The sequence below is a fragment of the Apium graveolens genome, chromosome 10 (assembly GCF_009905375.1).
Source record: "Apium graveolens cultivar Ventura chromosome 10, ASM990537v1, whole genome shotgun sequence".
In the NCBI taxonomy this organism is placed as follows: Eukaryota; Viridiplantae; Streptophyta; class Magnoliopsida; order Apiales; family Apiaceae; genus Apium; species Apium graveolens.
In genome coordinates, this window is record NC_133656.1 from 103,054,167 (window position 1) to 103,126,255 (window position 72,089).

Here is a 72,089-nt window from a genome sequence, read left to right on the forward strand (position 1 = left end):
TACTTGCCTTTGGGTTTTAGCAGTTAGTCACACTCGTAAAGACGCATCTATTCTGACATTCTGTCTTAAAACATCACCGTCTTTCTTTTCAACACTTTATTGATGTACTGCTCCTGCGATTGCTAGAAGCCAGATATCCAATACCATTCCATTCCATTCTTTATCCAATGTCTTGTCTTGATCAACTCGAATGATCCGCATCTATAATTAAAATATACAACTTTAATTGTCTAAATGATAATTACTTGATGAACGGCGCGTCAAAACCCTATCGTCTACCCATACGATAGCCCACATATAAATATAACAGACAAACACAGGACTCTTAATCCACACACACACATAATTCACATAGCACATAAGCACATAACTCATGTATCACTTAATTCATATCACATATGACTCAGTTCGTCAAAAGGGTCGACTCGATATGTTTAAAACTGAAATCAGGTTAAAAATATGATTTTTCGATCAATAATCGACTCAGAATAATTTGTAAAACAAACGACCTTTCGAAACAAAAAGGATTTGGGTCTCGAAAGTATTTTTAATGAAAGCGGAATATTTTTCTGAGTTTGGAGGCGTTCGTTTCGTATTAAATAGATGAACAATTTATTTATAAAAATATCTTGTCCCAACACGTAATTAGGTTTCGTAAAATTTTAATTATACAACCTCATTCGACGTCTCCGATAATCGTAGGTTATATTCCCGTATTTTCGGAATTAATTTCCCGAAAATCGGGCAGCGTCTTCTTTATTTATCGGCCTACCCGTCGAACAATTCGACGTCAATCAACACAAAAATCCATAATTTTACATTCCCAACCACCAATATCACCCAACAATCACAATCAAATCAATCGTCCCATACAATATTTATTAATCAACTAATTCGATCTAGAAGAAAGATGTACCACTAATTTTATTTATTTATATTATTTTAGGACTCAGAATCGCGTCATCACAGTCCACCGTCCGCTCGTCGAAATTCATCGCAGACGGCGGTAAAATCCGGAGGTTCCCCAAATCGGGATTCCGATCGCGGATCTCACCGATAAATTTTATGAATAATTAGTAATTATAATACAATTAATCACAAAATTCTTTCGAATTTATTGATTCACGACATCACGAAAGCAATCATCAAATTGAATTGAAATCACGAAACAAGTCTTCGAATTATACAATCACAGCAATATAAACGGAAACAATAGAACCGAAGATACAGGGAACAACGCCGAGCACGCGCCACCTCTTCGCCGGAAAATAGCGAAGGGCGGCGGTTGTGCAAAGAGAAATAGGCAACAACCATACACAGCAACGTCACACACAGAATCGATACACACACGCATAATTAACACATACACAGACCACCTCGCCGGAGAGAAGTCCGGCGGCGGCCGAAAAAAGGAAGACAGAAATCACAGGCAGCAATTACCGAAACAAGAAGGGGAACACAGCGATGGAACCACAGGAAACCAAGAGAGCAGAAATAAGAAAATATAAGGGATCAATTGAGTGATACAGAGATGAGAAATGAGAGTGTACAGAGAAAAGTCGATCTAATAGGAACCGAGGGATGAAGAAGAAGGCTCGTGGTTATGTTATCATTTGTTGTTTTTTTTTTTATTAGCAGCAAAACCAACAAATCAGTTTGCAGCACGCGTATAAAATTGTAGTAACAATTTAACACGTGTCCCTATACTACAATTTAATTCCTTGCCTCACTTAATACCGTTTATCGAACAAAGCTGCGGGTAAAACTGATCCGAAAAATTTCCAAAACAATCTTAAAATGCTATAAATATCTTGAAGTTTATAAAAACATAAATTTCGAAATTTTAAAATAATTTTTGAAACACAATTTATACTCGCTTTTAACAATTAAACAATTCAACGCGCGGTTAAAATTAATCTTAAAAATTCCCAAAATAATTTTAAAATTCTCAGAATATTCCAAACTTAAATAAATATGAGTTTCATAATTTTTGAAAAATTTTAGAATTAAATACGGATTTTATAAATAAATGAAATCAGAAAATCATACAGGGCTAAATAATTGATGAAATATTGATTTCTAAATTTTATAAAATCCCAAAAATAATTATTGTAATTATAAAGTCATAAAAATATTTTTGAAAGATAATTTAAATATTTATGAAATTAGATTTTCAATAAAATCACTTTTAAAGACGAAAACAAAACGATACGACTCAGTAATTAATAATACAAATAATCCTCAATCACAACTGAGTCCCACACAATTAATATTACATATAACACATAGCAGACAAAATATCCATTCAATCCCTAATATTACTAAACGAACTCAATTTACCGATATCAATAAATGATCGGGTTTCAAATAAACTTTTGAAATTAATACATTTAAGGAAATATTTTCAGATATTAACAAGGACCGATATAACACTCAACAATTAGCACATTACCAATTAATAACACAAACTCGTCAAATAGGAATAAAATATCCACCATTTTATTCCTTCTAAATCATAAAAGCACACATATATATATGCAAATAATAATTATAATAATTCTAAAAAAATACAGGATATTACAATATACCCACCTTATAAGGATTCCGTCCTCGGAATCAGCAAAAGAAAGCACTAAGGGTTTTCTAACCAACTTTCCATATCCAAATAACCTCAATTTTCCATAATCTCAAACAAATCTTGTATTCCTTGTATAATAAAACTTTTACAGGAGCTTCACTGTGTACCACTGTTTTGTTTACATTCTTTGATCAATTCCTCAATAGAATCACTTTTACTGATCGCGAGAAGGAAGAATAAAGAGAAAGATAGAGAGAAGAAAAGAAAGAAAGATAGAGAGATAAATAAAAGAACAGATTGACTTCGCTATATGCCATTGATATTCTAATCGCATTGCAGTCCACTGTCGTCCTTCATAATTCCATCACACCACCTTACTTTGACTTGACCAGGATACTCAATTTAACTTGATTGGCATACCTTCGAATGTTTGAGATGATAAAATCATGGAATTTCAAAAAGAAAAGTATTTGATACCATAACGGAACCAAAATCTGAATTTGAGAAAAAGTATTGTTGAAATAAAAGAATAACTGAGAGATCAATATGATCAAACGAACTTGGTATTGCGTGTCCAAATTAAGACACTACTAAAGGTTGTTAACCTTCATGTATTCACAATACACACAAGTGATGGCATCCCATCCAACTCCTATCACACAGACAGGTATACCTTGTTTCCCTTATAATTAAGGTTGTTCATCTCAGTCGGAATAAAAATATCAAAGAATTCAAAATCAAATGAATAAAACTGAAAAGATTTCAAAACTGATATTTCTGAAGGAAATGAAATCCAGAGAACAAAATTCTGGCACCAAAATGAGCAAGTGGTGTCACATCACCAAGAAACTATCCACCAAATAAGAAAAGTGGAAGTTAAATATTCATAACTTAGCAGAGCCATCAAAACCTGAAAAATAGGCTTCATGACAACCTTTGGCACATTTAAAACACAGATATGATTGAAAATAAGTGTTAGGGAATATATCATCTAACAATCACTTCTTTTTGAGAGATGTCAAAAGGGATTATAGATTTAGAAGGTATTGTCAAAGTCTTAATATTTATCTTCAATTTGAACTCTCCAGTTGACTCGCACTCTGATTCTAGACGCTTCTTCATGTTCCAAAGATATCGATAATCTTCATCGTCGTCGAACCGTAGTAGTCTCGAAAGATTCCACCATAGAAGTTTGCAGCTTACCGGAGTTCCATCCAGCTCAGTGCAATCATCTCAAACGAATGCACCTATCTTAACTTACTCGTTGGTACTATATCCAATAGTCCAAAAGGAACTCGATATGAGCTCAAACGTCCTCACATAGCTATACACACTCCTACACACTCTCGTTTCTAGTTTACTATAACCTCAGCTCTGATACCAACCTGTCACGCCCCCAAATCCGGGGTCAGAGGATTTGGTCGTCACTATAAAACTTCAATCCAAATTAACCTGTTAAATCAATAAATAAATGCCAGCGGAAGATAATTATCATAAATGACCCCAAACTAATCCAAGATCTTTTAAGGTTACAGTTCTAGAAACAAGAATTCCAAATTCCACAAATAAATTTTTCACTTTCTTTTAAATCTCTTTTCAATAAATTCCAACTCAAAACTAAACCCACTAGTATAACTTCGAAATGAAGTATACTAGGCCCAAATAAAATACAAAACTATAATATAATATAATATAAACAACTTTATACAATAAAACTTACACTAGTCCGTAAACCCTGGACCAACCACCTTCCAAAAGCTTCTTCTTTGCTTCCTCGAATTACGCAGCTAAACAGCGCAAGCTAATCCTCACTGGAGGTTAAATTTAAAAACAGGCAAGTATGAGCGGAAGAAATGCTCAGCAAGATCATTATAGTAAATATAGGGTCGTTTGATATAAAACCGACATCTGCATTAGAGCAGAACATTTAAAATCATAATTGCTGAATCATAAAACTTTAGTAGTGGAACCCCAGAATTGATTCCTTAATTATATTCAAAAACCCTTTTTATATTTTCCAGCGACGTGCTTCAGCAATACTTTGAATCATAACGAGAATAAAACTCGTAAAACAGTGTTTACGGAAATATCGTAAACCACAATAACATGAAACAATGATTATGGATTGAATCATAAACTTTACTCAAAACCGAATTCTTGAAATTAATACTTATTTTGTTATCATATCAAATTAGATATCACTACGAACTTTGATGCTCACAACATCCCATACTGAAGTCAACACCAATCATCTGTACTAATACCACCTTTGATATTTAACAACAACGTAAGTATAAGCATAAATCAGAATCTGAATCAAAACTGCATTTTACCATTATTCCAAAACAGAAACAGTTGAGAAATTATTTATTCTATGAATATCAAAAATGATATGATAATTTAGATTAAGATCATCCTCCGACGGACGTACTATCACATGCTGATCAGCCCGTGTGATAGCACAAGGTCATGATTCGTAGAAACGTGACCCCAAAATCACTAGTACTCAAATAAAAGGCATAACTAGCCTGTGGCAAAATGGTGTCATAATATTTCATATGGCACTTAGAAATAGCCCTCCGCTGGACCGTCCGTCCCGGTCACTTACGCAATTATGATCCAATCTTAAAACCTTTTATTGAAATGGGGTCATAATAATCGACACCCGAAATAATTTTATTCCCCCAATTCTTGGGTAGGAATATTCGCAACCAAATCACTTTTCTCAAAATTCAAAACATTTATAAATCCGATAATTGGATAAGTAAAATCACTTAGCTACTCTGAATATAGAATAGCGGAAGAATACTTGCATAAACAGAATTATTTAATTCAGCGATATGTAAAACATTTATCGATTCTAAACTGAGAATAGGGAAAGCAATACTTGCATCAAAAGATTTAAAATAAATATCACTTGAACAATAAGCGATGATAGGGATACTTGCATAATATAATTCGAAATAAACGTCACTTGAATGATAAGTGAAGTTAGGGTACTTGCATAATATGAATCGAAATAAACGTCACTTGAATGATAAGTGAAGTCAATGTACTTGCCTTTGGGTTTTAGCAGTTAGTCACACTCGTAAAGACGCATCTATTCTGACATTCTGTCTTAAAACATCACCGTCTTTCTTTTCAACACTTTATTGATGTACTGCTCCTGCGATTGCTAGAAGCCAGATATCCAATACCATTCCATTCCATTCTTTATCCAATGTCTTGTCTTGATCAACTCGAATGATCCGCATCTATAATTAAAATATACAACTTTAATTGTCTAAATGATAATTACTTGATGAACGGCGCATCAAAACCCTATCGTCTACCCATACGATAGCCCACATATAAATATAACAGACAAACACAGGACTCTTAATCCACACACACACATAATTCACATAGCACATAAGCACATAACTCATGTATCACTTAATTCATATCACATATGACTCAGTTCGTCAAAAGGGTCGACTCGATATGTTTAAAATTGAAATCAGGTTAAAAATATGATTTTTCGATCAATAATCGACTCAGAATAACTTGTAAAACAAACGACCTTTCGAAACAAAAAGGATTTGGGTCTCGAAAGTATTTTTAATGAAAGCGGAATATTTTTCTGAGTTTGGAGGCGTTCGTTTCGTATTAAATAGATGAACAATTTATTTATAAAAATATCTTGTCCCAACACGTAATTAGGTTTCGTAAAATTTTAATTATACAACCTCATTCGACGTCTCCGATAATCGTAGGTTACATTCCCGTATTTTCGGAATTAATTTCCCGAAAATCGGGCAGCGTCTTCTTTGTTTATCGGCCTACCCGTCGAACAATTCGACGTCAATCAACACAAAAATCCATAATTTTACATTCCCAACCACCAATATCACCCAACAATCACAATCAAATCAATCGTCCCATACAATATTTATTAATCAACTAATTCGATCTAGAAGAAAGATGTACCACTAATTTTATTTATTTATATTATTTTAGGACTCAGAATCGCGTCATCACAGTCCACCGTCCGCTCGTCAAAATTCATCGCAGACGGCGGTAAAATCCGGAGGTTCCCCAAATCGGGATTCCGATCGCGGATCTCACCGATAAATTTTATGAATAATTAGTAATTATAATACAATTAATCACAAAATTCTTTCGAATTTATTGATTCACGACATCACGAAAGCAATCATCAAATTGAATTGAAATCACGAAACAAGTCTTCGAATTATACAATCACAGCAATATAAACGGAAACAATAGAACCGAAGATACAGGGAACAACGCCGAGCACGCGCCACCTCTTCGCCGGAAAATAGCGAAGGGCGGCGGTTGTGCAAAGAGAAATAGGCAACAACCATACACAGCAACGTCACACACAGAATCGATACACACACGCATAATTAACACATACACAGACCACCTCGCCGGAGAGAAGTCCGGCGGCGGCCGAAAAAAGGAAGACAGAAATCACAGGCAGCAATTACCGAAACAAGAAGGGGAACACAGCGATGGAACCACAGGAAACCAAGAGAGCAGAAATAAGAAAATATAAGGGATCAATTGAGTGATACAGAGATGAGAAATGAGAGTGTACAGAGAAAAGTCGATCTAATAGGAACCAAGGGATGAAGAAGAAGGCTCGTGGTTATGTTATCATTTGTTGTTTTTTTTTTATTAGCAGCAAAACCAACAAATCAGTTTGCAGCACGCGTATAAAATTGTAGTAACAATTTAACACGTGTCCCTATACTACAATTTAATTCCTTGCCTCACTTAATACCGTTTATCGAACAAAGCTGCGGGTAAAACTGATCCGAAAAATTTCCAAAACAATCTTAAAATGCTATAAATATCTTGAAGTTTATAAAAACATAAATTTCGAAATTTTAAAATAATTTTTGAAACACAATTTATACTCGCTTTTAACAATTAAACAATTCAACGCGCGGTTAAAATTAATCCTAAAAATTCCCAAAATAATTTTAAAATTCTCAGAATATTCCAAACTTAAATAAATATGAGTTTCATAATTTTTGAAAAATTTTAGAATTAAATACGGATTTTATAAATAAATGAAATCAGAAAATCATACAGGGCTAAATAATTGATGAAATATTGATTTCTAAATTTTATAAAATCCCAAAAATAATTATTGTAATTATAAAGTCATAAAAATATTTTTGAAAGATAATTTAAATATTTATGAAATTAGATTTTCAATAAAATCACTTTTAAAGACGAAAACAAAACGATACGACTCAGTAATTAATAATACAAATAATCCTCAATCACAACTGAGTCCCACACAATTAATATTACATATAACACATAGCAGACAAAATATCCATTCAATCCCTAATATTACTAAACGAACTCAATTTACCGATATCAATAAATGATCGGGTTTCAAATAAACTTTTGAAATTAATACATTTAGAGAAATATTTTCAGATATTAACAAGGACCGATATAACACTCAACAATTAGCACATTACCAATTAATAACACAAACTCGTCAAATAGGAATAAAATATCCACCATTTTATTCCTTCTAAATCATAAAAGCACACATATATATATGCAAATAATAATTATAATAATTCTAAAAAAATACAGGATATTACAATATGAGTTGTGCTATATGATTATTTATGTTGGTTAAGTATAAAAGTATCGAAAGGGTAGACTAATGTTAGACGTTTAGGGTGAACATCGAAATGATTATAAAAGATACTGAAGTAGTGTCATTTATTAGTGTAGATTCAAAAGGCAAGGACGTGATTTTTATAAAAGGAAAGGCTAAGTTAGGTGACGTGAAGTAAGTCTACCAATGGATTTGCTGAGAATTATGTGAGAGCTCAGGTAGAATAGCCATGCTATTAAGTGAGGAACGATGATATTGTACTTTTGTAATAGTAGTTAGTGATGGGCTGTTCAAACTTTAAACCAAGCGATCTTGGATATTTATGTAATCGCACACAGTTGTAATATTTATATATACAAGTTAATGGTTTTTGTTATAATGTTCGGGGTGTGACAGTTTATATATGGTAAAATTTGAGTATTTTAATTTTTATATGTCCAAAATAAAGTATAGATAATTTTAATATTTTCTGGTAATTTATATGTTGTTATATGATTTTATAAAAGATTTACAGATTTAATAAATTATTTTTCCGAGTAATTATAAAATATTTTGTATAATCGGGAATCGTCCATCTTCAACCGTTTTTGCATTTTTACAACCTGAAAGTCTCGAGATAACTCCTTTCTAACCCAGTTTGATTATTCCGAGCATTTTTCGTGTTTTTACTTTTTCGAACTGGAGTACGATTTTACTCGTGCGGGTCCCGGCACAAATTTTACGATACAATATTCATTTCGATAAATCGATAAAACCCGTATTTTCGAGAAACCGGATGTTTTGATTAAACTATTATATTATCTTCTCGTAATTCGTGTAACCAAAGTGCTGAGACCAAGACTATATTTACAAAAAGCATGGTTTTGATAATTATCCCAAAATCGGTACTGAAATGGATCACTTTTGTTAATACTTAATTATTAAGTATTCTATTTTTATATTCGATATGATCCAATGGGGTACCAATATTCTGTAAATATAAATAGCCAATTGGCAGCTAATTATTTTTCTGTTGGAACAAAAATGAGCTCGATGTTACCATTTGCAGTATGTTCTCTAATAAAATGGTACCTTACATCAATGTGCTTAGTCCTAGAATGATTAACTGGATTAGCAATAATAGATATGGCACTAGTATTGTCACGCATGATTGGAATTTTGTGTAACACTAGGTCATAGTCCATTAGTTGATTTCTAATCCAAAGCACTTGAGTACAACAACTTCCAGTAGCTATAAATTCAGCCTCAGCTGTGGAAGTTGACACGGATTGCTATTTCTTACTATACCAGGATACAAGTCTTTGACCAAGGAATTGACAGCTCCCACTTGTGCTTTTTCTGTCTACCCTGCATCCAGCAAAATCTGCATTTATGTATCCAACAATTTTAAATCCAGTTCCCTTAGGATACCATAGTCCCAAGTTTGGTGTCCCCTTCAAGTATATGAAAAACCTCTTAAGAACCATTAAATGTGATTCTTTGGGATTTGCTTGAAATCTAGCACAGACATGTTGCAAATATGATGTCTGGTCTACTAGCAGTTAAGTATAGCAAAGATCTAATCATTTCTCTATAACATGAAATGTCTACACTTTTTTCTTTCTTAACTTCATCCAACTTAGTAGTTTTAGACATTGGTGTTGATGCAAGTGAGCAGTCAACCATTCCAAATTTCTTCAATAAATCTTTGACATACTTGGTTTGACTGATAAAAATTCCATCACTTCTTTGGCTAACTTGAAGGCCAAGGAAGTAACTTAATTCTTCCATCATGCTCATCTCATACTCACTCTGCATGAGTTTAGAAAATCTTTGACATAGCTTTTCATTAATAGAACCAAAAATGATATCATCCATATAGATTTGAACTAGGATAATATCACCACCATGTTGTTTGTAAAATAGAGTCTTATCATTTATACCTCTTGTAAATCCATGTTTAAGCAAGAATTCTGACAGTGTTCATACCATGCTCTGGGTGCTTGCTTCAATCCATAAAGGGCCTTTAACAGTTTGTAAACAAAGTCTGGAAATTCTGGATCTTCAAATTTAGGAGGTTGTTGCACATAGATTTCTTCTTCCAATTCACCATTAAAGAATGCACTCTTTATATTCATTTGATACACATTAAAATTTAAGTGTGCAACAAATACAGGAAAGATTCTTATTGCTTCAAGTCTTACAATTGGAGCAAAAGTTTCATCTTAATCAATTCCTTCTTCTTGTGAGTAGCCTTTAGCAACCAGTCTTGCTTTATTTCCATTTTCATCCATTTTATTCTTGTACACCCACTTTGTTCCAATAATACTTATGTTCTTTGGCGAATGAACCAATTTCCAAACTTTACTTCTCTCAAATTGATTTAGCTCTTCCTGCATGGCAATTATTCAATCAGGATCAAGTAGAGCTTCCTCGGTTTTCTTAGGCTCAATTTGTGAAAGAAAGCATGAATGCAAGCATTCATTTATAGTTGCACTTATAGTCCTTACTCCAGCATTTGGATCACCAATTATTGCATCTCTTGTGTGACTTCTATCCCATTTTCTGGTATGATCTTGTTGACTGGAGTTTTTTGTGTTTTCTTCATTGTTGGCATGACTTGTAAAATTGTCATCTCTTTCGCCCCCTCAGATTGTGCCATCAAGTTCAGGTGAGTTTCTATTTTGAGAAGAATCTTCATTTCCATGGTTCACTTGTTCATTTGTTTCTTCCTTCATTCTGTTGACTGTGTTGATCTCGGCATCATCTTTAGAATCACTATCAATGTTCATATTTTCAAATTTTATGGATTCAGCTTTATTTTCATCAAGGCATTCAAAGCCTGGACGCTTGTTATCATCAAAGGTCACATCAGTGTTTTCCATAATTTTCTTTTGCTCAAGCACATAGACTGTGTAGGCAGTTCTTTCCAATGAATATATCAGAAAAGTAACTTCAAAGACTTTAGAGTCAAATTTTCCAACATATCTTGTTGCCCAGTAAAGATACAATTGTTTAAGGGGGGTTTGATATAATTGTATAAATGTTTCGAACAAGTATAGAAATATAACAGTTCTTTATATTTCTGATAAAAACTGTTACAAACTCTCTCAAGAAATACTGATGTTCTTGAGAGCTGCTAGGTCGTACAATACTCGAGGTTTTCACTATGTGATGACCTAAACTATGTTTATATAATACACAGCTGCTATAAATCAGTCTAGGATATGCATTATCAATTACTAACAGAAAATGATACATATCTCTAACTGAATATACAAAGTCCTATCACTCAGAACGAACAGATATACATCCCTCAAAATAAGGGACAGACTTAATCTTCACAACAGACTGTCTTCAGATACTGATGTTCTGCAGATACTGATGATGCATCAAATCCTTATCACACAGTTTTTGATTAGTTGATCCAAAAATGATATCATCCACATAAATTTGAACTAAAAGCAGATCTTTACCTTGATTCAGATAAATAAAGTTTTATCTATTGTACCTCTTTTGAATCCACTTTCCAGCAGAAACTGAGCAAGAGTCTCATACCATGCCCTAGGTGCTTACTTTAGTCCATAGAGTGATTTGTCAAGTCTATAAACATAATCAAGATGTTTATGATCCACAAAACCTGGTGGCTGTTCAACATAGACTATTTCTTCAAGTTCTCCATTGAGAAATGCACTCTTGACATCCATCTGAAAGACTTTAAATTTCTTGTGTGCAGCTTATGCCAAGAAAATTCTGATACCTTCCAGCCTAGCAACAGGAGCAAATGTTTCATTATAGTCAATACCTTCCTGTTGAGAATATCCTTTAGCCACCAATCTTGCTTTTTTTTTGATAATTGGTCCATCAGAATCAGTCTTATTTCTGAAGACCCACTTTGTGCCTACAATTGACCTGTTTTTAGGTCTAGGACCAGCTTCCACACTTCATTTCTTTCGAACTCATTCAACTCTTCTTGCATAGCCATGACCCAATCTGCATCCTTGAGTGCATCTTCTACTTTCTTTGGCTCTTCTTTTGAAAGTAGATTGTGATATAAACATTCATTTTGAGTTGCACTCCTTGTCTTTACACCTTCATCAGGATTTCCAATGATTAGATCAGGAGTATGATCTTTAGTCCATTTTCTGACACTGGGAAGTGTCCTTCTGGAGCTAGATGCTCCCCCTGAATTGTATGCCTCATCGAATGCATTTGAGGCTCCCCATGAATCTGTGCTTTTATCTCCTGATGAGGTTTTGTAACTTAAATCATGTCCATCTGATATTGAATCAGTATTGGATTCTGAATGACTAGATTGAGAAGAACCTTGAGTTGATATTTCAGTGTTAGTACCATCACCTGAACCTTGTTGTTGCTCCCCCTCAACATGTGCAGGTTCATTAGTACAATGATTATCTTCAGAATCTGAAGGAGTATCAGGATTTGGATCATCAGAATTTGACAGTTCATTAGAGTTTGATCCAGATTCCAACAATGCATTTTCATTTACAAAGATTAGACTTTCATGCGTGTCTTCTTCAAAACCAGGAATCTTCTTATCATCAAAAGATACATTTATCGAGATAACTACAGTATTTGTTCTCAGATTGAAAACTCTGTATGCTCTTGATGGTGAGTATCCAACAAAGATTCCTTCATTAGCTTTTGATTCAAACTTTCCTAGTTGATCAGTATGAGTTCTCAAAACAAAGCAATTATATCCAAATACATGAAGATGTTTGAGACTGGGCTTCTTTTCTTTCAGCATCTCATAAGGAGTAACACCATGTCTGTTTATTAGTGTGATATTCTGAGTATAACATGTTGTGTTTACTGCTTCAGCCCAAAAGTAAGTGGGTAGTTTTGCTTCTTCTAGCAGAGTCCTACCAGCTTCAATCAAGGTTCTGTTCTTCCTCTCAACAACACCATTTTGTTGAGGTGTACCAGGAGCTGAGAATTGTTGTTTTATGTCTTTGTACTTGTAGACTTCCTCCATTTTTGAGTTCTTGAACTCAGTGCCATTATCACTTCTCAGAATTCTCACTTTGTGGGTGGATCCATTTTCAATTTGCCTTATGTGATCCAGAAGAATTTCTGGAGTTTCATCCTTCCTGTGTAGAAAATAAACCCCAGTATATCTAGTGAAATCATCAACAATTACAAGTGTGTACCTTTTCTTGTTGATGGACATTATGTTCACTGGTCCAAAGAGATCCAAGTGTAACATGTGATATGGCTCATAAATAGAGAATTCTGGTTTACTTTTGAAAGATACTCTTCTTTGTTTGGACTTTTGGCAAGCATCACAAAGACCATCAGATGAGTATAACATATTTGGTAATCCTCTTACTAGCTCCTTCTTAGCAAGTTCATTGATTGAATTGAAGTTGAGATGTGAGAGCTTCTTGTGCTAGTTCCAGCTCTCATCTACTGATGCCTTTGAGATAAGACAAGTAGCTTCTTTCTCAAGACTTTCATGCAGCCTTGCTTCATATATGTTGCCATGTCTGTATCCTATAAAGACAATTTTCTTTGACTTGTTATGAACAACTTCACAGTGTGAGTCATAGAATACCACATGATAACCTCTGTCAGTGATTTGACTAATGCTGAGAAGATTGTGCTTCAGTCCTTCCACCAGAGCTACATTCTCTACTGCTACCTTTCCAATTATCAAGTTGCCATATCCCAGAGTGTGTCCTACATTTCCATCTCCATAAGATACATCTGGGCCATCCTTCTTCTCAAATTCTGACAGCAGGGATTTATTTCCAGTCATGTGTCCTGAACATCCACTATCCAAGACAAGAGTATTTGTCTTGTTACCCTGTAATCAGAGGAATAATTAATTATAAGGATTTTTAAGGACCCACGCTTGTTGGGCCCTCTTTTTGGACAACTTAAGCCTTTGTATTTCAAGAATACTTCTGACAGTTTTTCCTTTGTCAGGATTTGTCTTGTCAGAAGCAGATTTAGTAGAACTAGAAGAATTGAGCACACAAGCAACTTTATTAAATTTAGGCAAATGTTTATAATAGTTGTGATACAGCTTATGATAGGAACTACAAGTATAAATCGAATGCCAACTACTACCACAATGAAAACAAGGATTTTGTGGTTTATAAAATACTGATCTACCCCTAATATCGGACTCAGGAATAACAGTTTTTATTTTCTTACTCCTCTTGCAATCAATAGCAAGATTATTAGTATTACCACTGTTAAAACATGTTTTTCTAGGAGCATTGGGAACAAACTTATAATTAGAATCCTTAGAAATACCTTGCTTACCATTTATGTTTCTTTTAGGACTTTTTAATTGAGGTTTGTCAGTAACCTAAGATAATTTCCTTTTCAATTGTCTTTTAGACAAAAGTCCTATGTTCTTTTCTTTCTTAACAGTCTTAATGGTTTCCTTGTTTTCTTTTCTTTGAGGTTTATCACTTACTGATTTTTCTTGGGATGCTGATGTTGAACCCTTTTCATAGATGGATTTGGATTCATCAGCTTCTGAAGAGATAAACTTAACAGGAGTCTTAAGGGTAGTCTTATTCTCAGTGTCAACATCCTTAATTCCATCCACATAACCAAGACATTCTTTACAGCTTTTCTTAGAGATCATCTCATGAACCTTTTTGCCTGAAATAGTCCAGGCATTAAGAGTTTTCCTCTCATTTTCTAATTCATTTTCTAACATACTATACTTAGTTTCTAGTACCTTTGTTGTATGTTTAGCTTTCTCACATTCTTTCTGAATTTCAATCTGATTTACTAAGTCAGACTCCAACTGATCATTCCTAGACTTTAACATTTCATTTTCAGTTAACAGTCTATTATTCTCTAGAATCTTATTTTTAAAATTTCCATGGAGAGACTTAATAATAGATTTTAGTTCAGATATATCTTCAGTATCAAAAGAGAAGAAGGGAGTTGATACCTTAGAATCAGAGGAAGCAGGATCATCAAAGCTAGCCATCAGTGCATAACATGTATCTTCATATTCAGAATCAGAGGAGTCCATCCAATTCTTGCTTGATGTAATCAGGGCTTTTTTCTTCCCTTTGTCATCCTTTGTCTTCTTGCACTCTTTAGCGAAGTGACCAGGTTCATCACAGTTGTAGCACTTGATTTTGGACCTGTCTACTTTTCCAGCTTTAAAGTCATTTCCATCTCTTCTTCCGGTTGAATTCCTTTCCCCTCCAGTGAAATTCTTCCTGAAGCTTCTATTCTTCTGAGACTTCCTGAATTGCAACCTCTTGAAGCCCTTAACCAGCAATGCAGCCATTTGCATGACATCAAAATCTGTCACATTCTCATCATTTTCAGAATCAGTATCATCATCAGGATTTGATGATGAATCATCAGTATCTGATTCTGGTAGATTGTTCTTTTTCCTTGCAACTTCAACAGACCTTTCTTTTGAAGCTTTAGCATTCACTTTCAAAGCAACTGATTTTCCTTTGCTACTTTTCCTCTCCTTCCTTTGTTGGACTTCCAAGTCATGAGTTCTCAGCATGCCATAGACTTCATCCAGAGTGATTATTTCCAAATCATACTGATGTCGTATGATTGAAGTCTGAGTCTCCCATTCTTCATTCAAGGCTCTCAGAAACTTAGTGTTTGAGTCCCCTCGATCATACACCTTTCCCACCAAAGACAGATTGTTGAGCAGGGTGAGAAATCTATCATAGATGTCGGTGAGACTTTTATCAGGCTTGCCCTTAAAGTGTTCATATTCTTGAATGAGAACAACCCTTCTATTCTTCTTGATGGTCATGGTTCCTTGACATTGAGTTTCAAGAGCATCCCAGATCTCCTTGGCAATCTTGTAAGCTATAACCCTGTTTGACATCACGGAATCAAGACTGTTATGCAAAATTTTTCTTACCTTTGCATCTTTCAGCACAACTACCATCTCTTCTGGTGTCCACTCACTCTTCTCCTTCAACTGATAGTGTTCATCCACAGTAGGAGTTGCAGGCACCAATTTTGTTGGTATGTAGGGTCCATCATTAATTACGTCGAGATAGTCTGGATCTGTAGCCTCCAGGTGCATGAGCATCTTCACCTTCCATGTAGGATATTTAGTCTTTTTCAGAATGGGGATTTTAATACTTTTATACTTGTTCAGAGACATGTTTAGATCACTTCTGATTGTAAATGTATCAGTGTGTTCTGATACCAATTGTTGCCCAGTAAAGATACAATTATTTAGGGGGGTTGGATACAATTATATAAATGTTTTGAACAAGTATAGAAATATAATAGTTCTTTATATTTCTGATAAAAACTGTTACAAAGTCTCTCAAGAAATACTGATGTTCTTGAGAGCTTCTAGGTCGTACAATACTCGAGTTTTTCACTATGTGATGACCTAAACTGTGTTTATATAATACACAACTGCTACAAATCAGTCTAGGATATGCATTATCAATTACTAACAGAAAATAATACATATCTCTAACTGAATATACAAAGTCCTATCACTCAGAACGAACATATATCCATCCCTCAAAATAACGAACAGACTTAATCTTCACAACGGACTATCTTCATATACTGATGTTCTGCAGATACTGATGATGCATCAAATCCCGATGACACATAAAATCCTGATGACATCCAAGCCATCCAGATCCTGAGCTTCTCCTGATCATTGAGAATCAGCACGTAACATATCCAGAGTTGTCTTTAAGCACAAAACATTTGCTTCCAAACACATGTAGATGCTTCACGTTAGGCTTTCTTTTTGACAAAATTGAGTAAGGTGATTTGCCAAGGTTTTTGTTGATTAAATGTTTGTTTTGAGTATAGCATGCAGTTTTGACAACTTCTTCCCAAAAACTTGCTGACAAATTAGCATCTTGTAGCATTTTTCTTGCAGCCTCAAATAGAGTTCTATTTTTCCTTTCAACCACACCATTTTGCTAGGGTGTTCTTGCAGTTGAGAACTCTTGAACAATGCCCTTATCTTTGTAAAATTCACTCAAGGCTGCATTTCTAAATTTTGTGCCATTATCACTCCTCAATCTTTTAACACAATTTTGATTATCAGTCTATTTCTCAATTTTCTTTATGTGTTCAATGATGATATATGGAGTTTCATCTTTTGAATGCATAAATTCCACCCAAGTGTACCTTGATAAGTCATCCACCATCACCGGTGCATATTTCTTTCTTGAAATAGACAAGACATTAACTGGTCCATGTAAATAAGCTGCAATGGTGCACTTATTGAATTTACAGTCTTGCTCTTGTGACTAGAATTCTTCATTTTGCCTTACTAACAAGCCTCACAAACTTCATCTTGAGCAAATTCCAGATTTGGCATGTCTCTCAATAATTCCTTTTTCACCAGGGTATTGATTGCTTTGTAATTCAGGTGAAAGAGCTTCTTGTGTCATAGCTTGCTTAGATCAATTGATGCTTTGGTGTGGAAACAACAAATTCCATCCTTATTTGCTGAATTAAGGTCTACAACAAATAGGGTTCCTTTTCTTGCTCCTTTCAGAGCAACTTTACCAGTTTTCTTGTTAGTGATTGAGCAGTCTTCTTTGTCAAATATCACCTTGAACCCTTTGTCTGTAAATTAGCTGACACAAAGATTTACTTCAAGACCAGCAACTAGTGCTACATCTTCAATGACAACATTTTCAGAAATCAACTTGACATATCCCATTTGTGAAATTTTTATTGTTGTCTCCAAAGTCACCAATGGGCCAGCCATCTCCTCAAATTGTGATACCAGGGATTTATCACCTGTCATATGCCTGGAACATCCACTGTCAATGATCCATATGACTTTATTCTTCTTGTCTTGCACCGAATGAGAATTAAGTATGTTTTGATACCCAAGCAGTGTTGGGTACTTTTTTTTTCCACAGAAATTGCAGAAATAGAGTTTGAATTTTCAAAAAGAACATCATTCATAGTTTGATTAACATTTTCCTTCTTGGTTTCAGATCCAAGATTGGCTTCCTTGAGATCTTTTCTCAATTTATGACAACATGTCATAACCTTCATATTGTAAGGAATGTAATCAAACTTATCATAAAATGAATAGGGATCCTCAGTCACAGCCTCATTGTATTTGCATGCTCCCACTTTTGGCTCACTAACAGCCTTTCTACAAAGGTGAGTTAGATGATTTGTTGAGCCACATTTTTTACATTTCTTCCCTTGAGCATCTGCAACATAGGCATAGTTGTTGCTCTTGTTCACACCTATTTTTCCATATTTGTTCTTTTTCTTTTTCCCATCATTCTCAGTTTTGGCCTCATTGGTTGGTGTCTTTGCAGTCTGGTTTACTATGGGCTTATTTTCCTTTTCAGCAGTAGGAGTGGTTTCTGCATTTTTCTTCTCAGTGTCCTCATCTGTAATTTCTTGCTTGATAACCAACTCAAATTCACTGAAATTAACTTCACAAGCTTTAAACAGAGGCGCATTAACCTTTTTCAGCATCACAGGAACATCACGGTTCACTGTTTCTTTTCCTTTTTCAGCTTCACCTTTCTTGTGAGAGTTAAGTGCCTCATAGTCCAAACTAATAGCTATGTTAGCACATGGTTTATTTTTATCATGATATTTTCCAACCAACTGAGATGCATTTTTGTATGATTTGAGCTTCAAATCATTTTTCTCCAATTTTTCTCTCAACACTGCCTCCATTTCCCTAGCACACTTAAGCTTATTTTTAAGATATTCATTTTCTTACTTGTCTGTTTCAAGACCAACAAGTTGCAGCTCCAATTCCTATTTTTCTATCTCAAGCTTCTCATTAATCTCTGACGGTCTACTTACTTCCTTAATAGTTGCCATCATGCTTATGTGGATATGAAACATCTCTACACTCATCTTTTCAATAGTTTCTTTATATTGACTTGCATTTAAATCAATTGTGGTTAGAGTTGGTACCTCTGATTTAGATGCTGAAGATTCTCCTTTCTCTAGAGCCATAAGAGCATGATTCCCAAATTCTTCATTATCATCATCTTCATCAGTATCATCCCAACTCTTGCCTTCTGCAACATAAGCCTTTCCCTATTACTTTCTCAAAAGAGCTTCATAATTTGCTTCCAATTCCAAATAAGCTTTATCTTTCTTCACCTTCTTTAACTTTCTGCACTCAGTAGTAAAATGACCTAACTCATCACAATTGTAACATCTTATATTTGATATGTCAACAGATCCTATTATATAGCCCCCTTTGCAAGCTGAGTTGAACTGTGTTTTTCCTTTCCAATTGTTGTTGTTGTTGGATGTATGACCCTTACTCTTGAAAAACTTTGCATTTTTAACCCTTATGTTGGAGAATTTTTTGCAAGGTAAGCCATTGACTGGTCCATCTCATCCAGTTCATCAAGGGTGTAGAATTCATCCTCTTCTATTTCCAGTATGACTTGCTTCCGTGGTTTCTTATTCTTTTGCTCAACAGTTTGAACAACTGGAGTTTGAGCTTCTAGTTCATTATCAGATGACTTGATTTCATTGGCAACCAAGGCACTAGTTCCATCAACAATATGTCCTTGACCAACTTTTAATGACTTTCTTTGCAGCATTTCCAGCTCATAAGTCTTCAAAATTCCATACAAGACTTCTAGTGTCATCCTGCTTAAATCCTTTCCTTTTCTTATAGCAGAATTTTTTTGTTCCAAATGGTCAAGAAGAGTGAGCAAGAATTTCAGGTTGACCTCCTCAGCTTCATAGTATTTGTCATGAAACTACAAGTCATTTATCAGCTTATTGAACCTCTCAAAAACATCAGTTATGCTTTGTTAGGAAATGAATAACACACAGGGGGGGTGAATGTGTTTTACTGTTTTTATGCTTTTCTTGAGCTTTTTAAGGTTGAACAAAGTAAATTAAATCTTGTAGTGAAATGTGTTACTGCAGAAATTAAACAAGCAATAATAAAGAACACAAATCTTTTCAAAACTCACTTAATTTTATATTAAAATTAAGAATGTTTTGCTACAAAATTTCTAGGCTCTTTGTTGATAAATAACTTAGCTTCTTCTCGAGAGTGTTACATGATTTTCTATCTAAATTATTACTTCTGACTAAAGGACCAGTGTTAACTTTATAATTCAGTTAACTGCTGGTTTACACAGTGTGCAATAAGACATGCTATTAACTTTAGTAAATTGTCACTTGTCATTTCCATTTTAGGAAAAGTGTATCTTCTATTTCTGGCTTAGCATATCTTAGCATCCGGTGTTTACTTTGATCTTCCTTTGTCAGTTAATCTTCACCATTGATCTTGTACATCCTTCAAATTGCTTTTTGTAGACTTGTCAATCCAACTGTTTGGATTGTTTGTTGATTGTAAATCTTGGATATTGAGTTGGTCTGCAAATTTGTACTTTGAGATTTTACCTCGAGATCTCCATTTGGTCTATAGAGAACTTGACATCTCGATAAGTATATTGGCTTATCGAGATCTCTAGTACTCCACAGATAATTTGACTTGTAGAGGTTTCTGAGTTCTGTATAAGAGAATTTGGCTTGTCGAGATCTCTAGTCTTCATATCTTCACTTGAATTATCGATATCTCTGAGTTCTCTAGTGGATAATTGACTTATCGATAACTCAGAGTTCTCTAGTCAAATTTGACTTGTCAATATCTCAGAGTTCTCTAGTGAATTTTTGCTTATCGATATCTCTAAGTTCTCTAGTGAAATTTGACTTATCGATAACTCAGAGTTCTCTAATGAATGCTGACTTGTTGATAACTCTGAGTTCTATAGTGAAGAAATGACTTGTCTATATCTCCAATCTTCATGTCTTCAATTTGGCTTGTCGATATCTCTGTGAGTTCTCTAGTAGCTTTCCTGACTTCTCGATAAGTCATTTGGAGTTCTCGAGTGACTTCTCTATAACACTAAATCTGTGACTTGTAGAGATCTTTGACTTGGAGTATTTTTATCCAAACAGATTTATTCAACTCCAAGCTTCTTCAAAATTCTTCTGAGGCATGATCTTCTTGATCTTCTTCCAGATAGAATCCTTAGGCTTGATATTGTTTAAACAAAAAGGCTCCAGTCTGATCTTTTACATTTTTACAGACTTTAAATGTTACAAGTACAAATGTAAACTAAGATTACAATACAATTTACTCAGGGTTGTCAATTTGACTTAGTCTTGTTAAAGTACATGCATGTCTTGCACAACATGCTTTACTTAGATTTAGCCATAAAACCCTGATACTGTGACACCAGTATTATTCTTTGATTAGATCTGACTTCCTCTGTTCCCTCACACAGTATCTCAATTTTCTCCCAGATATGTTTAGCAGATTTATAATTGATAATATTGTTGTACATCACATTATCAAGTGGCTCAATTAGTATGAGTTGTAAACTACTATCCAGTGTAACCTTTGCCTTTTCAGGCTCTGTGTAGGTTGAGGGATCTTTAGGTGCGTAATGAGCTGGTATGACCATATCTCCATCTGTGGATTCTAGAACCCTTTCCATAGGTATTAATGGTCCATTTTTAAAGATTTGAATATACATGGGATTGGCCATCCTTCTGAACAACATTATTTTCTTTTTCCACAAAGTATAGTTGATCTTGTCAAAGGCTAGTATCTTAATACTGCTTAAATTCTGAACACTCATTTTCCAAGATCTTTATCTGTTTTCTTTCGGATTTTGCTCTGATATCACTTGTTAGATATTGAATGCAATGAAAAGTAACAGGGTGGGTGAATGTGTTTCTTGGAATTTTTTTTTAAACTATTTGGATTATGGTTGAAGAAAGCATATAAGATATGTAAAGATATTATGTTTCACAGAATCACACAAAACACACAATATCAAAAACTCACGTAATTGTATTAATTAAGTTTGTCTTGATACAAATCTGTGTTTTTGAAAACTAAAAACTCAACTTCTATCTTAAGAGAATAAGAAAAATCTAGATCTGTTTCTTACTTCTAAACTAAGGACCCGTGCATGCTTTATAGACTAGCAATACAAGTTTACAAAACTTGCACTAAAATGTAATAAACCAATTTCTAAAACAACCTTGTCTATCTTCTTTTCTAGTGTTAGCAAATCTGTGTAGAATCTTGCAAGCCTGTGACTATCCTTTGTCCAGTGAATCTTGGCCCTTGATCTTGTATTCTCAAGCTACTTTTGTAGACTTTCCAATTCAGTGAATGAATTGTTTGTTGACTGATAATCTTAAATCTTGAACTTGTCTGTATTCTGAATTTGAGATAGTATGTCGAGATGTCTTTTTGGTTCTATAGAGAAGTGACATCTCGATAAGTAAAATGACTAATCGATATGTCTGAGTTCTCGAAATATGTAAATGACTTATCGAGGTCTCTAGTTCTCGACATGTAGAATGACTTGTCGACATCTTCCAGTTCTCGATATAAGCTTTTGACTTGTCGACATCTCGAATTCTCTACATGAAGAATTTGACTTATCGATATCTTTGAGTTCTATACATGAAAAATTTGACTTGTTGATATCTCCGAGTTCTCTACATCTTCATTTGACTTGTCAATATCTGAGATCTCTACATGAAGAAAAGACTTGTCGATATCTCTAAGACTTCTCTATAAGTCATTTTGGACTTCTCGATAAACTTTGATCCATGACTTGTCGATATCTTGACTTGGAAAAATTTTCATAGAACAACATTATTCAACTCCAAGCTTCTGCATCTTTTCTCTGGGGCATGATCATGACTTGATCTTCTTCCAGAGTTTATTCCTTAGCTTGAAACTGCTCACAGAAAAATCCTCTAGTTTAATCTACTAAACATTTTTACAAGACTCAAGGAATACAATTACAAAATACAAATATTGATTATCATACAACTTAATCTTAGGACTGTAAAATGACTTAGACTTGTTATTATGCAGACATGTCTTGCACACTAGATGTATACAAATCAGGTATTATTGTTATAAGATTATGTAAGATAAGAATATGCTATCGGGTTTTTTTCGTGTTTTGGGTTCAAATCGGGTTTGGAACGGATTTCGGGTTCAGTATCGGTTCAATATACCTAAAATCCAAATTTGGATCCAAACTATTTCGGGTCTAAAAATAAGATCCGGATCCAAATCTAAAAATCGGGTTCAGATAAATTCAAACGGATCGGAACGGGTCGGGTAAAATTACTGTCCCTAGAAGAAAGTAAGTGATAGGGAGGTAAATTAATTTCATCACAAAAATGAGATGAAAGTTTTGGAGATAAAATATGTAAAATTTATATTCATGATAACTTATTTTCGTTTATTTTAAAAATTCGGGAGCACGATTAGGAATGAAAGTGTGAAACTATTTTATTCACCTTGTACTCGTTTTACATCTTTTTAAAACTTGGGAGCAAGAATTAAAATCCATATAAAAGCACTTGCACGAACAAATTAAAACAAAATTTAACCCGCCATTTGCAAATTAGCCCTAAATTCGATGCCTGAGAAAACAGCAGCAGTATCTTCAACTTAAAACCCCATTCCAAAAACTTTATAAACCCCAGAATAATTATTCTAATTCTCTCCTACTGGTAATTGAGAGAGCCATCGCACACTATTAATATAGCTCTCCACGCATATGTATGGTATTAACTAACTCATTTAACAAATTTTCAATTTGCAGGTAACGAATTGAAATGAATCGAATCGATGTTGTAAATGAGCTTCCTTTTCGGGTCGGGTTCACCGGACACAGCGGTCATCTCAGAATCGAGCCTCTTCCTCCTGTTCAAAGCTCCGATCCGCTCAATTCGCTTCCTGACTTTATACTTGTTAGTATTATTTCTCCTATATATCTCTATCACGCCTATTATTCGTTTATAGCTGATTGCTTCGTTTCGCAATTGACATTGCGTTTTCGCGGAAATTTAAGTTTATTCGGAAGCTGTTTTTATTGTTTAACGAAACGATGAAAGGCAGTTAGAATGAGCAAATTGAACTGACTTAAGAACTGACATTTGTATGTTTTTATAAATGTGTTTGTTACAATGAATTCCGCTTGCAGTGTTTATTCTATATATATCTCTATGTTGTGATAACATATGTTTATGACTAATTGCTTTCCTCCACAATTCACATTGGCTGCGTCATTGTTAAATTATATTATCCTTTCGCGAGTTATTTTATGGTGTTACGAAAAGTTTGGCAGAAGGCGGTGAAAGACAATTAGAATGAGCAAATGTAAGCAGCTTAATGAACTGACATGTGTGTTTTTATAGATATGTCTGGTACAATGAATTCGATTCACAGCATAAATAAGTTTTATAATACTTTTACCTTTTTAATTTATTAAAATTATTTTTTAACATACTTGGCCGTGTCATTAGAGTGATATAATTCTTAGTGGACGGGGTAGGTAGCTAAGCATCAGTACTCTTTTTTGTTATTTTAGTTTTATGGAGGGAAGTCATATATCAAGTTCTGTTTTGAGTAACTTTTTCTTATTTAAACGTAATAAGTAAAATCAATGCTGGCAGGCGAATTTAATTTTCCTACAAGCCGTCGGTAAAATAGTTTACATTTATGTCAGAAGATACATTAGATTTTCCAAATAGATTATCGGCTGAAGTAGTTTCTTGATGGGTAAAGAGATGCAATACATACAGTTTGTTGGCTGATTTCAGATGAAATAGTTATTTAGAATGTGATGTATATAATTATGGGAAATACAGGGATTTTTTCGTTACATTTTGTTCATTATTCTCAATGGGGATGAGTCACCAAAGTCATAATAATAACTATCAAACATGTAAGCCTAAATATGTGCTGAGGAAGTAAAAATAGTCTTTTATTGAGTTCTATAGTTTTTTCTAAATACTACAACTAAATGAAAATTTGTGAATTCTAGTATTTCAGATAATATATATAGATTTAAGAAATTCATTTGCTATTTGTTGTCAAATTTATAGTTATTTTTTAAAATTTGATTTAAATATATAGTAAAACTTTTGTATTTTTGCACGATACCACCTAGGAATATAACTTTATATATAATTTGACTGTCCATTTTTTTTCAAATTTTAATAATTTTTAAATATGTTTTACGCAATTTTTAAAGTTAAAGCTTTCGAAATTGATATTTTGACCAGTTTAAATGATTCAAATGATACCCTGTTGAGATTGGTGAATAAAGTGCACAAGGTTTCTTCCCTAGCTTATAAGAAATTACTGGAAAATTTACTGCTCCGAAATACTAACAGAAAGGCTAAATTAAAGTACAATTTTAGGCAAAGAAAGACAAGTATTCCAAGTTTCAACTTAGATATGAGTTATAACCGTTTCTTTTTATATATGGTTCCTTATGATCGTCTCTCTCGCCCTTTCTCCACTCACACACACACATACACACATACACACTCCATATGCAGCCTCTATCTATATTTAATTGTTCCATCTGAATTGCCAATCATGGTATGCTTTTAAGTACTTGATTGTTGCTATCTGTGTTTCAGCCTCCTGCATTTCCTACAGAGACGCCAGACTCAATAAAAGAATATATTGAAGAGAAATATCTCCTGCCAAGATTAGATGAAGACGACTTTTCTCCTGACAAAGATGGAAGACAATGGGAGTTTGACTGGTTCGATAAAGCAAAAGTTAACTTGGAGCCATCATTACCTCGATCGGTCGTGGTTCCAACATGGGAGTTACCTTTTAGACGTTCAAGTATGAGCACTATGCCAAACAACTGGGATCCCAGCTCAGTACAGGTGCTACAGATAATCCACTATTTAAATTAAAAAATAGGAAAAAGTAAATGTTGTGAGCTTGTCTATTGTGTGTGGTAATTTTATACTTTTGTTTTGCGTAGTACGGTTAGCGATTAATGCACAAGTCAATATATAATAGCATAGGTATGATTATGATACCCAGATAATTCAGAGTAGTCTCTGGGTTATCACACCTATGAGGACAGCTTATTATATTCAACTTGATTATGGAGCTGGATCTTTTTAGGTTGATGTAGCCGAACTTATGGTAGGGTCCGTGGATTCTGGTGCATTGCCACGCATTTCTGGACCTGCAAAGGACTTTGTTCGTGGAAGCATTAACAGCCGTCCTTTTCGTCCTGGTGGTTTAAATGATTCTCAAACCATTGGAAGGATTCTTCCTGATGGTGCAACCAGTGGGGATTGGGTGCAGGAGGTGCTTACTGGGGGTGCCTCTCAGTCCCATCCACCGAGTTTTAAACAGGGAATGGATTTCGGTAACCTCAAGGTAAACATACTTGATTTGATTTAAATTAGAAATGCGATTGTTTTATTCATTTCCATCTTTTTTTTGCACAGAAGTTGTTATTTCCCCTCTTTCTCTCTATAAATATCATCTTCTTATAAAGTTCAGTAATATGAAATATGCAACTTTTATACATTTAACTTTTTGAAGGCACATTTACACTTATGGAATGTTCATCGGGATCAAGGTGAACCGGAGAGTACATCTGATGCTAAGGTGATCATTGTTTAATAATTGTGATACCACTGGCTAATCTATTTAATGAGACATTTGCATGCTTACTTTGTATCCTCGCAAATTAATTTAAAGGATAGGCACAGCTGGATATTTCTAAACATATAATTCATGTTAGATAAAAGTTTAAAGAACTAGTTTTATTAGTTATCCCACCCTTATAATGTCATTGCTGTTTGTTTTTCTTCAAAATCATATGCAGGCACTTACATTTGTGTGATTTGGTTTCTGCAGACTCAGTTGTCTGTGCAATTTGATGACTTATTTAAGAGAGCATGGGAAGAGGATGTTATTGAATCTGCCAGAAATGGTATGTGTCATCTACATTTTCATATTCCAATGTTTTGAGCTTTATTTTTAAAGTCTTGATTTATTATTTGTAGACAACGTACCCTAAAAGAGCACAAGGCAGTGTTATAGCCTTAATAAAATAGCAGAATATATTGTTGAATATTCTGGTTGGTAATTGTTCTGTAGGATGGAAGTATCGGTGCAAAGGGGAAACTAAATGATGTCAAAGTCTATGATAAAAGAAAATATCGTATTATTGATGTCAAAGTATTTTGAGCGATTATTAAAAAAAGTTCTTTTGAGTAAGTTGATCTCTATTAGTTTATTATTAGTTATGAAACGTTGCAGTGTGTGTTTGAGGCAGTAATTTTGGGTTGAACATGAAATATAACTGCCGAGAAAATTCAGTTGTAGAACTTCTTTATTGTATGAAATTTTCACACAACTCTTTCTCCCAAGGAATCCGGTTCAAGTAAAATTATAACTACCAAATGTCGCCATCTTTGCAGCTTTTAAGTTACCTTCCTCCTGTTGTATTTTATGTCCAATATTTTTCAGTACAAGGGTGATGGTACTTAATCACTTCAATATCTTGTAAACAAAATGATTGTGATCATCTCCCATGTCTGCTTTTCTGATACATAGATGTTACTCAATACCTAATTTATTTGAACAGCTTTTCAACCCTGGATATCTTATGAAGTGATAACTACAACTTACAGTGTCACCCACCTTTTATATTTATCAATTTTCATTTTTGAGATGCTAATTGTAATGTTTTAATAAAGGTGAATCTAATGACAATGTTGAGGATGAATCTAGTGTTGATGTTGAGGATCTTAATAAGCCGGATTCTTATCTACCGGAAACTGAAAAGAGTACGTCGAATGTAAGCGGGAGTGGTTCTGTGGTGGAGACATCAGTTTTGGATGAGATTTTGTCAGTTGAATCGGGAAGTTCAACTTCAGGATTAATTGAAGGTAGTGGCACCAGTGAACAGCAACAAAAAGAGGTAGCAATATTTTACATATAATTTACAGGAGCTTTAATGAAGTCAAAAATTGGTCCTGAGCTTTTGTAATGTTTCTATCCCTATACTCTTGCTTCATGAATTGATGATTTCCAGGCCTGGGCAGTTAGTGGAGGAAGTGAAAGTATTGCGGCGCACTTCCATGATCTCATTCCTGACAAGGCGCTTGATTTTCCATTTGAACTGGATGCTTTTCAGAAAGAGGTACTAGAAGTGCTATGTATCCCTCTATAAGAATAGCAACTCCTAAAATTACTAAGAAACCACTGGACCTGGGGTTTGATGAAATGACTTTGTTTTAGGATGTGGCACAGTAGCAATGGTGTTATCTTTTCAGTGTTGATGTTTTTATGTGAATCTATGTATCAACTCAAATTGTTTTGCTATGTTATCTCATCTCTGTATGTATATTTTTGGTAAAGAAACCAAGCAATTACCTGCTGATCTGCCTTCTATCAGTTTGAACAGGATACTTTTGTAGATACTTTTGTAAGTTCTTTTATCTGCAACTTAAGCTAACCTTTGTTTCTGCTGCGATGATTTCAGGCTATTTATTACCTTGAAAAGGGAGACTCTGTTTTTGTGGCAGCTCATACATCCGCTGGGAAGACAGCTGTTGCAGAGTATGCATTTGCCCTGGCTTCAAAAGTATGATTTTCATCAATTCCCTTGATCTCTTATATAAGATGAAAGTGTTCCTATAGTTCCAATATGTTCATGATCATTTTGCTCATAGTATATCAATCACCTATATTTCAATCATCGTATTCTTATCGATTCCACTGTCTTAACACTTAATAAGAAGATTGATATGTGCGCCATGCAGCATTGTACCAGAGCAGTATATACTGCTCCTATAAAAACAATCAGCAACCAAAAGTATAGGGATTTTTGTGGAAAATTCGATGTTGGCCTTTTAACCGGGGATGTTAGCTTGAGGCCTGAGGCTTCATGTCTCATCATGACGACGGAAATTTTAAGATCAATGCTTTACAAGGGTGCTGATATCATACGTGACATTGAATGGGTAAGGTGCATGTTTTGTTGTACCATCCAATTAGCTATAGAACTTCTTCTTCCATTTCCTGTTCTCTCCTGTTGAACACTCACGCACCCACTTTGCCTTCCGTTTTATGATTCCTCTGTCTGTTATATCTTTAATTACCAAATTAGCCTCCTTGTTCTTGTTTAATTAATGATTCAATGACAAAATTTGGTGATTTACTGCTGGATATGATCGGAGGCAGGTTATATTTGATGAAGTGCATTATGTCAATGATGTTGAAAGAGGTGTAGTTTGGGAAGAAGTTATTATAATGCTTCCAAGGCATATCAACATCGTCCTCCTTTCCGCAACGGTAATTTCTTAAATATGTTGTTGCGTGTGGGTGCTCACAGATAATTATATATATGCCAGTTCATCGTGAATTACACATCTGTATGTTGCATCAACTTAAATTATGCCTAATAAGCATCTCTTCTGAATTTATTACATTGTGTGAACTACAAGTTGGTTGGTCTATATGGTTGGGATATGTCATAATGGATGGATGCTTTAATGCCTGAAATTGATCGTGTATCATAGTTTGACAGTCAAATTTACCCTGACAATTAATTGGGTTTCCTTCCCTACCTGTGATTTTTTTAACTAAATGTTTAAAATCATATATTTACCTTGGGTATTCTCCGGGTTCTTACCTATTTGTTGGATACTTTACAGTTGATATACTTGCGAGATATCTATACTTCTCTACTTTGAATTGCTTTATTAGTTTTTGTCATTTTATTCATGCTATTTTGCTAAATTGTCATGTTTTAATGATCCAGTGTATGCCAGGGTGCTCTATTTTGAAATTTTGTGTACCTTCTGCAGGTTAATGTTCTTTCTCTCTATGTTAATATTGTTGGTCTTACATCTACAGGTACCGAATACAATTGAATTTGCTGATTGGATTGGTCGCACAAAGCAAAAACAAATACGTGTGACTGGGTAATTACTTTATATTCTATATATAATATATAATTTGCGTAAGAGGGGTTTTATCTAAAGTATTACTGTAGGTTCAGGGGAGATTCCTGACAGCTACATAGTATTATGTACATATTTATAAGAAGGGACTAAGGTTCTAATCTTGACAATTACATAAAAAATGTAATAACTATTTTCTAATCTTGACAATTACATAAAAAAATGTAATAACTTTTGATAGTTTGATGGTCATTCAAATATTAATTTCATTCTATGTAAATATTCTCAAATCTATGTATATAGCAAATTTATGAAAAAACTCCACATTTTGTAATTTAAAATCCAATTGAGATGTACGCAATTGCCCAATACGCATGATAAAATGGAAAATAATCAACTCGATCATAAAGATAACATGGATAGTTGGGTAATTAAAACACATTTTAGTTCGGGCTTAAATTGTAAAATCAGGAGCTTATTTATCAATTCCTATATTAATATTAGTGTTGAAAAATATCTGGGCCAAGGTCAATCAAATCCTTAACAACTTGTAAGTGTTAGTTTTTTTCTCTTACTTATGAAATTTGTTCACCAACGTGTTAAACTTTAGCTTTCTTTGTAATTCTTCTTCAGCACGACGTTAAATCCAAGGTTTGGTGTGAATAACCAACATCATTTCCTTAAGATAAATTCTAGGGTTTAGTTATACTTTTGATTATAGAATATTTAAATGCATATGGCACAAATAAAGGCACATAGAGGATGAAAAGCAAAATAAATGTTATCACTTCTATAAAAAATGTGGAGCATTTCTAATTACACGTTCCAATAGATATATTAATAAAATTTGTGTCAAATAAAAAAATTGATACTATTATAGTGCTTCTGAGTTTAAAAATGGTGGAGAAGACGAGAAAAAAATGGAAAGTTTTAAATTTTAATTTGTAGGATCCGGCATTTTTTTAATTTTGAAGCGAAAAGAAGAGAATTTTTAGAAATCCTGAGTTGGGATAATTTTGGAGGGAAGCTTTCACAAACCTTTTTAAATAATCCCCTCTATGCCCTTTGTTTCAAAATTTCTCCTCCCTTGTACAAAAAACACAAGAAAAAAGTTTAAAAAAAAAAAAATCTTTTTGCTTCTTTTCTTTCACCTTTTCTTTTGTTCTCTTCTTCAACTAAAATATCTGGAGTATAGTGTAAGAAATTGGTAGTTCAAATTCGGTGGAATTGTTTTTTTTAATATTTAAATATTTGTAATTGATCATAACAAAAGCTAAAGAATAATAGGCTATAGAGGGAACCGGTCAAGATTCTTATTCAATCTGAAATCAGTAAAAAATAGATATAACAAAATACTTAACCTTATGAAGGGGCTATTAGAAAATGGAATGATTTACAAGAGTAGAATCTTGATAAAATTAATAAAAATGTCAACAAACTAATAGTTTTGTCGGTCCAACTCCCAACATAATATGTTGAATCTTGGTTATTATTTAAATTCTAACGTCCTAAGGTTATTAATTCATAGAGGCTTTATTGTAACATCCTTTAATAGAGGATGTAAGAAATTCAAATTTGGTAGAGGTATACATTATTTTTTTTAATTGACTATAACAAAAATCCAAGGAACAATAGCACAAAGAAGAAAATTAGTAAACAATTCTTTCAACTTCAAAATGGTTGAAGTTAGTGGAGTATGTGTGGGTGTTTCTTTTATTGACCATAAAAAAATTAGGGAATACGAACACAGAGGAATATCAGTAAAAAAATCTTATTTAATTTAAAAATCAGTAAAAACGTTTGAAAACTAAATCCTAAACTTGCTTATCACCACATAAGATAATAATGGAGTGGAGTAAATTGATACATTTCGATCAAAATATTCAATAAAAGTATAATATCAATACAAATGTTTTATGTAATAAAATAAAATAAAAATATATAAATACTTCATGCATTGCACAGGCATAAGCTAAGTACAAATGAATTTTCCGATCGGCTTAGTTCTGATGTTGTATTGTGTATCTACTGATAGCAAGAAGATTTCTTCCATATATTATTATATGATATTTCAATTTTCCTCGTCATAATTTAGAATTGTTACTATTTATGTTCTGTGTAAAGCTTGTCTTCAATTGAAATCATGTGCATTACTGCATTCTCACTTTGTAAGCAAATATACATAATGAAAACCAACATCTTTTGTATAAACATAACAATTTACATGTCTGCATATTGTTTACATATTTTATTATGTTCATAGCATGAACTGAGAACGATTTCTGCTGTTATGTATAAGATGATGAAATGCTTGTCGAACTTACATAAGTTGCTACTTTTGTTATCAGGACAACCAGAAGACCAGTTCCATTAGAACACTGTATATTTTACAATGGGGAGTTTTTCAAAGTTTGTGAGAATGAAAAGTTTCTTTCCCCGGGATATAAAGCTGCCAAAGATGCATACAAAAAGAAAAGCACGAGCACTGTTGGTGGTTCTGGAAAATATACTTCTGGACCTTCAGTATCCCATGATGTTGCTCGAACTCAAAAACGGGAAAGTTCTATTAGAGGCAAACAGAATAAACATTCTGGACCCCAAAATCTTGGGGGATGGGGGCACCAAAACAATGGGGGTCACCAGAACAACTGGGGGTCAAGGAGATCAGAAGCTTCTTTGTGGTTGTTGCTTATTAATAAACTCACAAAGTTGTCACTGTTACCTGTATGTTTAGTCTATTCGTCCTTCTATGCTATAGTCAAATTTTCCTACTTACATGTACACCACAAAGATATACTCGTGGCATCTTGGAATACTCATTTACAGAGCATGGTTAGGTAGGGATGGCAAAATAATCCGATCCGACGGATACCCGATCCGAAATCCGAAATTTTGGATTTACCGAACCCGATTTTTTGGATTTGGATTTGGATATGGATTTAATTTTTAAACCCGAAAATTTTTGGATTTGGATATTAGGTATACCGATCTGAAACCCGATCCGAAATCCGAAACTCTATCCGAACCCGATCTGAACCCGAAATCCGAAAAAAACCCGAATTATTATATATTTATTAATTATATATATAATATTAGAATTTTATATATTAGACATTATAATATTATAATATATATATATATATTATAATATATATATTATAATATATATATATTAATAATATACATTATACATATTATTATATAATTTTTAGAACATATATTTTTATATTTATGTTAAAAATTAACTAATTATAAAGTTTAATTAAATATATTTATTCAATCATTTAAACTAGTGATAAGGTTTATAAGGTTAACAAAACATCTTTTAACAAAAAATCTAAAAAACTGGGTATCAATTGAGTTGATTTTTTAAATATCAGTTATATATAATAACACAATAAATGATGTGGTGTAGTGGTTGAAGATGACACGTTAAAACTCTTTCTTTACAAGTCGCGTGTTCGATCCCAAACACTTGTAATATCAATAATTATACAAATTTTCAGATTTCGGATTCGGGTTCGGGTTCGGGTATGAATATCCAATTCAAAAAATTTCGGGTTTCGGGTATACCCGAATCCGATCCGAAATCCGATGGATCGGGTTCGGGTATTCATTTTCGGGTATTTTTCGGGTTCGGGTCGGGTTCGGGTATGGATAAAATTTTCGGGTTTGGATATGGATTCTGCAATATCCGATCTGATCCGACCCGATTGCCATCCCTATGGTAAGGAAAGTCGAGCTAAAGCATAACTTTTTACATTTTGCGATGCAAATTAAAATTATTGCACTTTTTTTGTTTATTTCCGATTTGTCATCAAGCTCTCGAAAGTTTGGCAATCTTTAAGTTCGTTTATGGTTCTTAAATATTTAAAAGGTTTAGTTTACTAGAATTATCATATGCGCACACACAGTCTCACACCAGGACAGTTATATAAATTATTCGCCCTTTTATCTTGGCTTCTTTGAATACGTGATATTTTATATTCTGAACCTTGTTCTCAATCAAGCATCTGTCTGAATATTTGATTCTAGGTGGTTATATTCTGTTTTTCAAAAAATCGTTGTGATAAATCAGCTGATCATATGAATGGGGTTGACCTCACAAGTAGTTCTGAAAAAAGTGACATTCGCATTTTTTGTGACAAAGCATTTTCACGACTGAAAGGATCTGACAGGAACTTACCCCAGGTAATTTAATACCCATTTTTGGCACAAAGCTTTTACTGAGTAATTTAATAGTCAGTGGACTAACTTTTTTTTTTGCATAGTATAGGTTGTTAGACTCCAAAACCTTCTACGTCGAGGCATTGGTGTGCATCATGCAGGACTACTTCCAATTGTTAAGGAGGTAGTTGAAATGCTTTTCTGCCGTGGTGTCATTAAGGTAATACTTGTTACTGCTTATCAAAAAAAGAAAGATAAACAAACTGTATGAGAATCTTTTCTTCTAATTGTTAAGGAGGAGCTCGAGATGCTCTTTGATGCAATTACATCTTTCCTTATTGATTTTACTTTCATCGTCTCTGTAGATTTTATTTTCAACAGAAACATTTGCGATGGGTGTAAATGCGCCGGCTAGGACGGTAAGATCTTGATCATTGCACTCCTTTCTGATACTTTCATCTCACAGGAAACCATGTGACCTTTTTTTTAATACTTAAGATTTGGGCTTAATGATATCATCTGTATTTTAACATATTTATACCGGTGATAACATATTTAAAGGATGAAATTGTTACTTTCAAAGTGTAACTTTGAAAACTTTAGCATTCTCTTAATAGTAATGGAGGCCAAAACAATTGGTGTATCAGTTTGGGTCTGATAAGAGTATAACTGTGCATACTGCATATTGCTAAATTCATGTTATTATCAGCTTAAGGTTGTATTATTTGATCTTAATCTCTTAGTGGCCTGAAATATAATCCTTAATCCATGCTGGTATTATACAACTGTATTCATATAGCTTAGAGTATACCATTATCTGCAAGAAGTCCTAAGAAGTCTATCATTTTTACTTGATATCAATTTAATTTATTAAGAAAGCCTCTTTTCAGTAAGTCTTATTTAATATCTGCTAATAATACTGGTTCACGTGAAATTAGGTTGATTGTATATTTTCTGTGAATACTAGTAGCTATTGTCTTGAGATTGTGTCTGTCCAGTTACTAGATTAGATTCATCTCACCTATCAATTTCCAAGTGGTAGCTGGTGCTACGCAGACATGTTCTTGCATTACAACTGGGTTGACGGCCCCCTTAAATCATGTATAAAATTGGCCAATCTTCTTGAACAGAACACTTGTGTTAATTTACGATACAAAAATTTAACATCCTTCCTGTCAAAAAAAAAGTTTAACATCCTTGAGTGAAGTTGTGGTTTTCACACACACATTCATATATGTATATGTATATGTGTATATGTATATATAATATATATATATATATATATATATAAGTGAAGTAATAATTGTATTAACCCAACAAATAAACAGGAGAATATTATCGCTTTGCGCCTGTTTATATGGGTTTTGCCATTTCTGGCATCTTACTGAATTTTTTGAGGTTAATTGCCAAGCCAATCAGAACATTAGTTTTCTTTATGATCTGAAAGTTTATTTGCATTCAAAATTCACAGGTTGTGTTTGACACATTACGGAAATTTGATGGAAAGGAATTTAGACAATTACTCCCAGGAGAATATACTCAGATGGCTGGCCGTGCTGGAAGGAGGGGACTGGATAAGATTGGTACAGTGGTTGTGATGTGTCGTGATGAAATCCCTGAAGAGAAGGATATGAAGAATGTCATAATTGGTAGTGCAACGAGGCTTGAATCTCAATTTCGATTGACCTACATCATGATTATGCATCTCCTTCGTGTTGAAGAATTAAAGGTACTAATATACAAGCAATATCTTAATTGTGTAGATGCTCTTAATATTACTCCATTGATCAGTTTCTTTCATCTATGAAGACCAAACTACTAGATTGCTGCTCGGTTATGCTTTCTCTTCTCGCATATACTTTTAGCTTATCTTATTTAATCCTTCTCTATGTCAAGGTTGTTCGAATTGTTTCATTCACAAGGAGAGACATAAACGTAACATTTTTCTTACTACTGCAGCATAATAGAGTGATTGTTGGTTTGTATGGGCAATGTACAGATTTTGGTGAATCATGGTTTAGGCATGTTCTGAGTTTGAGATGCGCGACGCTTGTGGTGTAGAACGAAAGATGAAAGAAATGAATAAGGAACTGATACACTATAAAGTATAAATGCAACACAGAGCTTTAATCTCATTTCACAATTATTTAACTTCAAAAAGAAATAAAAGTTTCACTCTGCCATGAACTGGGATCTTAAAACTCGCAAGTTAAGTAAAAATCCTAAACATAAGCATTACTCTTGGTATCATTCTCTACTATTAAAATTGAGGAATCAAGGACATTCAAATTGCCGTGCCGATCTGCTTACTTTTATTTGCACGGAGGAGAAATTTTCCTAAAATACATACATTGAAACTTCAGAGTGTTGTATATTTTCACCTTAAATTTAAAATATTAGGTAAAGTAAATATGGATATACAACTACATAGGCTATCAAATAATGGAACCCGGTATCTATACAACTACATAAGTTATATTTATTATGTTTAAGAGTAAATATAGTAATCGATGAGATCATTATATTTACTCTTAAGGTTTAATTTTTATGTACTTGAACATTTTTCCATTTTTTATTTTATTATATTTCACCTTAAATTCAAAATATTAGGTAAAGTAAATATGGATATACAACTACATAGGCAATCAAATAATGGAACCCGGTATCTATACAACTACATAACTTGTATTTATTATGTTCAAGAGTAAATATAATAATCGATGAGATCATTATATTTACTCTTAAGGTTTAATTTTTATGTACTTGAACATTTTTCCATTTTTTTATTTTACACGAGCTGGGACCTTATGAACACTCATACTCCACATTTAATGAGCTGGAAAACATGCTTTGTTTTGGGTGCATATACAATGCCGAACATCACATACAGAAAGATTGAACAATTTAGATTCAGATACTCGTCAAAAACCTTACCATTCAATCAACCCCTTGAGAGTTGACACAAGCATAATGTGTTTACTTATATAGGATACCCGAGACTAAAGACCACCTGATTGAGACACAACATTCTGACACTCCTGATGACAAATACAAGCTTCTGTTGCTATCTATGCATTATTAGAATTTAGACATGTTATGCCTAAAGTATTAAAATGCCCGATGAGCTGATGTGAGGCAATAGCTGTGTGCATGTATTGCACAAGAGACTCTCCACATCATTCAGCGCGGGTTTGAATGTTTGATTACTACCCCCCCCCCCCCCAATGTAACATACCCATTGTCTTGTATGCTTCTGATATTAAGTGAAAGTTAATGCTGGATATTGTTTAATCATCCATGGGTTGGATTAGTGGATCAGCACGCCTCTCAAATGAGATAATGTAAATTGCTTTCCAAAGTAGGGTAATATATTTGCTCTGAACTGCTTTTCTTAAGGGTCATACAGTTCAGCACTAAAAAATAGAAATATAAACTCCCCCCCCCCACACTAAAAGTAGATGCATCTTCACATCAAATAATTCTAGAATATTGTTTCATTTTCTCTTTCTCCATAATAGTTCAAATTTAACAACTTGTAGGTCTCTAAAACCCCCTTAGTTACATTGAACCTGTACCACTTTTGCATCTGGGAATAAGAACAAGAAGAAATACTCTTAGGTGACCCTACGAAACCATTTTTCAAAGCTTAAACTACTACTAAACATCAGTTGCTGTCAGTAGTATTTTACAGCGAGTTTTATGACTTTTAGAGAGGTGTTATAGCGGGACCAGATTGGATTGAATACAATTTGGCACCTCCGCACTTGTGACATTACTTTTAAGCTCTACATTGGTCAATTTCGTTTAAGCTTTAACCTGCACTACTAAGCAGATTAAAATTATTCTGCTGCTTAAGAGTTAGAATCCCTAGCAGCAGATCTTCGAGGCGACGCCTAAATTTTCGTTTGGATTGTTGTTGAAAGCCTTGCTCAGCATGGAATGTTTTCCAAACAATTTACCTCTCCCTCCCTTCCCCCCTCTCTCTCAGAGTATAATTGTATAGCTGAACAATCTATCTTGTGCAAGTAAATCCTTTTACCTGACTACTATGTTTTTTGACGCACTGGAAGTCTGTAATTATGCATGTAATTGTACATTAAAGTGCTCAGATTTCTGATTGGCACTGTAACGTCATATATATTTCCCAGTTGTCAGTTTCGTGGAGTCCTTTTGCTGATGTTGATGTTGATATGCGATGCAGGTCGAGGACATGCTAAAAAGAAGTTTTGCTGAGTTTCATGCTCAGAAAAAGCTTCCAGAGCAGCAACAACTTTTAATGCGAAAACTTGCTCAGCCAACAAAAGCCATCGAGTAAGTTTACCATTAAGTTCCTCAACTTATGGTGTTTCTAGATGCATTGTAGCTGAACTTGTTCACTAATTGAGCTTCTATTCTGAACCCCTTTTCCAGATAGATTAACATGTTTTTTTGGGTAGGCAAGGCTGTCGATGTTGTACTCATCTTTGTTTCTTTTCTTCCAACAAGAAAATTACCGAAAGTGACAGCATAGTCTCAAGTACATGTGTGCATGATACAAGTCATAATAGTACAATTTGGCTCTGACTTTGTATAAATCTGTCAAGAGGGATTTTGGCAGTTGATACATTACTTTGCCTATAGTTATTCTGAAGTATTGTACGATTAAATTCTATTGCCTATCAACGCGCATACTGTTTATTTATAATTTGAGCACTGTATGGTTTGCATTGGAGTTGTGGATGGAAAAACATCTTATGCATGTACTATTTGCCTATCAATCTATCTAACAATGTAAAGCGCTAATGTTAAATAACTGTAAATTTCTTCTTCATGTAGATGTATAAAAGGTGAACCGGCTATTGAGGAATATTATGAATTGTACTCTGAGGCTCAGAAATATAACACTGAAATATCAGAGGCAGTTATGAAGTCCCCAGTTTCTCAACAGTATCTTGTTCCTGGAAGAGTTGTGGTGGTGAAGTCACAATCCGTGAGTCTTGCCTGTTCCTTCCATTTCCTATTAGTATCATGTCATGTACACATGTTTTTTTTTGAAATAATCTGAAAAAAGCTCAAGTGGCTAGTGCTAATATATTCACTACATCTTGGTATTTGGTATACCTTGATTCCTATATATACCTAGATATCACGTACTGTATATTGACATCAGTATATATACTTTATAATTATGCACTTTATCCTTTAATCTCTAAGTTGTAAGTTTAAAAACCCCATTTAAACTCTAATGAAGCCTTAAATATTCACCAAATTTGTCTTAAAACTCATAATACATCTGACAAATTGTTAATAAGAATTTATTTTTGCTGTAAATCATTAATCTACTTGAGAAAAAGATGTTGTAAATGATTCCAGTAAGAATGTTTCCTTACAAACTGGAAAATAAAAACCTTTTCACAAAGTTGGTTACTGTATAGTCGATGTTGACACTATTTCCACTGGTAGAGTGTCTCAGCGTGTGCAATGTGATCCAAACTTTCCAAAGAGCGGGTTATGGTCAGTTTGAACATAGAACTACTCTTTAGGGATAGACCTATTTCTTTCTCATCATCTGTTTTCTTATCTTTTAATTTATCCATTAATTTTTCTTTTATAAGTTTTTTAAATTAGGTTAAAGCATGTGATCAATAAGAATTAACGGACAACAGGCTTTAGTCTGTTAGAGTTTGCTTATTAATATTAGTCCTGTTAAAAAATTTAGTTTACACAACTAGGGTCTTAAATTCGACTAAGATAATATGTATGGTTGATTTTTTGCAGTTGCATAATGCAGTTGTCCAGCATGCATACGTGTTGAATATGGTCGTGTATTTTATATTCAGGAATAGATGAAATACTGAAGTCCCAGTGTTGCTTATTTTCATTTTCCTGTTATTGATCTCTCTATGCATGGGTGTGTGTTGACTGTTGGTTGCATCTATAATTGTTGTGTGCTGTGTTCAATTGATTTTGTAATACCATGCTATCATTTTACTGTTATGAGTTATCCAATATATATTTATGTACTTGTCATAAATTTTAACATAAATTCTAATAGGAGCCATATCATTGTTATATTATAGGTACAAGATCACTTACTTGGAGTCATAGTAAAAGCACCTTCTTTGAACAGCAAACAGTACATAGTTCTAGTTATCACACCTGATTTACCCCTGACATTACAAGCTCCTCTTAATAGTGGCGATCAACATAAAAACAGTGGTGATTTTCAGATATTGGTACCTAAAGCAAAACGGGGACTTGAAGACGACTACTTTTCGTCTGTCTCTTCTCGAAAAGGATCAGGTGTGATCAACATAAAATTACCACACCGTGGCAACGCTGCTGGGGTGAATTATGAGGTTCGAGGAATCGAGGGAACAGAATTTTTATGTATATGTAATTGCAAATTAAAAATTGACCAAGTTCGGCTATTGGAAGATGTTAGTAGTGCGGCTTATTCCAAGACCGTACAACAACTCTTGGAGAAGAAATCTGATGGAAGATATCCTCCTGCACTAGACCCAATTAAAGGTATTTTTCTAGTTTCTACAGTGAACCACTGTCTTGTTATAATTAGTATCTCAGCTGTAGGAAATAGGAATCTATGTTCTCTATGTTTGCATGATATAAACTGAAAACTTGTCACAGAAATTGTGGGCAGTTGTCTCTAGACCTTCATTCTGCCATGAAGAATTTTATTTTGCATGCCACAAACACATTTTGTAACACTTTGGGGATGTTCATTGACATTCTTGCAAACTTAGCGTAAGATGTTACATATATTGAGGAAAAATGAAATATATTACTTTTCCCTTACCTATTCAAATGTCCTTTTGGACAAATAAATCAGTCATATTAACTTAATTTTGACGTTATTTAATCAGTGTTTTGATATCTTAAGAACTTGTATATGATAATGTACTAAATGTAATTTTATATTTAAAGAATCTTATTACTTAACATTTAAAAATTATAATAAAATTGTTAGGTCAAAATTTGGTCAATCTGATTGAATTCTTGTCCAAAAGGACATTTAAATAAGAAAGGAGGAAGTATATGAATAAGCAGAGGCACTGTTTTAATGTGAAAAATGAATATATTACATGGATGAGCAAAAGCCGTAGGATATAATGATTTGTTGGGTCCTATCTACAAGAATATCTACAATGTGCGGATATTAAACCTTTGCTCTAAATCCTTTGTGATGGAATCCAAGCCCAAAAATAGACAAAAATATTTAAAAGATCAGTAAATTTTAAGTACGACATGTTAGTTGGTATATTGTTTTCTTATGGGTCCTGATAAAATCGCCTCAATTGCTCCCAAGTTTCTGGATTATAGATTGCAAATATATGATTGTTGCTTCAAAGGAAATGCGTGTCCAGGTCAGACTAATTTGCATTTTGCGTCCCTTTAATTAGGCGTTCTTGCACTTTAGCTTTTATAGTTTTTGAATTCTACTGGCTTCAGTTTCTCTACTTTTTGAACCCCTTGAGATGAATCACCTATGGTGAAAACAAACAGAAATTTGTTGAAGGAGTACTAAGAGTATTGGAACTGGAACCAGTCGTCAAGGTTCTGATCACAAACATCTTATTGTTAAATTTTCTTGGTTTTGTTGAAGGTGTTTGTATATTAAGCCTATTACACGTTTAGTCAAGGAAGCTCGCAAATACCATGAACATAAATTATTAAAATAATAGGCAAACCGCACATTAATGTTGATGTTTGTGATTGTATTAATAAAAAGTCACTGAAATATGCATAACAGAAATAAATAACCGGAATTATTAATCCAATAGTTTTTCTCGATTCAGCAAGTGTTATATGTTGAATGATTTAGACATCCTAAGATATGGGAATTGTTGGGTGGATTTGTTAATAACAAAAATTCGAGCATACGGTGTATATTACAGGACCCAAAGGAAAGCAGGAAACTAAGATGCAGCATGCATTTTGCATTTTTTAGTGTTGCAATAGTTATAAGACCCTCTCTTATTCCATAATTCTTTCGTTTTATTTTAATGACTAAATAATTACCTCTTTTGTCATTCACATGATTCTTATTATATTTTTAAGTTTACCTGCCAAAAAGCAAGCTTGATATCTGGTCGCAGAAATAAAAATGGTACTTCAACCTGATAGTGGATATGTTAACGACAAGTAGTTAGGCACCTTTTTGTGTACATTGTTATTGTTGTACTGAATTTTTTTCCCCGATTTCATAAGTATTCAATTGTTAGGCACCTTTTTTGGATAGATAATATTTTACCTCTTCTTCTTTTTGGTAAACTTAGTGTAATTATAATGTTTTCTTTACCTTTTCTTCTTTTTTGGTGGGTTCAGAATTAAAGCTAAATGATATGAATGTTGTGGAGGCATACTACAAGTGGTGTGCCCTACTGCAAAAGATGACACAAAATAAGTGTCACGGGTGTGTTAAGTTGGAGGAGCACATTAAGTTAGCAAAAGAGGTGAAGAAGCATAAAGAGGAAGTTAAAGCTCTAAAGTTTGAAATGTCAGATGAAGCACTTCAGCAGATGCCAGATTTTCAAGGACGGGTATGTCTCCCTGAAATCGTATATATGTTGTTTACTTTCTGGCAGCAGTGTATATAAGTCAATTGACATTATTTATGTTGCAGATTGATGTTCTGAAGGAAATTGGATGTATAGATTCTTTCCTCGTCGTTCAGATAAAAGGCCGTGTTGCTTGTGAAATGAATTCTGGGGAGGAGCTGATATCCACCGAATGCTTGTTTGAGAACCAGCTAGATGATCTAGAACCAGAAGAAGCGGTGGCAATAATGTCAGCCTTTGTGTTTCAGCAGAGGAATGCTTCAGAACCTTCTCTCACTCCTAAGCTCTCAGAGGCCAAAAAGAGGTTACTTTATTTTACTGATCATTCTATTTATTTGGTACATCTAAGATTAACATCTCCTGGACATGGTAGGAAATTATCAACCCAGCCATCATTAGCTATATATATAATAATTTTTTTAACTTGCCATGATTGTTTGGTGTGGTAAGCACACTCTTACGACGTACAAAAATAGCGGGCAAGTGAGTGAACCCTAAATCCTCATCTGCACACCAAAATTTTAACTTGTAAGTATACTTCAAATGTTAAATTTTATTAAAAATATATAAACTTAAAAGATAAGAAGGAATATATATATATACACACACACACTCATATAACTCTCTCTCTCTCTCTCTCTCTCTCTCTCTCTCTCTCTCTCTCTATATATATATATATATATATATATAGGATTAATTATACATTGACCCTTGACATTTCATGAAAGTATAGGGGTGTACAGGTGATGATTTAGGGTTCACTCTCTTGCTGCAGTTTTTCTACTTAACACACTAAACAATAGCAGCAAATAAAAAAAATTAGTTTTAATCCGAACCATTCATCCAACGGCTCAGAAACCATTTCTCAGATAAAGGGCAATAATTTTCCATTACGTATATATATATATATATATAATGAATAATCGAAATTTCATCTTACCACTCGGGGATAACCTGTCACATAAAATTTATATTCGGACAGATTGTACAACACGGCTATAAGACTGGGGGAGCTTCAAGCACAGTTCAAGCTGCAGATAGATCCCCAGGAGTATGCTCGAGAGAATCTTAAGTTTGGCCTTGTTGAAGTAGTGTACGAATGGGCAAAGGTACATCTACGATTTTTTATTTAGTTAATTTATTTAATTTTCTCACTTGCCTTCGAGTTGATAAGGGTGGAAATCAGAGGAATGTTAGAAGAATTGAACGAAGTGGAGTGTGTGCAAGTTTAAAAATTATTGTCAAACTACCTGCATTCATGTGCTCCCGAGTTGGAAGTGAAGTATATGATTAATTGTTAATTACAACTTTATCCTTTTATTTAGAAATTTAAAATCTACGTAGTAAGAGTATATTGGTAATATTAACTTTTAAATTTTCCTCACCCTCGCATTCATTTTCATTCCACTTTCGGAATGAGTTCTGGGAGGAAAATATTTTTATTTTTTTTTTCTCTTTCTTATTGCAGGGAACCCCATTTGCTGATATCTGTGAACTTACGGATGTTCCTGAAGGCCTGATAGTGAGGACCATAGTTAGGTTGGATGAGACATGCCGTGAATTTAGAAATGCTGCTGCAATTATGGGTAATTCTGCACTTCACAAAAAGATGGAAATTGCTTCCAATGCAATAAAACGTGATATTGTTTTTGCTGCTAGTTTGTACATTACGGGAGTGTGATATAATGTCTGCTAATTAGTGTGATCAGGTTGAAGTTTGCAAGTTCTGTACATTACTGCCCTTGTACATATTGAGGGTTCATGTGTTTACCAGACTGAGGCAGTGTATTAGATTCAATAACTGCAACGTGACGTTTATAAATTATAATAGAAATATTCACTGTTGTACCAATTACTTTACTTTCCATTCACGATTCTAGTGTACTGTGACTACTGTCTACAGTTTTAGACAAAGGGTGAGTTTCCAATAATTTTGTTCCTTGAATAGACAACTCTTATAAATTTTCAACGGTTGCAATTACAAGGATAAGTAATGCAGTTTGCATTTCATTTTCTAGAGGAACAAACAAAGACTATTTGATAAACTAAATCATATACTATTTAAACAGGCATGGTTTGTGAATGCTTGATTGATTATATTGATTAATGATTATAGAGTAAAAACGAACAAACATCATTGCACATAAACTATCTTTGTTTATTTGCACTCTAGGAGTAAACGGTGAAATTCTCATATTTCGGCAAGGATGCGAAGATAAACATTAGACTGATTCATTCTGGAAGACAACCTCCCTCTTATGTTTGTTTTAAGCCAAACAGCTGTTTTTTAAAGATGTTTGTTTCAACCCATAAACTAGTTTTTCGTAAGAAAAATATGCTGCGAAGGAAAGAAACCAACTATAAATATGATATGTTTCGCAAATAAAGCACCAGTTTCCAAATGTTATTTTGTTTTCAAATAAATATACTGTTTGTTTTGTTTCACGCAAAACAAATCGCTCTTATTGCTTACATGTAAAAGCGCCACTGCACACTACGTTTCTTATGATTATGAGCAAGGAAAAGAAGTAAATTACACCAGTGAAGAGCGGCAGAAGCAACAACATTAACCAATATTTAGTACGAGAGAAGCAATAATCAGGATATTTTCCCTTGCCTAGATGGTGGCTCATCATGTGCTCCCCTTGATCTTTATTTCTTATTGTAATATCACAGCTGCCCATAATTAACAATCAGTACAAATCAGGGTAGATACAATTTCTAGAAAATTATTTTAATATATTTCCAAAGAGGGCAGGAAGAATATTTTATGTTTTCTACAAAAAAATAGAGTAAAACCACACAGTATAGATGAATACTTTAGAAGGCTAGCAACTGAAAGTCCCGAACACAGGGGAAGGGTAGTAAACTTCACAATACTTGGTCACCTTGTCTAAAAGGAACACAGAGATCAATAAAAAGTTAATTCATGTTAGTTCATAACTAATAAAACAGGAGCTTAATATCATTAAGAAAATCATTTTTTAATGTCCATGTCTTTAAGACTTTTTTCGTTGGTGAAGTCGAGAACAGCTTGGTTAAAGGTGCCCCGAATATGCTGGCACATGAGCATAAGATCCTGGCACGAGTCCCTTAGCACCTCACTAGCCGGGACTCCTGCAAAAATTGGAAAAAAAGTCTCAGAGATACGTTGCATAGAAGTGAAACCAAATGTACAAGAAGAGCTAAAGATAAGTTCTATTTTCTTTTATAGTTCATGGGCTAATTTTTTCTAGTCTCGAACATGTTAACAATTTACCTAAAGTGTAATAGTGATATATGCTTCCTTCACAGTTAGGGAGGAAACTAGAAGGAAAAAGAGTCGTACATACTATGATAGATTGTAATTAAAACTTAGAAACGAAACTTTCTGATCCAGTATTGATAATTTAAAAGAATCATAGATGAAAAACAAGATATCATACTTGACAATTAACAAACACAAAATACAAGAAAACTGATAAAGTAACAATTTCGATGCCATTCTGAAGTCTGTCCAGGTAATACTCCCTCCGTCCCATCCAATTCTTTACATTGGGGGATGGGGGCTCGGCACGCACTTTAAGCCTCTTACAATGTAGTTGCCTAAATTTTTTTCTTCTAAATAAAAATATAATGTTCAAATTTTTATACAGAAAAAGAAAATTTAAAAATAAATTATGCAAATATACTTTATAATAGCCTTAAAATGCGTGTCAATCATGAGAAAAAAAGTGTAAAGAAATGAGTGGGGCGGAGACAGTATAAAAAACAATGTAACACAAAAAAAGTATGATCAATGACTTTGACAACGGAAGTTATTAACAACATGGGTGAAGATCACGACCCTTATTCTAGACAACTTCAATCAAGAGGAGATGGCACACATCTGTGATGTCAAAATCAAATTTTAATGAAGTATTTTATTATTAAATAAAAACAAAAAGGAAATATAAAGTACAATTACAACCAAACAAGATCCATTAGTACAGATAATATTAGAAATTCAAGCTTTACCGGTAGTCTGGACTCTAATATTAACACGAGCTTCTGATGGATGAGGGATGCTGTACCCACTAAATGTAACTCTTGGACTGCAAGTTATAGAAATTACAGGTTGTCAAATATTAGTATTCAAAGTTAACAATGTCCTTGCTTATACATAACATTCAAAAAACACAATAAGGCCGCAGGAAAAAACTATTATGGGCTTTTTGGAGAAAATTAAAGTAACTTTTACAAAAATTTTGCCAACTTCTATGACTAAGTTGTTTTCAAACTACCAAGATACTACAAAGGAACATGATCAAACATGTACTTAATATACACTTATTTTCGAAGCCACACCACAGTATCCTACCATCATACAAAATGGAATGCAAAGAGAAAGATAATATGTGTTAACGGATCCTAAGAATGTGCTCCTTTGAAATTACAACAATATGGTCACCACTTAAATTACCAATCAAGTTTAATATTGGTGTATCTGTAGTATGTATCATACAGCCTTTCTACTTCAGTCTTCAGGTCACATACACTGGAAACTAAAAATGATAAAGTAAATTAAAATGAGTGAAGATTGTCAAGTTTTTCACGAGTTATGGACTTAGCTTAAACATATGAGCACAAGGTAAGGGTGTTGATAGAGTAAAGATTGTAACAAAATTTATGAAAATAATGTATGGCATTGGACAAACAAGTTAAAAAAATAGCAACTTAATATATATATATAAAAGGAATGATTCTACGAACAGATACTAATTTAAGATGAATGAATAACTGGAACACTAGCTTTAAACTATTTAGAAAACTTCAAATTGCCAGCTCCAGATTACATTACTTGCACAGGTATCTGGTTTAATGTTTCTTAGAGGACGAACATTGAAGCATCTAAGAACGTGCATAAATATAAAATAATAATAATAATAATAAACGGAGAGAGAGGGAGAGAGAGAGAGAGAGAGAGAGAGAGAGACTCTTGGTTAAGAGCAAAACGGAGAGAATTAGCGAGGGTATGATCTTCTTCCGTCAAACTAAATGTTGATGCCGATGGATCCTCCACTTTTCCCAGTTCCATCTCTCCCTACTATTATTTCCCCAAACTTAAAACCCTAATTTTACATATTATAAACGCCCCTCTTCCACCTTTCCAAATTTATTTATAGTACAACTGTACAAGCATTCTTCTAGGAAGTCGAAATTGACATTATCTGGTAAAAGAATTTTTCGGTGATTAATCCGGTAATTGATAATTAATTGATTTGATTAATCGTAATATTAGTCGGATATGTTTAATAAAATATAAAAATAATTAATTTATTAAACTAATCGTAATATTAGTCGGATGTGTTTAATAAAATATAAAAATAATTAATTTATTAAACTAAATATATTAATTTAATAAAAAAATTGTAGTGATTAATCGGAGTATAATTAAAATCGAATCGACAGAGTATATTGGAACGATTAATCGGGTGATCAATCGGTAAAATCGGTGATTTTTAGAACAAAGAGTATAAGATAAATATTTTTTACGGTAATATCTGTTTAAACAAATATCAACGAGCGAGAATCGAAACTCAAACTATCTCATTGTGCCATGAATACAATTTTAGGGGTCGTTTGGTTAAAAGTAATGAAAAAGGGGAAGGGAAACAACAGGATCCATTACGTTTATTAGCTTTTTTTTTAAGTTATTCCCTTTCACCTTTTTAATTATTGGGTTTATCTAATACACCTTAATCCTCATTCCCCGATGTCCACTAGTTTTTCAATTTTCTATCCCGTGTCAATATCCTAGCTGTTCCCTCTTATAAATGGTTACACCTCCTGCTCATTCACCAACAAAAAAACTATAACATCGAAGATGAACAAGTCGAGCAACCTTCCTTTCAACATTCTCTCAGGTAATTCATTCTTCTTTTTCCATCATTTTCTCACTCATCTGATCATTTTTCCATCACTGTAATGGTATGTTTTTGTGTTTTTTTTGCTTTTACTTTCTTCGTTTTTGAACATTCATCGGGTTTAAAAAAAATTATTTCAATGTAATCAGTTGTTCATCTTTCATGTCATGTATATATGTATGTATATATTTATATATATATATATGCATATAATTTTTTGTCATTTTATACAGAAATGGCTCGAATCGGTACTTCCATAAGAAGTAGAAACCAGGAGTATATTCGTTTTATAATTACTATGACTAATTGTTAGATATAATTGATGATAGCTGGACATAAACTATCAGAAGTTTTTATCAGGACTTATATCAGCATTTACTGAAGAGTGACGTCATTAGTACTTATATCAGTACTTGATGATCAGCAAATGCCGTCATCAGGATTTGTTACTTCAGTAGATATTCGAGGAGGAAAAGGAAAGCAGGAATTCAAGGAGGTGAAGGACTTTATCTCAGAAGCAATCATACATGGATATATTTCCTTATTGTAATATAATAGGATTCCTTATTTGATTGTGTAGTTGTGCTCTATATAAAGCACAGATTAGCTTTACTAGAAATAGTAGATACGACATCGATGTTTAGACATCGGCATGTAATGAACCCGATGTTAAAATCCTGTTTAACATCGGTTTAGAAAAAAGCGATGTTGAATACGAATACTGACATCAGTTTCACATAGTAGGCGTTGTCTATGTTCAGAAATTAAAAAGGCCAAATATATGCTTTTAACTTTGACATCGGTTAATTTTGTTAACCGTTGTCTATGGCCTGTTTTAAAAAAATAAAAATTTACTTATCTTTTTCCCTCCATTTCAGTACACTTTTCCCCCCTTTAATTTTAACAAAAAAATTCTCCCCCCTTTCATTTCCCTCTTTCCAAAAGTATCTCCCCTCTTTCCCTCTTTACTCGCACACCCCTCGCACACCCGACTCTCTCTCTCTCAAACATCGATGGCACCTCTCTCTCTCTCTCTCTCTATCTCGAACCTCAACTTCATCTCAAACACCAAAACACCACGACTCTCCCTCGTCTCTCTTCTCTTTCTTTCTTTTCTTGCCACTCCCACTCGTAAACCCTAATTAGAAACTAGTACATAATCAACACTGAAATTGGACCTGATTAGGAACCAAATCGAGCTTCAAATTGGTAAGGTTAGACCTAAATAGTGGCTTTAGAGCTTGAAAAGGGTCATGGGTTTCGTTCTAAAAATATCGTCGAGTTCTTGTGTACATCCCTCTATCTCCCTCGCTCTCTCTCTCTCCCCCCTATCTCTCTCCCTCTCTGCTATACACACACTATATGTGAACACACACTTACTTCTTTATTACACACACATCTCTGCACTCCCTTCTCTCCTCTTTCGTACACATATGTGTACCCTTATTTTAGGGTTTTTCAATTGATTCAATCTTTCTCTCTTTCTCAGGCTGATTTCGAAATTAAGACTTGTTTAAGTTTGGGGCTTCATTCGAGTTCAATTTGGGCCTTTAGGGTTTGAATCAAGTTTAAGGGAACTCTGTCACTTGTGTTATATATGTTAATTTTTATATGTTATTGAATGTGCAATTTGATATGTTGGTTGATTTCGTGTTGAATTGTCTTTTTTGTTCATATGTATGGATGTTTGTGTTATCTATATTATTGATCTAAAGTTCTTCTTATTGTTCCGATTGATTGATTTTTTGTCTAAACGTTGTTGATTTAGTTGAATACTGCAAGTTTATTGAACTATTGTTGATCTAAAAGTGTCGATCTTGAGATACTTCTACTTAATTAATATTGTTCAATGTTCTCAATTTGAGCAGGTGATAAGAACATTCTTGTTCCTTAAAGATAATTTCCAGCATTGATTGAGATTCAATTACAACATATTAACTAGTTTAGATTTGTAATATCATTGAGTGGTGAGGGAATGTGTACACAATGGAAATAAACTGATTTCATAATCAGCGGAAGAGGCTTCTTCCCGGGGGTACTAGAAAGTACATTTAAAATAATTATTGTTAAATGTAATTTTAAATAATTTGGCTTGTTAATTTGAAATGGGAAAAAACCCTTTACAGGCCCTGCCCTCATTAAGTAACAGGTGTAGAGGGAAGACAGATTTGAGAGAGATTAATGGAAGTAGTATGAGATAATTTAGAGAGAGAAGTGATAGTTTGAATCAGATTAGGATGCTATGAAGCAGTAAGGGACTTGACTCTCTCTAATTATAGGGGGATATGGTTGGGAATAAAGAAATCAGTTCTAGAGAAAAAATTTATCATCTGTAATACTTATTAAATTACTTTTAATTATTTTTATGAAATCTCCTGAATAGGTAGAATTGAAATAGTTGCAAGTTGTTGCTGGACCTTGTCCATGATAATATAATGTCAGCATTAACAAATACTCCGCCCCACTTTCACCCTTCCATTTCTGCAATTATTGCAAACTGAAGTCACTTGATCCACGGAGAAGCTACTTGGCAGTATGTCATGTATTTTCTCTTTGGTCCGATGTTTGTGATACGTTTTAAAATTGTATTCAGTATTTTTTTTCGTTATTTCTTCTCATAAAATGAACACTTATGGGAGGGGAATAAATGATTTCTTTCAAGATATAACTGGAGTTATTGTCAGAGCAAAAAATTATAGAATCATATTGTGAGTTACAGACTTTTAGAAGATCTCAATAATGGATTTATGCTGTAATGATCAGAAGCATGAAACTAATGACTCATCATATTCAGAGGATATATTTGATTGAATGACGATACAATACATCTTTACGGACAACTTATTTTTCATTAAAGCACAGACTGATGGTCATTGTTCTGAGAAAATTTACACACTATAAAAGAATATTTGCTATTTTATGAACTTTATGATTTTAACTTTACTTTTATTTTATCAATAATTTTATGTAATTTAAGTTGGGCAGGGGCAAATTTTCTTAAACAGAGATAATACAAAATTGTGAAGTATGTGATTGTCTTTTTGATACAAAAACTGTAGTAGCAATGTGAGAGTACAGTGAGTTTTTATCATACCTTGGTCTATCAAGGCACCAATTAAGTGCAGGTTGAATGCTTAATGCAACTGAACTCTTAACCATAAACAAGTTGTCGAAGCTTGCTTACTTTCTATCTAATAATAATAGGCTGAAGTTTTGGAAAGAGATGAAGGAATCAGAAGTGAATATAACGAGCTTGAAACTGTCTGGTTTATGGTTGGGTCTTTGTTTCAGGTTATTTATCAGCGTCCCTCTTTTAGAAACAAAGTATACTGCTATTCTGTAATCTAGATGGTAATGTTGTGTTCTTTCTGTTGCAACAATATCCTTATGACATACCCACAGAAGCCTTTCCTTTTGAGATATTGCCTTTGTTGCAGTTCAATCTTGTGTTGTACATTTGCAGGTTTGCCTTACTAAGTGCTCAATAGTACATCTTAACTAAGAATCATAAAATAGTTGCTTCATGAGTTCCTTCATTTTCTTCAAGAATCCATGTACTTCAAAAAAATTTACTTAAAATCTTGTTTGATAAAAAGATAGGAAAGGAAGATTAATACCTCTTACAATAGCTTGTCTAAAATAAATCTCCTTTGGTTAGTTCTATTGACTATTAAATAATTGCAATGGGAATTAATTTGAGCATAACTTTCGTTAGTAAGAAGAGAAAGGAGCCGTGATTTTTTCAACTAATATTTTGACCTACTTTTGATACTTTGATAAGATTCATCTAAATTGTGCGATCAATTTTGAACTTAGAGGGTGAGTTTGGCACGAAGATGCTGTTCAACAAGTTGTAGATCGTCCATACAAGGTCGGGGATCCAATTTTTGTATGGTATGATGTTTAATTGGAAATTTGCAATTGTATAATGTTCAACATTTTTGTGCTAAACAATGGTTCCTATGCGGAGGGGCCCTTCTAGGCTTTAGGTTTCATACTTTTAATATTACAAAATGTGAAAAGCCATTACTAGCTGGTACTTATTGTAGGTGTGGTCCACAGCCTAATTCCAAATTGCATATAAACTATGGTTTCGTGGATGATGATAATCCTTATGACCGTATTATGATTGAGGTGATTATTTTACTTTCACCAGCGCGTAATACTCTTTTTGTTAGGGTGATTTTGGTGCATGTGAACACTAATCGCACCATAATTCCATAGAGGATTAAGCGTTACGAATAGTACAAATGGCAAGAAACCAGAGGAGTTGATGAGGAATTTCTCATCCGTGACCTTCCTAAGGATGTGTGAAGGGACATAAACCGCCATCTTTGTTTGGCTATACTGACTAGAGTAAGTGGCTAAGTACAATGCAACAAGTTAGCACATTGTTTTACATTTTAGCTCTCATTTATATTTTCATTTGATACATTTGTGTTGCATATCGTATATCTCATGCTAGTACTACAATTACGTTTCTATTGGCACAGTCTCTTTGGATGCAAAACATTTTCTAGCCTAGACAAAGGCGGTGTTATTCAGTACTTACCGCGTAGCCTTATTTTTAGATGTATATATCAAAAACAACCAAGCTTGACCAGGTATTGTATACTGTATGGGTGATAGATAACGGCATTTTATGTGAATACTATACTACACTGCAGAATTGGATTACATAATGTTGAAATATAAAAAAAAATATAGATCTGAACTAGATAATGAAATTATATGAAGTTGCCAAATATTTTACAGTGCTTGTATTTTGGATCCCCTGACCCTCAATCCTGGCTTGTAGGTGCCAATGTGTGCAAGCATGGATGAACAATTGTTGGATGCTATGTGTGATCGACTTAAGCCAGTTCTTTACACAGAGAAGAGCTGTATTGTCCGTGAAGGTGATCCAGTTGATGAAATACTTTTTGTGATGCGTGGAAAGATTTTAACAATGACCACCAATATATAAACTCTTGACAAGTCCTTAGTTAAAAGAGTCTGGATAACTAAGTTATTTTATTGTTATTGGTTGGGATGTTTATTTTAGACTTGGAATGTATGTCCGAATCGATTGTTGGAATATTGTATGTTAAGAAATTTGGTATCAATGTAGCTTTATGTTTATGTTGGATGTTTTTGGTTGGATGTTGCATTGTTTGGTATTTTTTTGGTTGTGTAAATGCAATTGGTTCATGTGGCTGTAAAACAGGACCAGGATGTCATGTAATTTACACCATATTAACATCACAATGGTAAATGTAAACCGATGTAAAAAATATACAAAAGACATCATGTAAAATAATATTAAACAAAAAAGAACTAAAAAACCGATGTGAAATAGTCATTTGACATCGGTTCTGAGAAATTGGATGATGTTAAACATAAAGATTTAACATCGGTTTCGTGAAGAACACCCATGTCTTATCCATCATTTCACATCGGGGGGCTAATTTAACCGATGTCTGATCAAACATTTCACATCGGGCAACTAATCCAACCGATGTCTGATCTAGCATTTCACATCGGTTTGTTTGAAAGAATTTTAATAAATGGCTTTTAGAGCTTGTAGGTTTCATTTTTTAATGGATAAATACCTCATAATATACTCATATTCACCTAAAAATACTGTAATATAAGCTGAAATTTGTTGCAAAGACATCACATTTAATTTTAAAACCAATGTATAGCACTGTAATAGACACCAGTTGTTAACCGATGTCAAAGGATGATGACATTTAACATCACACGCGAAGATATCGGTTCAGATTTTTTTAACATTGGTTCTGAACCGATGTCTGATCCCATATTTCTAGTAGTGTAGGTTCATGCTATAAGTAATTGCGAACATTGTTATATCATTCGCATAACCTAGCAGCTCTCAAGGATATTTGTTCATCCTTTTGAGAGAGTATGTTTATAATAAGTTTTTTTTTGTTAATATAAAAACTGTTGATTTTGTTGAAGTTTTGTCAGATTATTTGAATAAACTGTATTCACCCCCCTCTACAGTTGATTACGGACCTAACATTAATTGCGTTGTCTTGTTACATATGATGTCGTACTCGATTAGAAATACATTATATAATTATCAAAGTATACAACTTGATAGAAGGACTAGAAGAAAAAGGAGATTGCATAACTTGAATTGAATGATAAAGGGGAGTGACACTATGTGTAGGAATTTTCTTCGTGTAAATCGGAGAATATTTTGTGTACTCCTTGAGATAGTTAGAGATATAGGTGGGCTGAATGAGACAAGAAATATGTGTTTAGAGGAGATTGTTGCTGATTTTTTATACGCATTAGCTCACCATAAAATAATTGAACAATCGGTGGTTATTTTTATAGAAGCGGTGAAACCGTTAGTAGGCAATTCCATGCATGTTTATTTACAATCTTGAAGTTACATTAGGTGCTACTTAAAAAAACAACACCCATACCTGATGATTACTATGACGAGCGATGGAAATACATCAAGGTATATTATTCATTTTCTCTATAAAGATAATACATAAATATTATACATAATTTAAAATGAAAATTTACTTGATTGCAGAATTCTCTAGGTGCATTTGATGGTACAATGATTAACGTGACCGTACCTTCTAAGGAATGATCAAAATATCGAACAAGAAAAGGCACTCTTACGATGAATGTGTTAGAAGTATGCTCACCTGATATGGAATTCATTTATGTATTGCCTGGTTGGGAGGGATCTGCTCATGATGGTCGAGTTCTTCGAGATGCAATTTCTAGGCCTAATGATTTAAAAATTCCGAAAGGTAATCAATATCATTAGTATATATATTTAATTTGTGTTTATATAATAATGTGAATAAAAAAAATTGTGACTAGGTTGTTATTATGTATGTGATGGATGAAATACTAATGGAGAGGGATTTTTTATACCATATAGAGGACATCTTTATCACCTCATAGATTGGGATATCGGTTCACGTCAACCACACACGGCTAAAGAGCATTTCAACTTAAAACATGCAAGAGTTAGAAATGTTATTGAACGTTGTTTCGGACTATTGAAGGGGAGATGGGAAATACTTAGAAGTCCATCTTAGTTTAGTTTGCAAACACACGGTCATATTGTTCTTGCATGTGCTTTATAACATAACTTGGTTTAAAGATATATACCTCCAAGATCGTTTAATGACAATAAGTTGTATGGGGAGGTTGATAGTGACGTTGATGAATGTGATGAAGATGGTGAAGCAGAGTACATAAACACTATTTCCGTAACAGATCCATGGACTAATTTCAGAAATCGAATGGCTCAAAATATGTTCAACGAGTGAAGAACTAGACATAATCGCAGATTTACCTTGTGATATTACTTCAAATTGTTTATTATTTATTATTTTTTCTTGTATATTAATTGAACGTAATATATTTAAATTTGTTTTTATTTATGTTCCAAAGTTCAGTACACGTGCTCTTTTTTTTGGCATTTCTTATTTCTTAATACTACAGTTGAACCTCGATTAAGTAATAATCGTTAAAGTAATAACCTCGTTAAAATAATATTTTTTCTAGTCCCAACATAATGGACACAATGTATTTTTACTCCCGATAAAGTAATAAACTCGCTGAAGTAATTTTTTTCTCGGTCCCAACCCTATTACTTTAAAGAGGTTTAACTATATTTTGCATCTTTTATGTGGTGTGATTGTTATGATAGGATAAAAAAAAGTAATGCAAATGGAAATGGCAGGGGCTGAAAGACTGCCGATGAAGATAAAGTTCTTGTCTCTGTATTGTTGGAGTTAGCAGAAAATGGGTTTAGGAATGGATACATGTTTCCCTTGGAGGAAGTGATAGGCAATGGCATTCTTGGATGTGGTTTAAAAGCGATACCACATATTGATTCAAGACTTAAAACCCTTGTTCGCAAGTTCAGAGATATTGCTCAGATGCTTTCTACTAGTGGGTTTAGGTGGGATGATGACAAAAAGATGATTTCTGGAAAGATCTGTGTATGATGAATATTACAAGGTGTGGTCTCTATTTTTTTGGTTAGTTATTTATTAGTTTTCTATGCTTCTTTAATGTCTATTATTTTTTTGTTTTTTTCAGACTCATACCTCATGCAAGAACTTGTATGGGACTGCCTTTCCGTACTTTAATGACATGATGAACATTTATGGCAAGGACTAAGCTACTGGAAAGCTGGCTGAAGGTTTTGTTGATGCAGTCAACAACATGGAAAAAACAACCCCTGCTCAAGTCACGCTTGACTCAAGTAACAACGAGGAAGATGTTGTAGGCGATAATGCCCCTCAAACGGTTGAATCTGAGGCTCCCCCGTCAAAAAAAGCAAAAATTGAGAAAAACTCCAATAAAAAGAAGGGGAAGAAAATCTAGTTATTGCAGTATCTAAAATTTCTAGTCTACAATCTTTCATGAAAGATATGAATGCTCATCTCTCCATCATGGCTAATGTTATGTCACGTGCACATGAAAGAAAGCAAAACTAGCAGAAAAAAATGAGAAAGTTATTGAAGAATTACTCTCGTTTAATTTGAAATGTGTTAGTACTATTCAGGTTTTTGAGGCAGCCAATATTCTAACATCACAACCGAACAAGCTCGTGATTTTTAATAAGTATCCAGCTGCATTGAAAGCTTCCTTTGTCAAAAGTCTTATTGGTAGTAATAATGAAAATTTTGCTTCAATAATCAAGATAAATAATCCAATAAGTTGTATTTGAGAAGACGAATCTCTTTTTATATTTCTGTTTCTGCGTTTTCTTTTTGTTAGATAGACTAAGACAACATGATTATATACATTGAGCTTGTTTTGGAGAGACAAATCTTTTTTTATATTTTTATTTCTGCCTTTCCCTGCATCAGCTTCTGGGATTTTTTTTTGGAATTTTTCAGAGAATTGTAGCCCTGAACCATTGAGTTTGGCTTATATTATGTTAAATGAGTGTTGTTAAATGATTATATTTTGTCTTCTCTGCTTTCACAGAGGGTTGTATGTTACTACCTAGCTTTCCATATTTAATTAAATAAAATTTATATATGAAATTTTTTAACTCTAAGTGAACAATAATAATGTCTTGTTTAATTTCATTTTAAAATATTCATTTTATTTTATGTTATATAAATAAGATATTAATTGTTATTTTTATGATTTTTTGAAAATAACAAAGATAACATCTCTTTAAATTATTATAGACAAATGTTTATCAATTATGTTTGTATAACTAATTTGTTGGTTTTTAAAATTTGTTAATAGTTTCCTAATAGTTATTATTTAAATAACTAAATCTTTAAACATAATACATAGTTATCCCTATCTTATTTAAAGAAAAATCGCCCAAAATACTTGCTCTAAATGAAAAAAATTGATAAAATCAATCAATTTTTTTTATAAAATTGCATCAAAAGAACTCTTATCAACAAATTAGCCAACTTTGATCGTTCGAATCTGACCTTGGCCGATACATATATTTAGACTATACCCATTTAATACCCAAAATCACAATACACGTACATGTATGTTACTCTATATTGTATACATAGTAAAATGAAGATAAGAGACTCCACTAGAATAATAATTTAAATAAAATAGTAAAATGGAGATAAGAGACTCCACTAGAATAATACATAGACAGTGTATTGCGAATTTTTCTCAGATCAGAAAATATGAGTACTCAGAAAGTTAGTTGTATTAAGGTTCCTCAGTTCGATAAATCAAGGTATAATCTATGAAAGAAGAAAATGCTTTTATATATTCAGGCTTTGAATCTAAAATATATGAATTTATTAAGGAAAGGAAGACATGTGCCTATAAAGGAGCATCCAGAGATCCCGGGATCCAGAATGTCAGTTCCTGAATCAGAATGGACTGATAGGGATAAATAATTGGTTGCTTTGGATGGAAGCTTGCAGCTTATTTTGGTGGATTCAATGGATGATGATATGAGTCACCAAATTATGGTCTGTGAAAGTTCCAAGCACATGTGGGAGACCATAGAACTGCTGATGGAAAGAACTGAAGACTTCAGGTAAAATTGACTAGATATGTTGACTTCACAATATGAGGCCTTTAAGTCATTGTCTGAAGAAAGTATAACCCAAGTCTTTGAAAGGATTAACAAGTTGTTGAATGAATTGAGTATTCATGGCAAGACTTATCCTCAAAGAGAAGTCAACATGAATTTTATGGTTGTCCTATGTAATATCTGGGATATTGCGTGTAATTATTTTTATCAATAAAATATTATTTTATGATTATTATGTGATTTTTGGTAAATTATTGGATGATTGGTGTGGATATGTGGATGCTTAAATGTGGTAAAGTATAAGTATGTTTATTTTATTATGTCCAGAATAAAATAAAGATAATTAAGGTATTTTTCTGGTAATTTTTGAAGTGTTTGATTTATGAATTTATTAATTATTTACAGAATAATTACAAAATTATTTTATAAAGCCGGGAATCAACCGACTTCAACCGTTTTTGTATTTTTATAACCCAAAACTCTTCCGGAAACTCCTTCCTATCCTAATCTGGTAATTTCGGATATTTTCCGTGTTTTAACTTTCTCGATCCGGATTACGGTTTGACCCGTGCGCGTCCCGGCGCACAATTTTCGATACGATAATCATTTCGATAAAGCAACAAAACCCGTATTCTCAAAGAACATGATACTATTACATTATTTTAGTATAAAGTGTTTTATAAGAAGCCTGATTTGGATAAATATCCAATACGGGTACCAAATCGGATCGTTTTTGCAGTGACTTAGCGGCTAAGTAACTAATTTATTGATCCAAAATGATCCAACACGATCCAATATTCCATAAATATATATAGCCCTTTTATTATTTCATTTTATTCGTATAATCATAATCGATCAGTAAAAATATCAAATTTACAGAGAAAAACCCTAAAAACGTTGCGTTCTTCATAATCAAACGCACAAACGAAGGCGTTATCGAACTCCGATTCGGGTATGCTACATATCAAAACGAAGTTCTCGAAAAACTCTTCCTGAATCAATCATCTATTTTTGTGTAGAAATCAAGGTATTTTTCTTATTTAATTAATTTATTTCGAATTATAACTATGAAAATTTGTTCTTGATGTTGTTGATATGATTTGATGATTCCATCGTGTAGATAATCTTTTTCTGGTCATTCTGGTATATTATATGTCAAAAATAGAGTTCAATAACATATAGAAAAGGGTGTTTGATTCTCAGAAATAATATTAGGGTTCTTGGTATGAATATTCTTAATTCGATTTGGGGATTTCGTTTTGGTTGATTCTGGGTTTGATTAAGTTGCATCAGCTGATAGATCGTGTTATGAGCAATCAAAACATGTAAACACATCAAGGAGTGGAGGCCTGGAATAACTCGTCGGAAAACCTTGAGTTCATCGGTTTTAATGGCGATTTTCGCCGGATTTTGTGTTAGAATCGTTTTATGTTGTGTTTAATGATGCTAATGGCTTCCTGGAAGAGTTTAGAGTACAAACCACACTAAAATCAGGCCAAACGATCAGGTTTTGATCGTTGTTGAAGCCCTGCCGGAAAACGCTCCGGTCGCGTGAATTGAATTAGTTAGTGAACCGTATGAGGTAAATTAACTAGAGAAATAAGAAAGTAAAGTTGTGTATATCGGATAAGGCAAATGAATGATGGGACAACGAAAGCGAATGAAGAAATTTTTAATAATAACTAGATAATCAATTAATACGTTATGAAGATGAAGCATACCTCAATCATGTGGGAGATATTTACCGTGAAGATTCAAGATTGAAGAAATGCCAGTTACGAGTAAACTTTGAATGTGTTCATCAAGTAATGGTTGGACTTTCCCACTCAAGTAAGTGAGTTATAGTAAATTAGATGCTTATAACTGGGTCAGCAAAGAAGGTTCAGTATGGAAAGACATAAGGGGAGATGGAGGTATAGTGATTTGACTGCAACCATTTTTAAAAAGTGATGCTTTAAAACCAAATGAATTCTTTCACAAGACTATAATAGTGCTGGTCAAGACCACGTGCTGGTTATCAGAAGTTGAACAAGTTAACAAATAAGAATAAGTGTATGTTTTCAAGGATGATAAATTGTTAATTAGAGAGCTTGAATTGAAACACGAACTAGAAGAATTCTAGAATAATTTATAATTGAACTCAGTAGTGATAATCTGTTATAATCAGAAGATATGAAAAATGTATGGTATAATAAGAATTGTTCACGATAATTTTAAATTGAACTAAAAATATGGGTTGTGCTGGCTAGTAGTATATGTGGTGGTGAAATAGTGAGTATAAAAGATGGTAGTTGGTTGGTACACTTGTAGATGGAATGTGGGTTGTTTGATGGATTGTTGGTGTCGGCTTAAGTCCGACTGGTAGCCAATAATATAAAGGAGATGCTGCCCAAATTTTTCGAAAAATACCCTACTCTTAAAAATAGAAAGTATACTCCCGTGTGTTATTGACCTTCATGTTGATACTCCAAACAACTGTGATCTCGGCTCTCGAAAAAGGTTGTTACAGCCAATCCGACTATCTATAATTGGTCTTTGATTTCGTTTAGCTAGTCATCACTTGGTGCAATTGATCAATTAAGTGAGTTAATTGGTTAATTTTACCAATTAATGGTCAGTTAGATGGAAATCGATTCCAATCATATTAAGTCAAATTTTGATGTGACATTTAAATCCGAAATCAAAGCAATGAGGAATTTGGAGAAGGTAAGGACACCAGTTGAATTCAGAAATTGTTGCAAGTGTGTGAAGCTTCACTTGAATAAATATGCCCTTTTTAATGGACAAGAGAAATAAAAAGTTATTTGAATGGATAAGTGAAAGAAATGTTTCCAAGAACTAAAGATTTAAGATAAAGCAAAGAGAAGGAAGGAAGGAAAGGAAGAAGGGAGGTGGAATAAAGAAGATATTAATAACTACACCAATACGGATTTTACTAGACAATCAAAGAAATTTTATCATCTGCAATAAAGTTTATTAAAAGATTTCTTGTTTTTAAATTGTTTTGATAATCATACAATAAATGATTTACCAAGTAATTCTGTTTTGGATAAAGTGTGAGATACCGATTTAATACAGTTTCTGATTGATATTGATACTTAGGTTGTTGTTAAATATCGAAAGTGGTATTAATATAAATGATTTATTTTACTTCAGAATGGGATGTTGTGAGCATCAAATTTCGTATTGATATCTAATTTGATATGACACCAAAATGAGTATTAATGTCAAAAGTTCGATTTTGAAGAAGCTATGAGAATGAAGAACGGAGATAGGAAAGGAAGTGGAATCAAAAAGGGCGATAAAGAAACTTTATAAGATGCCATGATATAGGGAAAATATGGGTAATATGAAAGACAGAAGTAAGGTGAAAAATTTAGGAAACATTTGCAAATTGAGATAGGGAATGCATCCCAGGAGTACGATCAAGTATCGAGGGCTAAAAGAAAATTTCTAGTGACCAGACATAAGGAGAAAATGGGGGAAAACATGTAAATAAATTTTACACCTACCCAAGAGTTAAGGAGGGACATCAAAGGCTAGATAGATACATTCCTCCATGAAACGCCGTAGTGAAATCACCTGAGAATTAAAGGTGAGGAAAGCGTTAATTGCATCATTATCGATAGGTTATCCAAACCCAGTCTTGCTCTTTTATTTACACACAGTTCATCCAATAAGTGGGTTAGTTGCTGCTTGCAGAAATGGTGGTACGTCATCAGATCCAGAAGTTGATTGTAAATGATAAATATTGTTTGATTTGAGATTTGACAGGAGTATTCAGAATATGATGAATTATGTCGAACCAGAATAGTATATACCACTCCTAGATGATCGGGCATTAAGTAAGGCCAAATTAAAAGGTAGGAATTTGGTTACGATAACTCAAGGAATTCAAGCTACTTTGAGAATATCATACGAGATATAGGTGTCAAAGAAGACTTTCTGATAGTATGGCACAAAGAAAGGATAAACGTCATATATGACTAGACGTCAAGGAAAGCATTGCAGTCAGTTTCGTATGAGAACTTCTTAGAACCAAAACAAATGATAATATGGGATACAATATGCTGGTAATGCCTCCAGGTTAGTGCATTTTCTTCAAAACAGTACGAAAATTTCGCTCAGCAAATATACTCGATTGTGATTCAAGGAAAATAAGATATGGTGATAAGCTTGTGCGTCAATCATATGTTAGATATATTTGATAATGTCATGTCTAATATGATTTGTGTTTAGTTTTCAGATCTTACTTAACAGGACAAATCAATAGTTAACTGGAAATCAGTACTTATACTGGAGTCAAGACTTACGATATCGGAACTTAAGTTGTCAGTACTTAAGTTATTAGGAGATATTTATCAGGAGATAATATCAGGAGTTAAGGAGGCGTTCAGATAAGGAAGGCGGCTGATTGAAAGGAAAGAAGATCAAGACAAACGCAAGAAGAGATATGCATGAAGAAGGAATTTTTTGAAGAATAGAATACTTGGAAGAAAGGATAACTAGTTGATATATTTTAGGAAGCAGAATTATATTCCATATCAATTAGAATTTATCTTGTAACTGTGTAGTATATAAACACAGACATAGGTTTTACACTATATGTGTTATCATAATCGAAGTTATTATTCATTGTAACCCTAGCAGCTCTCGTGATAATTTGTTCATCATTGAGAGAGGACAGTTCCATATTGTAACAGAGTTTATTGTGTTGAATAAAATCTGTTTTCTGTTACTTGTGTTCTTATAGTCAATTTGATTGTGATAAACACTGTATTCAACCCCCTTCTACAGTGTGTGAGACCTAACAAGTGGTATCAGAGCTGATCTGTTAACACACAAACAGTTTAAGATCCAAAAACAATCATGTCTGAAGAAGAACAAACTCCAACCAAGCCCACCAAAACTGAAGAACCTCCAAAGACTCAAATCCATAATCGATATGAGACTATTAGAGTTCCCATACTGAAACCATCTAAATATCCCATATGGAAGGTGAGGATATCTATGTTTCTGGAAGCTATAGATCCAGAATACCTTGACAGAATCAATGAAGGACCACACAAGCCAACCAAACTCTCTGTTGTAGTTGCAGGGGAACCAACAAAGTCTGTACCAAAGGAGAAGAGTGATTACACTGCTGAAGATATCTCATCGATTGCTAAGGATGCTAAGGTACGACACTTGCTGCATAGTGCCATTGATAATGTCATGTCAAATAGGGTAATTAATTGCAAGACTGTAAAGGAGATATGGGATGCCTTGGAGACAAGATGCCAGGGAACTGATTCAATTAAGAAGAACAGGAAGACTATACTAAATCAAGAGTATGAGCACTTTGACTCAAAACCTGATGAGTCATTGACTGGTTTATATGACAGATTTGTCAAACTCTTGAATGATTTGTCACTAGTTGACAAGGAATATGATCTTGAAGATTCAAATCTTAAATTCCTGTTAGCTCTTCCTGAAAGTTGGGATTTGAAGGCCACCACAATAAGAGACAACTATAATCTTGAAGAAACAACTCTTAATGAAATTTATGGGATGCTCAAGAATCATGAACTTGAGATGGAACAAAAAAGCAAGAGGAATGGAAAAAAGTCAAGGACAAGTGCTCTAAAGGCTGAGGAGGAATCCCCCAAAGCAGCTGCCTCAAGAAAAGGAAAATGAAAAGTTCTCATCACAAAGTCTGATACTGAGTCATCAAGTTCTGATAGTGATGATGACTCAGAAACTGAAAGATTACCTGAGATGGATGCTGATGAAGAGATGATGAAGCTGTGTACTCTTATGGTGAAAGGAATCACAAGGATTGCATACAGGAAATTCAGAAAGGGAAAGAAATTTTCCAGGAAAGGTGCAAGTTCTGATAAGAAGGGTTTCAGAAAATCTGAAGGCAAAGGAGGAAAGTCTGACAAAGGAGATTACTCAAATGTCAAATGCTACAACTGTGGTGAGAAAGGCCACATATCTCCTGATTGCAAGAAAGTGAAGAGTGACAAAGGTAAGGCTCTTGTCACAAAGAAGAAAAGCTGGACATACTCTTCAGATTCTGAAAGTGAGGTGAACTATGCCTTGATGGCAAATGCTGATAGCAGTTCTGATGCTGTTGAGTTAAAGGTACCTCAAACTACTTATGCCTTTCATACTGATGATATTACTGAGTTGAGAAGATATATTAAAACCATGTTCATTAGTTATAGAGATCAAACTTTAACATGTGAAAGATTAACTTATGAAAATCTTGCTTATAAAAAGAGGAATGATTATTTAAAAAAAGAGTTAGGTATGTTCCATCAAACTCAGAAAGATAGAGATGATGCCTTTTATGTTAGGGATGAAATACTTAAAATGAATGATTCTCCAAAAACTGAGTTAGAAAAGGAAAGAGAGATTATCAGGATTTGGACTAACTCTGGCAGAACAATTCAGAGTTTGTTAAGTAGTGGAAACTGGAAAGAAGGCTTAGGTTATGGAGATGATAAGAATGATAAGGGAACTGTAGAAATTGAGCCTATAGTTGTTAAACAAAAGCCGAAGGCAAATCTTGTTAAGTTTGTAGCTGTAAAGTCTGATATTGATAAATCAGAAGTTAAAGAGAAATTAACCTCTGACAAACCAAAATAGGATAAGCAAACTGAAGTTAACATAGTCTTAATGACAAAGAAGCAGCTTAAGCATAAGCTGAAAGACGTTAAGAATATAAACAAGGTAAAGCTCCCTAGGAAAAATAGGAATGGAAAGGAAGGTGTGAATAAAAGCAATGATTATAAGCCTGTTCCTAATGCTCCTAGAAAAAAATGTTATAACTGTGGATATTCTAACCATCTGGCTTCTTTTTGCAGGAAAAATAAGAACATAAACTCCTTACCTTCAAAGTCAGGAGTTAAGAGTCAGTCTGTTAGATATAGGCCACAAAATCCTTGTTTTCATTGTGGTAGTTTATGTCATTCTATTTATACTTGTAAGGAATATCATAGTTTGTACTATGATTATTATCAAATAAAACCTTCTTTAAAGAAAGTTAGCATTATTCCTTCTAGTGTAAGTTCTGATGCAAATTCTGATAGTGAAAATGCTGATAAGAAAAATGTTAACATAAACTCTGATGCTAAATCCGCTGCAAATGTTAACAAACTTATAAGGCCAAAGGATCCAAGCAAGTCTGGGTCCTTAAAACTAATCATTAGTGGTCTTTGTGATTGCAGGGCAACAGGAAAAACATCCTAGTTCTGGACAGTGGATGTTCATGACATATGACTGGAAATAAAGCCCTGCTATCAGACTTTGTGGAGAAAGCTGGCCCAAGTGTTTCTTATGGAGATGGCAACATGGGAAAAACTTTGGGATATGGCAATATCAATCTGGGGAATGTCATCATTGAAAAAGTAGCTCTAGTCTCAGGACTTAAACACAATTTGCCGAGTGTTAGTCAAATCTGTGACAGAGGTTATCATGTGGATTTCTTTGAAGAACACTGTGAAGTTGTAAGCAAATCTATAGGCAAGATTGTTCTAAAAGGATACATGCATGGTAACATTTATGAAGCCAAGCTTTCAACAAGTACTGATGGTTCTGCAATCTGTCTGTTAAGTAGAGCATCAATTGAAGAAAGCTGGAATTGACACAAGAAACTCTCTCATTTAAATTTTAACAATATAAGTGAACTAGTCAAGAAAGATCTTGTGAGAGGATTGCCAAAATCAGTATTTTCTCCTGATGGCCTTTGTGATTCCTGTCAAAAGGCAAAACAAAGAAAATCTTCATTCAAGAGCAAGACCGAATCTTCAATTCCTGAGCCTTATCACCTACTTCATGTTGATCTATTTGGTCCAGTGAATGTCATGTCTATTGCAAAGAAGAAATATGCTATGGTCATAGTGGATGAGTTCACCAGATACACATGGGTGTATTTCTTGCACACAAAAAGTGAAACTGCATCTATCTTGATTCATCATGTCAAACAACTGGATAAAGTGGTTAAAGACTCTGTGAAAATCATAAGAAGTGATAATGGCATTGAGTTCAAGAATTTGATTATGGAAGAGTTCTGCAAATACCACGGAATCAAGCAGGAATTCTCTACTCCTGGAACTCCATAGCAAAATGGAGTTGTTGAAAGAAAGAATAGAACTCTTATTGAAGCTGCACGAACTATGCTTGATGAGGCAAAGTTACCAACCTATTTTTGGGCTGAAGTTATGTAGACTGCTTGTTTTACTCAAAATGCAACACTCATTAACAAGCATGGAAAGACACCATATGAGATGGTGAAGAAAAAGAAGCCAAATATGAAGTATTTTCATGTATTTGGATGCAAGTGTTTTGTTCTTAAGACTCATCCTGAACAGCTATCCAAATTTGATCTAAAAGCTGATGAAGGAATTTTTGTTGGATATTCACTTTCCACAAAAGCCTTCAGAGTCTACAATTTAAGAACAAGGGTTGTCATAGAATCTATCAATGTCTCTTTTGATGATAAGAAGATAACTGGACTTGAAGATTTCAATGATCATGATCAGCTGAGATTTGAGAATGAAGTTTTAAATTCTGATTCTGTAAATTCTGACAGTCTAAATCCTGATACTGCAAACTCTGATGGATTAAACTCTGATGTTATTGAAACTGTGGTGACTACGCCAAAGGAAGATGCACATGTGCATGGGGAGGATACTGAAGATACAACCACATCTCAAGAAGCATCAGAACCTACAACATGCTCTTCAAGTTCTGATTCATCAAGTTCTGATGGGCCAAGTTCTGATAATTCTGGGAACTCCAATTTTGAAGGATCCAACTCAGAGAGCATAATTTCAGGGGGAGCATCAGAAAAGGTTGATGAAGACAGCATGGATCATGGGGGAGCATCCAGTTGTAGAGAAAATCTTCCATCTGCAAGGAAGTGGACTAAAGCACATACACCTGACTTAATTATTGGAAATCCTGATGCAGGTGTCAGAACTAGAACAACTACATCAAATGAATATCTCTATCACTCTTTTCTTTCTCAGACTGAACCAAAGAAAGTGGAAGAAGCTCTTCAAGATGCTGATTGGGTGTAAGCAATGCAGGAAGAGTTAAATGAATTTGAAAGAAATAAAGTCTGGACCCTAGTGCCAAGACCAAAGAATAGATCTGTTGTTGGTACAAAGTGGGTGTTCAGAAACAAAAATGATAGTGATGGCATAATTACAAGGAATAAAGCAAGGCTGGTTGTAAAAGGATATTCTCAACATGAAGGAATTGATTATGATGAAACATTTGCACCAGTTGCTAGATCGGAAGCCATAAGGATATTTTTGGCTTATGCTGCTCACAAAAAGTTTACAGTCTTTCAAATGGATGTAAAAAGTGCTTTTCTTAATGGAGAATTGGAAGAAGAAGTATATGTTGAGCAACCTCCAGGTTTTGTAGATTCAAAATTTCCTAATCATGTCTACAGACTTGACAAAGCACTTTATGGCCTTAAGCAAGCTCCAAGAGCATGGTATGAGACATTAGCTCAGTTTCTTCTTGAAAGTGGATTTAATAGAGGGACTATTGACAAAACACTGTTTTATCTCAACCATGGAAAGGACTTACTTTTGGTGCAGATATATGTTGATGATATCATTTTTGGTTCTACAAATGACAGACTTTGTAAAAGGTTTGCCAAGCTAATGCAGTCAAGATATCAAATGAGTATGATGGGAGAACTTAGCTATTTTCTGGGCCTTCAAGTCAAGCAGAATGAAGAAGGAACTTTTATTTGTCAATCTAAGTACACCAGAAATTTGTTGAAGAAATTTGGAATGCAAGATTGTTCAAGTGCATCCACCCCTATGACCACTGCAACAAAATTGGATAAGGATACTGGTATATCAGTAGATACTACTGATTACAGAGGTGTGATTGGCTCACTACTCTATCTAACTGCAAGTAGACCTGATATCATGTATGCTGCCTGTCTTTGTGCAAGATTTTAAGCAGATCCAAGAGAACCTCACTTAACAGCTGTGAAAAGAATTTTCAAATACCTTAAGGGTACAGCTGATCTGAGATTGTGGTATCCTAGAGAATCAGACTTTAAGCTAATAGGTTACTCAGATGCAGATTTTGCAGGATGCAAAATTGACAGGAAAAGGACAAGTGGAAGCTGCCAATTTCTTGGAGGCATATTAGTTTCTTGGAGGCATATTCACAAAACCACTATGTGAAGCAACCTTTACAAGATTGGTAAATGAACTTGGAATGGTTTCAGGTTCTTTTTCTAAATCTGCTTAGTTTATGTTCAGATACATCAGACTTTATGATCAGTATTTACAGATATTACTATCTTTGTGTATTCTGTGTTTAATTGAAAATTTTCAAAGTACTGATTGTTGTTTGATGTGAATTTCTAAACTCTGATAGTGATATGAATGTTTCTGTAACTATTCAATCCAATGAGGATAACTGTTCTAGATGCTGACCTAGTAAACTTTAATATACTGATATCCCATGTCTGAAGTAATTGTTTATGTGGAAATCCCTTAACACAAGCAAATTCTGATATTGAGTTTAGTTAAAGTTTACTTTGTGTATATTATTACTAAGTCAAAAACTAGAATAATGCTTCTTATCTGTTAAGTTCTGATGTTAGTAAATCTGATGGATGTACTAAGTGCTGATAAACCTCACTTATCAATAGAATAGAAAAGAAATAAAAATCAGGCACTCCTTTGAGATCTAGAGTAAAAAATGTGGAAGGGAAGACCCAAGTGCATTACTGGTATTAAGTAATATGCATTAGAAAAGCAAAATAAAATTTTCTTGGTGACTTTTCACATTCTCTGATTACTGGAGAAATACTCTAAAAATAGCATAAATTCTGATAAGCAGTTGTGACTCACTTACACTGAGAAGCCACTGTAAAAAGGAATTTCAAAAGATGCATAAAATGAGCACAAAACAGTTGAGGTGGACTCATGCATGAAATCATTCTATAGTGTTCTTAGTTATGCCTTATTTCTAAGATGTACTGAAGTGAATCAGACTTTACTCTTTGTCTGATATTTAGCTCAATGCACACACATACACTACACATGAATGATGAAAATTACTGTTGTGATAAATGTTATTTTGGATGAACAGTTTAAGTGTTAGTTGCTTAAATTCTGAGGACAAGTTCTAATGGAAGTTCTGATGATTAAGTTCTAATGTACCCATATCAGTATTTGTGTGAAGAATTACAGGAATAAACATTCACTTTTCGAGTTACAAAGCCATATTCTGATGACTTTTAAATTCTGATAATAATCAAGTTCTGATGCTGATGTGGCAGTTTTTATTTACTTGGTTTATTTTTGGTCATTACCTCAACGGTCACATTTTTTTTTTCAGAATATTGGTTTATGTGAGATAAAGCAGTAATAATCATTTGTTTAGTGGGAACAGTTTTTTTTAAAAACTGAACGTGCAAAGTAATAATTGCTTATTTACCGTGCCCATTAACTTTTGCCTTAACTGCTGCATGTTTGACAGGTGTAAAGGTCTGTTCTACTCCTCATTAACTGCTGTAACGTGGTTTGTCTAAGTAAAAGAGATAAAAGATTTTTAAATATTTTATTCATATTTTTATTCTATTTCACTCTCTCTCTTTTCTTATTCTCTCACATTTTCTGACGGTTCACTATACAGATATTTTTTTTTATCGCAGGTAACCCGCAGCCGCTACCCTTCGGGTGCGTACTGGGTAAACCATACGGGCTCACGCAATAGCCTGCAAACCACGTGAACCAAGGTAAACCGCATTTAAGCGACAGACTCTGACTCAGGAGGCATAATCTTAAATTCTCCTCCCGTGGGATTCGAACCTGTGACCAAGAGGACAATTTTCCTCTCTTTAACCAACTGAGCTAACCCTTGCGGGCCACTATACAGATATTTCATCAAACACCTTTCAGGCAAACAAGATTCTCACTTATTTCTGATGGCGCCCAAGGATTTAATTATTGATGGAGCCAAGTTTGTACCAAATAACTATGCTGCAATCTTGAACAAGGCTGAAGCTCCATCAGATTTGCACTTTGTGCAAGATTTCTTAGCAAATAGTGAGATTGGGTATGCTTTGACCCAACCTCAAACCATTTCAAGCCAACAAGTACTGACGTTTTGGCGGATTGGGATTTTTGATGATGGTGGTGCTACTGGTACTCCAAGCATCGTATTTGAAGTAAATGATGTTGAACATGTAGTTACTCCTGGGGCAGTTCACAAAGCTCTCCACCTACCAGAAGGCTGTACATTCTCAACAGTGGAGGACCCTGTTCTACAGCAGCTTATGGACAGTTTGGGCTATGAGAAAAGTTTGGGAAAGCTTGGACAACTGAAAAGAGCAAATATCAGGAAAGAATGGAGTTTTTTCTTTGATTGTATCACTAAGGCATTCGCCAATAAATGCTCCAACTTTGATACTATTCCAATCATGAGTCAGCAAATCGGGTATGCTCTCATATATCAAACTCACTTCGATTTTGCAAGTGCTATGCTAGGTTTCGTAGGGGATAGGATGATAGAGGATAGGAATGTAGTATACTTCGCTAGATTCTGTCAGCTTATATATACTTTTTGTTGTGTTGATGAACCCCAACCTACCACTGATTTAATTCCACCCTTTAAACTTGCAAAAAAGGCTTTTAATGATTTGTTAAATGCTGACAATAAGAAACAAGTGGTTAGACCCTTACAAATACCTCAGTTAGTGAAACAGATACTGGTAAATGCTGATCCACAAACCTACACATCTGTTTACCCTGATGTTCAACCCACATCACAGCCACCACAACAGCCATCAGAACATACCACATCTACACAAACACCTCCAACTTCTCATCCTCAACCTACTCAACCCTCAATTAGGATATATTTCAAACCATCACAGTCATCTCAACCTCAACCTTCAGCACATCCTGTGAAGGCTTCATCTTCCAAACCCAAGAGGACTAAGATAGTACCTCAGACTCAACAGAAGAGAAGGAAAATTGTTCTGAGAGATGAGTCAGACAATGAGGAACAGGTTCCCATATCAGAATCTGTTGTAGTAGAAGCTGAGAAGGTCTCTTCTCAGAAAGATACTGTAACTGGGAGTTCTAGGCCTCTTAAAAGGCTTAGAAAGCTAAATCCTGATGATAAAGATCCTACAGTGTCTCCACCCTTGAAGAAAATGAAAAAGCAAAGAGCTCACAGGGACACAGTTGAGTCAGATTCAGAAGATGAGGAAGCAGCTAAGGAAGGGGGTCAGGAATCTTTGATCCCAACAGAACCAATTGTTATTGAATCACTTCCTTCTGCACAACCAGAAACTGATCAAGACAGAGTGCCTACACCTCTTGTGTCACCTATAATTGAACAAGTACATACTGAAGACCCAGGTACAAGTGCTGAGATTGATATTCATAACTTGATTGTGCCTGAGGTTCTGTACTTGGAAGCTCCACCAACTCAACTCACTCCACCAACAACACCA

General features: G+C 33.9%; 2 protein-coding genes across 2 annotated transcripts; one reads left to right on the forward strand and one right to left on the reverse strand.

The window, feature by feature from the left end:
• Positions 1-23,609: 23,609 nt before the first annotated feature.
• LOC141690051 (DExH-box ATP-dependent RNA helicase DExH11) lies at positions 23,610-44,546 on the forward strand. The gene is made up of 24 exons (XM_074494635.1): positions 23,610-23,738; positions 23,831-23,978; positions 25,659-25,916; positions 26,164-26,424; positions 26,593-26,658; positions 26,911-26,986; positions 27,756-27,979; positions 28,094-28,201; positions 28,544-28,645; positions 28,824-29,024; positions 29,245-29,355; positions 29,920-29,987; positions 32,315-32,690; positions 34,002-34,157; positions 34,243-34,353; positions 34,499-34,552; positions 35,605-35,862; positions 38,335-38,444; positions 38,949-39,102; positions 40,193-40,643; positions 42,459-42,673; positions 42,757-42,995; positions 43,674-43,800; positions 44,160-44,546. Exons 2-24 carry the CDS (start codon positions 23,844-23,846, stop codon positions 44,370-44,372), a joined length of 4,074 nt encoding a protein of 1,357 aa, XP_074350736.1. The 5' UTR covers positions 23,610-23,738; positions 23,831-23,843; the 3' UTR covers positions 44,373-44,546.
• A 495-nt stretch (positions 44,547-45,041) lies between these two features.
• On the reverse strand, positions 45,042-47,814 carry LOC141693828 (uncharacterized). The gene is made up of 4 exons (XM_074498998.1): positions 47,647-47,814; positions 46,688-46,764; positions 45,511-45,808; positions 45,042-45,367 (listed from the first exon to the last, which is right to left on the reverse strand). The coding sequence occupies exons 1-3, from the start codon at positions 47,745-47,747 to the stop codon at positions 45,669-45,671; spliced, it is 318 nt and encodes a 105-aa protein (XP_074355099.1). The 5' UTR covers positions 47,748-47,814; the 3' UTR covers positions 45,042-45,367; positions 45,511-45,668.
• Between the last annotated feature and the right edge of the window lie 24,275 nt (positions 47,815-72,089).

What these genes read in the sequence shown, in the direction of transcription:
- LOC141690051 (XM_074494635.1), top strand. Translation starts at nt 23,844, where the DNA reads ATGAATCGAATCGATGTTGTAAATGAGCTTCCTTTTCGGGTCGGGTTC. An exon ending in AGAGTACATCTGATGCTAAG is followed by an intron (nt 26,659 to 26,910) that starts GTGATCATTGTT and finishes TGGTTTCTGCAG; the next exon opens with ACTCAGTTGTCTGTGCAATT. An exon ending in TGCCAGATTTTCAAGGACGG is followed by an intron (nt 42,674 to 42,756) that starts GTATGTCTCCCT and finishes TTTATGTTGCAG; the next exon opens with ATTGATGTTCTGAAGGAAAT.
- LOC141693828 (XM_074498998.1), bottom strand. Translation starts at nt 47,747, where the DNA reads ATGGAACTGGGAAAAGTGGAGGATCCATCGGCATCAACATTTAGTTTG. An exon ending in CGTTTTGCTCTTAACCAAGA is followed by an intron (nt 46,765 to 47,646) that starts GTCTCTCTCTCT and finishes TATAACTTGCAG; the next exon opens with TCCAAGAGTTACATTTAGTG. An exon ending in TATTAGAGTCCAGACTACCG is followed by an intron (nt 45,809 to 46,687) that starts GTAAAGCTTGAA and finishes CAATTTTTGCAG; the next exon opens with GAGTCCCGGCTAGTGAGGTG.